Here is a 72089-nt window from a genome sequence, read left to right as displayed (position 1 = left end):
AGCAGTACATAGATCGTTATGAACCAGTAAGCCTAACAAAACGAGAGTGGTCTCCATTGCACACGATGTATTAAAAGTTCTCAAATATATATTCAGGTTGGAAGAAAGATCGATTCTATTTGAAATTGGAATGCAGAATTCCATATTCACATCGAAAATCGAATCGCTAAGAGAATTGTTCGCCTTCGTAAATTTGAATAACTCCAATGATCGCGCAGACCTAAGGTGGGATGTTGGAAAAAAAAGAAAAGCTAAATAAAACATCTTTAAAAGGGTCCCCAAACTTTGGAAAAGCCTCGCTGACTTCTTGGAGTACTATAAAAATGCTTTTGAAGACTACGTTAGCACAAAGTACACTCTTAAAAATGAACTTCACCGCGTAGCACGCTCCTAGCCAACCATCACCTCGAATGATATCGTTCTCTGCCCTGATTTGCTGAAAACGAGAGGTGTACGCCTCCCGTTTTTAACAAATCAGGACAGATAAGCCAATGGACAAGCACGGGGCTAGCTTGCAACCAAACGTCCGGTAATCCCAGGAACCAGGCCAGACCATCCGCGTCACTAGACGCCCTGCCTATGCCAAAGTCTCCCAGAGACCTAGGCCCGGCGGCCCTAACGAGTACAGTTAAGGAGGTCTCGGAATGGTCACTTCTCGCAACAGCGAGTACTCCTGGGATGCAGTCCACCGGCGTCACACCAAGTGGAAGCCAGTCAGCTCAAGATGCCGAATATGTCTCTATCCCTACGACAGTCTTTGGAGCGCCCTGTCTGAGTGTACCCAACTCGGGGATGGTCACCGGAACAAGCCTGCAGCGTAGGCCCGGTGGGATCAATGATCCTATAACCACGACGTCGGAACCTGAGGGGCCAACGGCTCGAACGGCAACACAGGAACCCACACCATATGAGGAGATCTTGGATCCCTCACTCGAGATCATGGATCCGACACTTGAAGCGCAGAATGACACCACCCCAATCTCCAGGAAAACGGTCTGGAAAGATTCGGAGGTAGCTGCCCTAGCAAGTTTAGAGCTCGATCTGCAAGGGGTTCAGTTTCCCAACAAGTGTCTCGCCGAGCACTTCACCACCCGTACTCATGCAGCTATTGCTTGTGCCCGCAAGCATCCCAGGTACAAAGCCAAACTGAAAGAACTCCGGGAACATGCTGAAAAAGCCCTCCGGGCTCCGGAAGTATCCGACCCGATTGCACATGCCATGCAAGAGGTGAGGGCAGACCCCCCGCGAGAAGAAATCCTGGACATCCTGAATAACGCTGGTCTTGACCAGCAACTGCTTCAGACGTACTTCTCGGGCCCCATTGGGGCAGAGGACGTACTTGACATACTGAAACGTCATGGGTGGGAACCCAGAAAGAAGGGGAAACAGGGCCGCAAAACCCAAAACGATCATGCAGACAAGGGTCCCCAAAGCAGATCGCAGCGGCGGCGCGCGCGCTACCGGCTGCACCAAAAGCTCTACTCCCTAGGCCCGGGGGTCTTGCGGGATAGCTTACTGGCCGAACAAACTACCGAGGGCCCGGCAGTTTCGCTTGACGAGTTGCATGAGGTCTACGACCCCATCTTCTCGGCGGAATCTCGACCGGTGGACAGAGACCTATTCTCGGAGCAAAGGGCTCTGGTTGACTCTTGCCAACTGACCGAGGTAGAGGTGGAGTCGGCTATCAGGTCCATGAACGCTAAGTCCGCGAGTGGCCCGGACAACGTCACCGTGGACGACATCAAACGCGTCCCAGCAGCAGTGTGGGCTATGGTGTTCAACTCCTGGCTGCGAGACCAGAAGGTACCAGCCGAGTTCAAGAACCCCTAAAGGCATCCCTAAAGGGCCCTGCCCTAAGAAAGGAGGAGACTACAGGTCGATTACCGTAGCTTCCCTGATCTATCGTCTGTTTGCCAAACTCGTGCTGTCGAGGTTAACCCAGGACACGCGGTTCCATGATCTGCATGCGGGCTTCTCTAAAGATCTTAGCACGTCTACGAACCTGCTGCTCCTTCAGGGTATTATGGTAGCGGCGAAGAAGCAGAGGAAGAGCCTGTATGCCATTGCGCTCGACATCAGCAAGGCATTTGACTCAGCGAGTCACAAAGCACTATCCGCTGCCCTCAGGGGAAAGGGCATCCCAGAGCATATCATCCGCTTGCTCGAGGATATGTTGATGATGATGATTCGTGTTTTAATGGCGCAGCGGTAACTACGACCATAATGCGCCAAGACCATGATAAAAAGCATTAACAGTTTAAGAGATAATGATCTAGTGATTAATTAAAAGGTATAAGGATTTGGTTAAAACTAACGCATTACCAATCAAATGGTATAAGAGAAAGCTGTAAAACTAGAGAGCATTTAAAAGACCAATATTTTGGAAGAATTTAAGAACCTGTTCAAATGGCACGAAAGCTTCATCCCCTAGTAAAAGGGAAGGATGGAGAGGTAAATTGTATGTGTAAAACTCGTGGAAATGACGATGTCGGTGGGTTTCATACAATGGACATGTGATGAGAATGTGAAGGACGGAACTGTATACGCCACACAGGTGCAGAACGGGGGATCCTCCCTACGGAGGAGGTGACCGTGCGTCAAATGGGTGTGGCCAATCCGGAGCCTGGTGGAAACAACTTCATGGAGGCTATTGCTAAAAACAGGGGTTGGTTTCCCTACGGCTGGTTTAACTAGATGGAGTTTGTTGTCATGTTGTGTATCCCAATGCTGCTGCCACTTGCTGTTTATGCTTCTGAGAAGTGCTCGGCGGAGGTCATGGGAGGGTACATCAAAATGGCTGATTTCTAATGAAAGGGCAGCTGTGGCAGCTGTGTCAGCGAGTTCGTTTCCGGGTATACCAACATGACTGGGTACCCAGCAGAAGGTTAAAGAAAGGCCCTTTTTCGTCACTCTACTGGCAAGGCACTGTGCCCTGCGCACAAGCAGATTTTTTGACATCCCCATGTTGCCTATTGCTTTCAGACAACTTAGAGAATCCGTGTAGATGACTGATGACTTGATATGATATTGTACGATGTAGTTCAATGCAGTTATGATACCATATACCTCAGCATTAAAAATGGAGAGTACGTGAGGTAGACGATTTGAAAGTGTATATCCGTCGCTTATCATTGCGCATGATACGGCGGTGTCTGTTTTTGAGCCATCTGTATAAAAAGCACTGTGTTTGCCAAGACTTTCCTTTAGGGACTCGAACTCCTGCTGGAGTACGACGGGTGGGGTGTCCTGCTTCGTCAAGGTATAATTAAAACGCGGAGGAGACTGCCATGGTGGAATACGCGAGGTAGCCCGTACTACCGTGGAATCACAATGGGGGAAGTTATAACCCTCACACCCTTGAAGGACCCTCATGCTGAATGGAGGGACAACGGTGTGCTTATTAAGAAATAGCTGTTTGTAGCACGTGTCTTCGACATAGGGGATGGCTGGGTTATGGGCGTATCCTTTTACCCTAAACAAGTATTGAACGGACAGGTAAAACCGTCTCCTTTCTAGCGACCATTCGTTGCTTTAAACATAAAGGCTTTCCACTGGTGATGTGCGGAAAGCTCCAAGTGTCAGACGCAAGCCTAAATGATGCACTGGATCTAGGACCTTAAGCACGGATTGCCGGGCTGAACCATAAACTACACACCCGTAATCAAGTTTGGACCGTATTGTTGAGGTATAAACTCTGTAAAGGGTCTGACGGTCCGCACCCCATGATCTATGGGACAAAATTTTTAAGAGGGTCATGGATTTTGTGCATTTGACTTTTAAGTGTTTGATGTGGACAAGAAATGTAAGCTTTGTGTCAAAGATGACTCCCAGGAACTTGTGTTGGTCTTTTACCTGGAGGTCACACCCATTTAGCTTAAGTGAGAGCGGGGGAAATAATCCTCGTACCCTCGAAAAAAGAACACAGATAGTTTTCTCGGTTGAGAAACTGAACCCATTTCGAGTCACCCATCTACTCAGCTTGTTTATGGCGACCTGCAGCTGCCTGTCACACACTGTCAAATTCGTCGAGGAGCAACACATTTGGATGTCGTCTACGTATAAAGAATATGTTATGGAAGGAGGGATAACTTGTGTGACAGAATTTATTTTCACAAGGAACAGGGCGACACTGAGAACGGAGCCCTGTGGGACTCCATTTTCTTGCATGGACGAACGAGAGAGAAGTTCGCCAAGCCGGACTCTAAATGTTCTTTTCTGCAAAAAGTCAGCAATACATCTCAAAAGACGACCACGTATTCCAAGGGAATAAAGATCTTGCAGGATACCATACCGCCACGTGGTATCGTATGCTTTTTCAAGATCAAAGAAAACGGATGCACAGTGACGCCTTCTGACAAAAGCTTCCCGTATGGTTGTTTCCAAACGAATGAGATGATCAGTTGTTGAGCATCCCATTCGAAATCCACACTGAAATTGCGACAAGCAGTTATTCTCTTCCAGATAGTGTACAAGACGGTTGTTAACAATTCGTTCAAATGTCTTTCCAATGCAGCTCGTGAGGGCAATCGGCCTGTAACTACTTGGCGTTGAGGAATCCTTTCCAGGTTTCAGGATTGGGATGATGGTCGCAGTCTTCCAAGCAGTTGGCATTGTGTTCCTGGACCAAACTTTGTTAAAGAACTCGAGTAGACAAATTTTAGACTGTTCTGATAAGTGTTGTAGCATTGAGTAGGTTACCCTGTCTGGTCCTGGGGATATGACGCTTCGAAATGATAAAGATCTGAGAAGCTCCACCATCGTAAAGGGCTGGTTATACATAAGCTCTTCACCACCATTCATTGGAATTACTCGTTTCTCTGCGTTGGATTTGATTGTTCTGAACTCCCTGGAATAGTATGATGAGCTTGAGACATTTTCAAAGTGCTCTCCGAGAGCATTGGCTTGTTCTTCTAGGCAGTTAATTGATTGGCCATTAATACGTAAAAGAGGGATGCTGTAACCCATATGCTGTCCCTTGATCTTTCGGATCCTATCCCAAACAATTTTGGATGGGGTATGACCGGTTAAAGATGACACGAAACCACGCCAAGATGACCGCTTTGCTTGTTTGCGTGTCCATCTTGCTTTGGCCCTCGCTTTCTTAAAAAGCAGGAGGTTATTTGCGGTTGGATATCTTCGGAATATCCCCCAAGCACGGTTTTGAAGTTTGCGTGTCTCCTCACATTCGGCAGTCCACCAAGGCTTTGGGCAGGCGGCCAGAAGACTGTGGAATACTTTCAGTTGCTGCTTGTATGATGACATTTGTGATGAGGTCGTTAGCATCCTCAATTGCTACATGATTCAATGGGATCAAAGTAAGGTCGCACTTCTCAGTAAAAGAACCCCAGTCAGCGTCCTAGAGTCTCCATCTGGGAGGACGTATTGTAAGTGTATTAAGCCCTGAAAGATATTTCAAGATCACTGGGAAGTGGTCGCTTCCAAGAGGGTTTGCCTCAACTCTCCATTCCACATCCTGCAAAAGCGATGGGCTGCAGAAGGACAGGTCCAAAGCAGAGAAAGTCTGAGTTGAGGTATGTAAATAAGTTGGTGATCCTGTGTTTAAGAGGCAAATCATGGATGATGAGAGAATTGCTTCAAGCATCTGCCCCCTGCAGTCAACCCTTACGCTGCCCTAAAGAGGATTATGGGCATTAAAATCGCCCAAAAGGAGAAAAGGCTGTGGCAACTGGCTGCATACATTTTCTATGTCTGTTTGCGTGATGGTTGTTGCTGGTGGCAAGTAAACGGAGCAGACTGTCACCATTTTATCGAGACAGACCTGCACAGCCACAGCCTCCAATTCTGTCACTAACTGTACTTGTTTGGTTGGAAAGCATGTTCGTGTAACGATAGCTACACCGCCGGATGCACGAGCTGCGTCAGTTCGATCTTTTCTGAAGATGTTATGTCTGCGAAGAGGGTTCGGAGTGTTTGCGTTTAGATAAGTCTCCTGCAGACAGAAACATGCCGCATTGTAGCGGTCAAAAAGATCGTTCACGTCATCTAGATTTGACAGCATTCCACGGCAGTTCCACTGAATAAAACTTTCCATTATAATCAATGAAATAAAGATGGCGAGCGCAGTACAAACAAGGAGGGAGACGTGGAAAACTTTGCTGAGTAACTTGGGAAACAGGAATTGCATTTAAGGGGCTTGAACTCTTCGCAGTTGTTGTTTCTGCTGTTCATTTGCTTTTGCGCCCCTTCCTCTGCCCTTCTCTCTCCTTTCTTTCCCTGACATATCAGGGATGCTTGATTTCTGTGACATCCTGTCATCATCATCAACCTCCATGTTTTGAGGTCCTTTCTGGGAGGGGGCTTTTAAAGTCCCATCCCAAACAGACAGTATACCGCCGGCCGTACGAACGGCCGTGGGTGTGTTTTTCTGGCCAGTTGAACGGCTGGCCTCCGTAACAGCAGGAGGCACCTGAGTGTCTCCAGCCTCCTGTTGGGGAGTGTAGGGTGGGAACTCAGAGACCTGCGAGCAGGTTTGAGTTTCCACAGATTTCCTTGGTGGTGCCACTCCCCTGCGCACCACTTCGGAGAAAGATCCTTTCATTTGAAATTCGTATTGTGTCTTTGCAGCTCTGTAAGGAATGTTTTGTACAGTTTTGATCTTTATGATTTCTTTTTCTTCTTTCCAGCGTGGGCACGATCGAGAGTACACCGAGTGGTTGCCCTGGCAGTTGGCACAACGGTACTCATTGCTGTAAGTCTCTGGCAAATGGTCTTTGCCAGAGCATTTTGGGCAGGTGGAGTGTCCGCGGCAAACAAGCGAACTGTGCCCAAAATGCTGGCACTTGAAACAACGTCTTGGGTTTGGAATGTATGGTCTGACATTGCAACTGAGGTAACCAGGCTTTATATTAGAAGGTAACGCATGTAGCTGAAAAGAAAGAATAATGTGCTTGGTTGGGATTTCCTTACCATCCCTCCTCATAATGATCCGTTTTGCAGAGACCACGCCCTGCTCACTCAGTCCGTCTTCAATCTCAGATTCTGTGCATTCCAGGAGTTCATCTTCTGATATTACACCTTTGGTTATGTTCAGTGTGCGGTGTACGTTAACACTTACAGGTATGTTCCCGATGTTTGACAGTGTCTGTAGTGCTGTGCTTTGATGTTTGTTCTGTACTTCGACCTGGATATCCCCAGCATTCAGTTTTCTAGCATTGTAAGATTTACCGATTACTTTTTCGAGTTCCTTCGCCACAACAAAAGGAGAAATTTTCACAAGTGGCTTTCCCTCTTCCTTAGACTGAATTACTAGGAACTTCGGAAACCAGGGGTCTGGAGACATATCAAGCAGATTCGGTTCAGGTCTCTCGGTGCGGCTCCGTTTTAGGCGCCGATCAGTTTTTTTTAGAGTGGTGGTTATCCATATAAGAAGATATTACTGTTCAGTGCAGCAGGCGTGTAGCCCACCATGGAGCCCAACTTAGGGAACGTGCCCCGCACGCTAACACCTACCTCTGCACTATACCCTAGTGCAGCTTCTGGAGAGTGAAAGACTGCCCAAGGTTGACCCTTGCCGCCAAAGAAGGTGAAAAGAGGAAAGGGAGAGAAAGAAGGAGACCAAGAAAGAGAAAGTAATGAAAAGGGAGATGGCGACTAGCTGAATAATCCTGGCCGGGTCTTCCAGGACCACCCGACTATGGGAAGCAGGGGCCAAAGCGGTGTGTTGCTTTCCCGGAGGGGCCCCGAAGGGTCCTAAACAACCTCCGGGTCCACTCAACCGCCAGGATCCCCCTTTCCCCAGACACGGGAAGCCACGCACAGCTATACGTGGGGGTCTCCCTCCTGCGGCGACCCAACCGTGAGTGCAGGAGGGGGCTACTGCGGCTGCTGCCGGGCGATGGGGGCGCCAAGTTCCCGACGCCGGGGCTCGAGGATATGTACACTGACTGCTACAATACCTTCTCCGTCAATAGGAAAACGGACGGGAAAAGGGTGCACGTACGACAAGGAATCAAACAGGATGATCCCCTGTCACCATTCCTGTTCAACTGCGTAATGGACTCGCTGCTAGAGAGCCTTAACAGAGCTCAAACGGGTTTCTACCTGAATGGGCAATGTGCAGGCGCAGCGGCCTTTCGGATGACCTTCTCCTCTTCTCAGACAGTTTCGAGGGCCTCCGAAGTCTCATTCGAGCGACAGAGAGCTATTTGGGCAGCGTCCATCTAAAGCTTAACCCAAAGAAGTCGCAGTACTTCGGGTGGAGATATAGCGGCTCGGATAAGTGGTTTATGTACGACATTCCAGCCGTGAACGTTGCAGGAGAGAAGGTGCGACCGCTCCCGAAAGGGACCCCGGTTAAGTACCTTGGACTGAATCTCCCTGTCAACAAGTCTCCCTCTATCGATGAGACGAGAGCCGACCACGTGTTCGGCCTCTTTCGGAAGGCGGCTTTGAAACCCTTGTAAAAGGTTCATTGCATAAACACAGTGGTGATTCCAATGGTGTTGTACTCACTGTCTAACATCCTGTCAGTGAGACAGTACGCATCTAAGGCAAGTAAAAAGTACCGAGTACGGATCAAGGAGATCATGAAACTCCCCCAAGGCTTCCCGTCAGCAATGCTCCATCTGCCTGCTCGTGAGGGTGGCCTAGCGGTGCCGGACCTAGAGGAGGTTGCCTACACCGACCAATTGAAAGCCATGGCGCGCATGCTCCGCCTCGCTCATCCCTTCGTGGATGCTGTCTATAGCGAGGGCCTGGTAGAACACCACTCCAAGCTCTATGAGCAGCTAGGGGTTCCTCACGGCATCACTGCCGCCAACAGTCTCAACTCCGCAGTTGTGCAAGCCAAAGCAGACCGCACAGAGAGGGTGCTCGGACAATACAAGACTTCGGGTCTGTTCGCCCACCGACGGGATACACTCGGCAACGGGTGGCTCCGTACTGGAGCTAAATATCTCTCGGATGGTGATCGCATCCGCGGCCTGCGACTACGATCTAACCTCTATCCCACCCGAGTGCTTAGCAACAAGCACTCACAAGACCCAACGGCCTGTCTGTGCCATAGGTGTGGAAAGGAAGAGGAAACGGCCAAGCATATTCTGCAGATCTGCCCAAGTGTAGCCCAAGTGTACACTTGTCAAGGGTAGAGAGACACAACTACATCGAACGCCGTTCGCTTGATCGATAAGAGGAACCCGGATGCCGCTATAACTACGGAAAAGGTGTACCAGGCCAAAGGGCAACGCCTTAGGCCAGACATTCTGATGGTAGAGAAAGACCTGGTCCGTATCATTGACGTTGCCATTGCCTGGGACTCTACCCTCAGACTCTCGCCGATCGTAATCGGGAGAAGGCTGAAAAGTACAGTGTACTGGAGGAATGTTTCTCGGGCAAAGAGCTTGAATCGTATGGATTCGCTCTGGGCGCTCGTTCGATGACGTCAGAGGGCACGCGGGCCTTGGCCAAGAAACTTGGACTAACCAAAGGTGATGTTGCATATCTGTCGGCGAGAGCCCTTATAGGGAGCCTGATCATCCTGAGCCGTTTCAGGACTTGTGTTACGTGGCGCTAGGCGCACGAGCACCGGCGGAGCCGCCTGGGGTTTTCCTGGGTTCCCCCAGGCTGTAATATGCGGATGCAGGCCCACCTACCGATAAGTCGGCCCAGGGCGCAGTGACAGGGGCCCCAAATGCCGTTAGAAGGGGTCCCAAGGACACTTGACAAGGACCCTGGCTTGGCCTTGGTCTACCAGCACTGCTGGGAGGTCCCGGTTCGCCTGGGCCAGGGTGCATCCTTTTCCCACTCCAAAAACGGCATCAGGTGCGCGTGGAGATTGGGGAAACACAAGGGCAGCCACTTCCGTCACAGTACCTCTCGGTGAGCTTTTGGAGCGGGCCGGTCCGGTTGTATGGCCGTCCAGGTTGCGGTGAGCAGGAAATGTCAACACTATGTCTCAGTACGCCTCCGGGTAGGAACGGGCACGGTCGAGGCGGAGTACACTCACTGCGGACCTATGGAGGGACGTCTCCATCAGGATGGTTCTGCGTCCTTAGCTCCCTTGTTGCGGGAAACGATGGAAACACAGTCTCGATGCCACGAAGGGGCACACCATGGTTCCCCCGAGTATGGATACGGGCCCTGTTGCGGGGAGTTGGAACCAGCTGGACGAATCTGAGTACACCTTAAGGGTTGGAACGGAAGCTGTCGAAGTCGAAGTACATCCTCCAAAACCAATGGACGATCCTCTCTCTCGGCGGGGGCTCTGGTGCTGGCCGCTGAGTGCGGAGAGCGGTGTAGTTGGCGAAGCCGGTGTGGCCTCATACATGCGGATGTCCGGGTAGGCGATGGCGCCTTGACAAAGTCAGAGTACGCTCTGTATTGTCCTAGTGGACTGGCCCTGCTTTCCTCTGGGTGGGGTACTGGTTCCTGGCAAAAGGAGAAGGAAACGACTATGCGTTGGCGGCCTACTGGAGGAGACCGACTGTGGCGATAGTAGGGGGTGGGCTCTCTCACCTTCAGCCCGAAGGTTCGCTTTCGTGGCAAATTCAGGTAGTAGCTAAATGACACAAAGGGGACGACCAAGTATCATACCCACCATGCTTTTGTAATACAATCCATTCAAAAACGAGTAAGAGGCGGTAGTAAGAATAATCTGCTTTCTGGGTCCTTGGGCCAGTCCATCGGCCTGCAACCCTCACCTCAACGTGGTAGAACCCGGGCAACATTGCTTGCAGTGGCTAACGGGGGCTCTGGTCTTTGCGGCGGCGCTGCCAGTGGCTTCCGCGCGCTGTGGGTGGCGCGATGACCAACCCAAGTTTTTTGTCCACTCTCCCGCTGGAGAAGTGGACCCACCCACCAAGTCCCTGGTGGTTGAGGATGGGAGGCGCAGTTGGTGGTCTGCGTCTGTGGTTGAATCCTGGCCACGCTTGAGTGGGATTATTCCATACAGGCACGCTTTGGACAAGTACAGGGTGGCTCCCGCCTCGTGCGGATGATTATGGTAGGCCCCTGTAGCGGTAGCCTTGGCAACTAAAGCCGGGGAAATGTCCTCAACTAGGACAGTATGGCTCTGAGAGCTAGGAGTCGTGGCGGGCTCCTGTAACCCAGCCTCTTGGGGGCTGGAGATGTTGGGGGGTAAGCCTTTCCGGAGGGGCCCCCTCTGGCACTACCCACTGGAGATGAGGTGTAGGACAGCCCTTGCAGACCTACTGGCTGTGGCCGGCCGATGACCGGGGTGCGGGCGCCCTCCTGAAGTTTATCTCCTGTGGGGTGTCCCAGCTAGTCAGGGTTGAGTACTACCCCACCATCAAGTGTACGAATTATGGCCGGGGGCGGAAGCTTCATGGCGGTTAAACCCAGCATGCCACGGAGTGAGTCCCCGCGCCTACAGGACTAGCTAAATGTTACAAAGGGACGACCAAGCATGATACCCACCATGCTTTTCTAATATAATCCATTCAAAAACGAGTGAGAGGCGGTAGTAAGAATAATCTACTTTCTATCATCGCTTGACCTTCGGCCGTGTCTCTGTGGGCCTGCTTCGCCGACTGGACCTGCAGATCAGAGCTGCAGTGAGGGCGTGGTTGCGTCTCCCCCATTATGTGCCGATCGCCTACATCCACGCCGCGGTAGCAGATGGTGGCCTGGGAGTACCGTCGCTGGAGGTGACCGTACCGCGCCTCAAGTTGACCAGGCTCCGGCGTATGCTCTCGTCGCCGATCGTCGCCTTCCGGGAGGCAGCATCTGCCTGGGGTAACGCCCGGGACATGCACAACGCAGAACAGGCCCTTACTAGGGAGGGCCGCCTCCTGGACTCTGGTAATGCGGCGAGAGACTTCTGGGCCACCTCCCTGTATCAACGCGTCGACGGAAGGGACCTATCCATGGCCAATCGAGTCCCGGCTGCCCACTCATGGATCTCAGACGGGTCCCGGATGCTACGTGGGGCAGCCTTCGTCGATGCTGTGCGGCTCCGGATAAACGCTCTCCCTACACGCTCCAGGACGGCGCGAGGCGTTGACAACCCCAGGGCCTGCAGGGCAGGCTGTCTTACCCCCGGTTCCCGGGTTCCAGTCAAGGAGACCCTCTCCCATGTACTGCAAAGATGCCCCCGCACACATGGAGAGAGGGTTCGGCGTCCCGACGGTGTTCTGGGCTACGTCTGCGGGCGGCTCAACCAGGCCGGCTGGACGGTATTGAGAGAGCCGGTCATCTCTACTCCATTGGGGGCCCGTAAGCCGGACATCGTCTGCAGGCGTGGCTTGGACTCAACAATCTTGGATGTTCAGGTGGTGGGTGGCCGAACTCTTCATCTGGCCCACCAGGACAAGATTGACCGCTACTCCACACCAGAGGTCATCAGTTTTGCTCAGCAAGATCGTCCAGGACCTCCCCTGATATCATCGATCACCGTCAACTTCAGAGGCATCTGGGAGAGGAGATCGGCGCGGAACATTCTTTCCTTGGGCCTGACCAAGTCTGACCTACGAACAGTGGCGGTGCGTGCATTAGAGGGCTCATCGAGGATCTGGCGCGTGTTCAACCGTGCAACGTGAAGTGCGCTGGGGGCCACCTTAGGGTCCTAGGCCTCCCAGCTAGTTGTTAGCGCTACTTGCGCAGGGTTTTCTTATTTGTGAGCGCAGTTGCGCAGGTTCGCTTCCATTTTTTGGGTGCTGCCTACCCTCTTCGGCACAATAAATAATTCACATAGCTAAATGACACAAAGGACGACCAAGTATCGTACCCACCATGCTTTTGTAATACAATACATTCAAAAACGAGTGAGAGGCGGTAGTAAGAATTATCTGCTTTCGGTAGCTAAATGACACAAAGGACGACCAAGTATGATACACTCCATGCCTTTGTAATACAATACATTCAAAAACGAGTGAGAGGCGGTAGTAAGAATTATCTGCTTTCGGTAGCTAAATGACACAAAGGACGACCAAGTATGATACACTCCATGCCTTTGTAATACAATACATTCAAAAACGAGTGAGAGGCGGTAGTAAGAATTATCTGCTTTCGGTAGCTAAATGACACAAAGGACGACCAAGTATGATACACTCCATGCCTTTGTAATACAATACATTCAAAAACGAGTGAGAGGCGGTAGTAAGAATTATCTGCTTTCGGTAGCTAAATGACACAAAGGACGACCAAGTATGATACACTCCATGCCTTTGTAATACAATACATTCAAAAACGAGTGAGAGGCGGTAGTAAGAATTATCTGCTTTCGGTAGCTAAATGACACAAAGGACGACCAAGTATGATACACTCCATGCCTTTGTAATACAATACATTCAAAAACGAGTGAGAGGCGGTAGTAAGAATTATCTGCTTTCGGTAGCTAAATGACACAAAGGACGACCAAGTATGATACACTCCATGCCTTTGTAATACAATACATTCAAAAACGAGTGAGAGGCGGTAGTAAGAATTATCTGCTTTCGGTAGCTAAATGACACAAAGGACGACCAAGTATGATACACTCCATGCCTTTGTAATACAATACATTCAAAAACGAGTGAGAGGCGGTAGTAAGAATTATCTGCTTTCGGTAGCTAAATGACACAAAGGACGACCAAGTACGATACACTCCATGCCTTTGTAATACAATACATTCAAAAACGAGTGAGAGGCGGTAGTAAGAATTATCTGCTTTCGGTAGCTAAATGACACAAAGGACGACCAAGTATGATACACTCCATGCCTTTGTAATACAATACATTCAAAAACGAGTGAGAGGCGGTAGTAAGAATTATCTGTTTTCGGTAGCTAAATGACACAAAGGACGACCAAGTATGATACACTCCATGCCTTTTGTAATACAATTCATTCAAAAACGAGTGAGAGGCGGTAGTAAGAATTATCTGCGTTCGGTAGCTAAATGACACAAAGGACGACCAAGTACGATACACTCCATGCTTTGTAATACAATACATTCAAAAACGAGTGAGAGGCGGTAGTAAGAATTATCTGCTTTCGGTAGCTAAATGACACAAAGGACGACCAAGTATGATACACTCCATGCTTTGTAATACAATACATTCAAAAACGAGTGAGAGGCGGTAGTAAGAATTATCTGCTTTCGGTAGCTAAATGACACAAAGGACGACCAAGTATGATACACTCCATGCTTTTGTAATACAATACATTCAAAAACGAGTGAGAGGCGGTAGTAAGAATTATCTGCTTTCGGTAGCTAAATGACACAAAGGACGACCAAGTATGATACACTCCATGCCTTTGTAATACAATTCATTCAAAAACGAGTGAGAGGCGGTAGTAAGAATTATCTGCTTGCGGTAGCTAAATGACACAAAGGACGACCAAGTATGATACACTCCATGCCTTTTGTAATACAATTCATTCAAAAACGAGTGAGAGGCGGTAGTAAGAATTATCTGCTTTCGGTAGCTAAATGACACAAAGGACGACCAAGTATGATACACTCCATGCTTTTGTAATACAATACATTCAAAAACGAGTGAGAGGCGGTAGTAAGAATTATCTGCGTGCGGTAGCTAAATGACACAAAGGACGACCAAGTATGATACACTCCATGCTTTTGTAATACAATACATTCAAAAACGAGTGAGAGGCGGTAGTAAGAATTATCTGCGTGCGGTAGCTAAATGACACAAACGGACGACCAAGTATGATACACTCCATGCTTTTGTAATACAATTCATTCAAAAACGAGTGAGAGGCGGTAGTAAGAATTATCTGCGTGCGGTAGCTAAATGACACAAAGGACGACCAAGTATGATACACTCCATGCTTTTGTAATACAATTCATTCAAAAACGAGTGAGAGGCGGTAGTAAGAATTATCTGCGTGCGGTAGCTAAATGACACAAAGGACGACCAAGTATGATACACTCCATGCTTTTGTAATACAATTCATTCAAAAACGAGTGAGAGGCGGTAGTAAGAATTATCTGCGTGCGGTAGCTAAATGACACAAAGGACGACCAAGTATGATACACTCCATGCTTTTGTAATACAATTCATTCAAAAACGAGTGAGAGGCGGTAGTAAGAATTATCTGCGTGCGGTAGCTAAATGACACAAAGGACGACCAAGTATGATACACTCCATGCTTTTGTAATACAATTCATTCAAAAACGAGTGAGAGGCGGTAGTAAGAATTATCTGCGTGCGGTAGCTAAATGACACAAAGGACGACCAAGTATGATACACTCCATGCTTTTGTAATACAATTCATTCAAAAACGAGTGAGAGGCGGTAGTAAGAATTATCTGCGTGCGGTAGCTAAATGACACAAAGGACGACCAAGTATGATACACTCCATGCTTTTGTAATACAATTCATTCAAAAACGAGTGAGAGGCGGTAGTAAGAATTATCTGCGTGCGGTAGCTAAATGACACAAAGGACGACCAAGTATGATACACTCCATGCTTTTGTAATACAATTCATTCAAAAACGAGTGAGAGGCGGTAGTAAGAATTATCTGCGTGCGGTAGCTAAATGACACAAAGGACGACCAAGTATGATACACTCCATGCTTTTGTAATACAATTCATTCAAAAACGAGTGAGAGGCGGTAGTAAGAATTATCTGCGTGCGGTAGCTAAATGACACAAAGGACGACCAAGTATGATACACTCCATGCTTTTGTAATACAATACATTCAAAAACGAGTGAGAGGCGGTAGTAAGAATTATCTGCGTGCGGTAGCTAAATGACACAAAGGACGACCAAGTATGATACACTCCATGCTTTTGTAATACAATTCATTCAAAAACGAGTGAGAGGCGGTAGTAAGAATTATCTGCTTGCGGTAGCTAAATGACACAAAGGACGACCAAGTATGATACACTCCATGCTTTTGTAATACAATTCATTCAAAAACGAGTGAGAGGCGGTAGTAAGAATTATCTGCGTGCGGTAGCTAAATGACACAAAGGACGACCAAGTATGATACACTCCATGCTTTTGTAATACAATTCATTCAAAAACGAGTGAGAGGCGGTAGTAAGAATTATCTGCGTGCGGTAGCTAAATGACACAAAGGACGACCAAGTATGATACACTCCATGCTTTTGTAATACAATTCATTCAAAAACGAGTGAGAGGCGGTAGTAAGAATTATCTGCGTGCGGTAGCTAAATGACACAAAGGACGACCAAGTATGATACACTCCATGCTTTTGTAATACAATTCATTCAAAAACGAGTGAGAGGCGGTAGTAAGAATTATCTGCGTGCGGTAGCTAAATGACACAAAGGACGACCAAGTATGATACACTCCATGCTTTTGTAATACAATTCATTCAAAAACGAGTGAGAGGCGGTAGTAAGAATTATCTGCGTGCGGTAGCTAAATGACACAAAGGACGACCAAGTATGATACACTCCATGCTTTTGTAATACAATTCATTCAAAAACGAGTGAGAGGCGGTAGTAAGAATTATCTGCGTGCGGTAGCTAAATGACACAAAGGACGACCAAGTATGATACACTCCATGCTTTTGTAATACAATTCATTCAAAAACGAGTGAGAGGCGGTAGTAAGAATTATCTGCGTGCGGTAGCTAAATGACACAAAGGACGACCAAGTATGATACACTCCATGCTTTTGTAATACAATCATTCAAAAACGAGTGAGAGGCGGTAGTAAGAATTATCTGCGTGCGGTAGCTAAATGACACAAAGGACGACCAAGTATGATACACTCCATGCTTTTGTAATACAATACATTCAAAAACGAGTCCCGGACCTCCCGGTGTGCGCAATCACTGAGCACGAGGTGGCTAGAGCTTACCCTAAGGATACTTCGGCCCCTGGACCCGATGGAGTGCGTAGCTCGGACCTCAGAGCTGTTCCCCGCATTATGTTGATGATTATCCTCAACTTGTTCTTACTGGCGGGTGATGTTCCTGGCTACTTGCGTGACGCTAGGACGGTCTTCATCGCTAAGTTGCCCGACCCGTCTAGCCCGGGGGATTACCGCCCTTTCACGGTGACTTCTGTCCTTCTGCGGCTCTTCCATCGTGTCCTGGCCGGCCGCTTGCGTGATGTGTGCCCCTTCAGCTTCCAACAGAGAGCCGTTTCGGCAGTCGACGGCTGTGCCGAAAATGTCTTCCTTCTGGACACGGTGATTAAGGAAGCCCGCCGTCGCTGCCGCTCGTTGTTTATGGCCACCTTAGACCTTAAAAATGCCTTTGATTCTGTGACGTTCGGTGCTGTCTTGTCGGCAGCCAAGTGTGCTGGTCTGCCCGCCCTCCTCCTGGGTTACTTGGAACGCTTGTACCGGTCATCGAGTACTACAATCTCCGCGGGACCCTTCAGGCGTACCATCCCGCCTACCTGTGGTGTCCGGCAGGGAGACCCCTTGAGCCCAGCGCTCTTTAACTTCGTTCTAGACGGTCTCCTGCGTTCGCTGCCCACCTTCGTCGGGGTCCCAGTTGAGAGTACCACCATCAACTCCATGGCCTTTGCGGACGATCTGGTCTTCTTCGCTTCGTCCGAGACCGGCCTTCAGGATCTTCACCAGCGGGCTGTTGCGTACTTGTCTCCGAGGGGGCTCAGATTTAATGTGGCCAAGTGTCGCTCCCTGTCCATCATCGCATCTGGGCATGACAAGAAGATCGAAGAAGTTCGCCCGGTGTCCTTCACCTTGGATGGAATGCCCCTCCCTGTTTCTTCCTCTGCGTTGGAGTGGCGCTACCTGGGGGTGGCCTTTGATTCGTCAGGTCAGCGTCCACCGGCACCAGCTGAAGAGCTACGGTCCCTCCTTGGGCGGCTCACCCACGCTCCCCTAAAACCTCAGCAGCGCTTGTTCCTGCTGCGTGGGTTTGTGCTGCCTAGGCTCCTGCACCGTCTCGTCTTGGGTGCAGCCACTATGCGGTTGCTCAACGAACTGGACACTTTGGTCCGTGCTGCTGTTCGTCGCTGGTTACGTCTGCCACTGGACCTGGTAGTGCCCTTTTACCACGCTTCGCACAGGGACGGGGGCCTGGGGATACCGGCACTGATCACCTAAGTGCCGCGGCTGCGCCTTGCGAGACTTGAGCGGCTGTCCTCTTCCACCTGGGATGCTGCGAGGGAGGCCTGTCGTCTTCCGGCTCTGCGTTCCGAGTTCTGCTGGGCCAGGCGTGCGGCGACATGGAACTTCAGGCTCCTTCGATCGGCGATCGATCGGCAGGAGACGGCATGCGGCCGTGGATGGGCGTGGTCTTCAGGAGTCGGCTGCGGTGCCCTCGATCCACGGTTGGCTGACCGATGGCTCTTCCCTCATGACGGGCCGGGACTTTATTGACAACATCAAGGTGCGTGGCAACGCCATCCCGACTCGCTTCAGAGTTGCGAGGGGTCGACCGACTATGGACCACACCTGTAGAGCTGGTTGCAACGCTTCAGAGACTTTGGCTCATGCTGCACAGCATTGCCCATCTACCAACGGGGCTCGGCACCGCAGACATGATGACATTGTGGTCTTCCTGGGCTCCGCCCTCCGCCACCGTGGCTGGCATGTCCAGAGAGAACGTCATCTGGCGACATCCCTTGGTCTCCGCAAGCCTAACCTCGTTATCTTCAGGCCAGATCGAGTCCAGGTCGAGTCCAGGTCATCGACGTGCAAGTGGTGGGGGCCGGTCGTAACCTGAACGCCCTTCATCGAGCCAAGGCCTCAGTCTACAATACGCTGGAGGTGACACAGTTGCTGAGTGCCTCTTCTTCCCCCGGGACGCCCGTCTTGTTCACCTCAGCCACCGTCTCCTTCAGGGGTGTGTGGTCCTCAGAGTCGGCATCCTCTCTCATCGAGCTAGGCATCACGAAGAGCCAGCTGAAGCTTGTGCCTGTGAAGGCGGTGCAGGGGACAGTGCGTGCGTGGCGGACTTTTAAGAGCTGCACCATCCGCTCATGGGGTGACCACCTATGTATCGCGTAATCCGCTTGTCGTGTTCTTTGTAACGCGCCCTTTTTTTCCTTTGCTAGATTCGCCATGTTAGTGTTGTTTAGTCGGCTCCACGGGCCCCTACTATTGTATTGGGGGACTTCTTGCCCTCTCTAGAAGGAATGTCGTTATTGTATTTGTTCAATAAAGATTCAGAATAGCTAAATATCTTGGGGTTTCCATTTCTGTTAGTCGTGGTCCTCTTTTGGAGGATAAGTACAATAACTCTGTAGCCCGCCTAATAATGAAAGCGGCGCTTAAGCCATTTCAGATAACAAAATGTTATAAGGATCTTCTGGTGTCAAGACAACTGTATCTCCTTTCCAACTCACTGGCAGTTCTTTCACATTCACAGAAAATAGATAAATGGCACAGAACGTTTGTTAAGAAAGCAGCTCATTTGCCTGGGCCATTTCCTACATCCTGCTTTAGCTGCCTTGCAGAGGTGGTGGTGTTGGTCTTTTGGCGGTGCGAGACTTAAACCAGATATCGTCCTGTATACGGGGCACGAGGTTTTAGTCGCGGATGTGGCCATCGCATGGGATTCCTGCACAAGTAATTTAGAAAAGAGGGCCATGGAGAGATCGACTAGTACGCTTGTATGGCCGAGCTGTTCCCTGGCAGGAAGTTCAGGGCGGTCGGGGTAGTGCTCGGCGGTAGGGGTCTGGTTTGCCAGTCTGTGCGGAAACTATGTGAACAACTCGGGTTTCGGAAATCCTATGTGTGGTGGCTTGCAGCCAGGGCCCTGGTTGGGAGTTAGATTTGCCTGAGCCGATTTGTTCGTAAAGTTTAACTGGGTTTGCCATCTGTTTCTCAAGTCTTCTTAGTATGCACTGTGGTTTGCACTGAACATCTTAAATATGTAGCAAATACTCTTAAGCATTGTCCTTTATTTGCACTGATCATCTTACTATGCAGCAAATACTCTTAAACATTGTCCTTTAATTGCATTGAAGAGAAAGTCCTCTGCTGCTGAGTTGTAGCAGTAGAGGGTGTCCCTGCTGATTATGCCATAGAGCAGTGGTGAGTGTTCCCGTGGTGGCTCCTGTGTGGCTGTCTGCTAGCTAGTTCCCACAGTTGGTGACCCGAACATTCGAACACTTCGGACTATTCGGCATTCTTACCACAATAAATTCTCCATCTTCTGCACCAAGCTTCCCAGGCCCACTCAACGTCATTCCCAGGAGGAAGCTGCCTTTTCCACCCGGCAACAGAGGTCACTCACCGCACGGCACACCACCACCATGCGCCAATTCCACCTTCGGCAGCCATCGCCGTCAGCACCACGTCATCAGGTCAGCTTGGAAGGTTCGCACCAACGCCACCTCATTACCACCGCATTACCATCACCTGCCGGCCGTGACACCAGAGCCTCGTGCTCGCCGAGCGGTCCCGCTCGTCACGGCAGCCGACGTCACCCTCCCTGCAGCCGACGTCTCGGCAGCTCATCAGCGCGGCGAACAACGCCACACACGCGCAGCCAACACGGCTTTCAACCTCTCTACAACCAACTTGTCAACCTCTCTTCACGGCTCCGCAAATCTCTCTTCACGGCCTCGCAAACCTTCTGGCGCACATCGCCAAGCTCTTCCAAAGCGACTCAAAGCGACTCACGCGACTCAAAGCGACTCCTTCAGCACCGCACCTGCCTCCCATCATCGCATCACCCATCTGCGTTCCATCCCGTGCTGCGTCATCACCACCTTCCTTTCGGAAGCTCCCACCCGCCTGCACAAGCGCGGGCTCCTGCTTCTGCTGCAACCTGCCCCACAACATGCAACCTGCAACCACAGCTGCCGCTGTGTCTGGGCGGGGGAGTACCTGTGGCGACCACCTACCGTCGATGACGACGATGTCCATCGCAACAGCGGGCACGCGCTACGCGCCCGAATAAACAGTTGACCTCTGGGCTTCCTCCTGTGTGGCTGTCTGCTAGCTAGTTCCCACAGTATAAAGGCGGGGGAATATATTGCGTTCAGCGAAAAAGCTAACAGCTGTGAAGAGCATGTTGTAGTGTAGAAGTGCCGTGTATGTTGAGCGCTTCCACTTTCCTGGGATGGGGGCTCATGTAGTGACGACGAAGAGTGAAGGAGGAGTGCACGTGACCTGGGATTCCGTTCAGTTTTGATCCTGGAGAAACAGGACAATTTTGCTCCTGTTTTTAGCTCTTTTCCTGACAATAAACCAGTTATGGCTATGCCACAGTGTCATCACACCACAGTAAATGCAAGAAGAGGCGGCAAGCCGCAAGTGGAAGCGGGACAGACAGCTGATCGCACGAGGTGGATCACCAAGTGCAGGATCAAATCCAGGCTGAGCCTATGAGCGTAATGGATGAGGCTTTACAGAGTGATGCTGAGGCTCCACAGAGTGATGTTCAGACCAACCCACATGACCTGCCAGTTAATGTTGAGGGGGCCGGCGGTGGTGTGATGTTGCGGTCTGGCAGTGGAACCGTCACCTCGGACCAGTGGGGTTCGGGTGTGTCTGGTCTGGATGCTGCTGCCACTGAAGATCTGGCGATGCCAGAGGTAGTTATACGTCGCTAAGTGAGGTTCAAGCGGCGAGTGATGTCCCCTCCACGGAGAACACTGTGGACATACCTTTACTTGCTTCAGCACTGGCGAGAGGTGATTTGACGCCTCCCATTTGGCCAACAGATAGGATGGCAGAAGGGCTTGTGAGCCACGATGTTGACTCCTTGCCGGCAGCCAAACAACAGGGATCATAGATGCTAAAGGGGATGATCTGCACAATACTCACACTGTTGCGGCTGAGATGTACTCTGCGGATTCGTCGAGCCCGAGCAGTCGACCATTTAATGCTCAATCTGTGGTAGCGGGCTCTGTGCCGCATTCGCCCGGGTCTCTTCGGGCCGTTGGGTATGGGGATGCCGCGGCCACTGGACTGACTCCGAGGTACCGCTCCTGGCTGCGGCTGAGATGCAACTGGGCAGTCATCCGTTTGCTAATCAGGAGTTGCATAAAATCTACTCTACAAGATCACTACAAAGCATACGGATGATGCAACATAATCTCAGGTACAAGAATACGCTCACGGCTTTGCAAGAACCAGCGGAATTAGAAGACCAGGTGTCTCCTAGCGATCGATCCAACCCTCCAGATAGACGGGAATTTGTGAGGCTACTTATTGAAGCTGTTCAAGTTGACTAAGCGCATGTTTGCCTGCCCCATCAGTTATTGCAAAAGATAGCAAATGGCCCTCTACATGGACAGGATTTTTCGGCCATTTGTCACCGTTAGACGGCACTTCCTGAGGAGACTACTACTCGACCATCTAATCTAGTACGGCATCACAGACTGCCTAGGAACAAGGCGGAGAAGCGGCGAATGAGATATAACAAACGTCAGAACTTCTACAAGACCCGAGAATTTTGTGCCATGATTTGATAATGAACTCGGAGGCTGGAGCAATCTCTCTAACACAGCCCGCCTAGAGTACTGTGTGCCACCTACAACAACTTCATGCTGTACGGATGCGTGCCGATATCGCTTAAAGTATCGAAGAGGGTCTTCATACCTAAGACGACTAAAGCTACCAGCCCTGCAGATTACAGGCCCATTACGGTGTCCTCGGTGTTCATTCAGATATATAGTAAGATACTTCTGAAGAAGTTTACTTCTAGTACAGCCTTTCACGGCTTACAGAGTGGCTTCCAAGATGATCGCAGTACTAGAAGTAATTTGCTCTTACTTCAAGGACTAATGAAGTATGCAAAACATCACCACAAAGCCTTCTACGCGGCAAGTCTCGACTTACGGAAAGCATTTGACTTAGTCATCATGCGATCTTCGGTGCACTTGCAGGACGTTCACTACCTCTGCAGTAAAGGGCATATTGGAAAAGTTTGTACAATGGATGCTCGACAACCTTCTGGCTACATGGGCGTACAGATGGCATCAGAATACCCGTAGGGTAGTTTCATTTTAAATCGAACAACGTGTGAAAGTCGTATTTTTTAATTCGCCCAGAAAAAATATATGTTAGAGGACAGCTCAAACGACGCAAATCGCGCCACGTGCGACGCTCGTGCGTGGATTAGTTTCCGCGTGGGAGAGGAGGAAAGTCTGAGGCTGCTTGAGCGCGCTTTCTTCTGGACCGACTTTGACGGGATCTAGCACCGCTGATTTTATGACTAGGAACTGGAGGTTTTTTATAATTATAGGCTGCACCATAGACACTGTCGACAGTCACCCACAGAACTCTGAGGGCCAGAGATTTTCTGTTAAAAAATGCCAAGCTTCACGAAAACGTTCAAAAAGGTCAAACTTTGTTACCAATTTACTTCATGACGGAACGTCTGAGAACATCGAGCTTATTGCAATTCGATAGGACGTTGAAAGAGCTTTCGTGCTGTATAGAGTTCATTTTTCTCAGCCTAGTGGTTTCTGTGTTATTAGCTTGAGAATCGCACATGGGAGGCGAAAATTGCCAATGTAGCATATTAATTTTCTCAAAAATGCCATCTTCGATTTCCTTGACTATTTTTGAAAAGGTGGCTTCATGTCTCTACTTTAGACGCCAAGTGAGACAATCTTTTATTTTTTCCTGAGAGACGCGCAGCGTTTTTTTTTGTTTTTTTTTTTTTTTTTTGCGGCCTTGCGCGCCCCACCCAGGAGCACGCGAACTTCAACCTCTTCTTTGCTACAGGTGTCCCGCTGACGGAGAAATCAATGACCACACTGCATGAGCTTGTTGTAGTGTCCCCAGAGCATCACTTTACGTTTACTCAATGGTCTCCCAGTTCCGTCAGGCTCATTCAAACCGTGGGAGAGTACATGAGTTGCCTCTGCGCCCTTGACGAGAAGCCCCAGTTCGACGAACATACCGACAAAGCAGTGAGAAGAAACGAAGCGCCTCGTAAAGATCTTTATCCACTGGTAACATCGTGGCTTTTTTTTCAGGTTGCCGCCAGTCCCCCAGGCAGTGTGAAAGTCACATCCTTTTCATTGGTAAAAGAACAAAAAACGAAAGTTTCGAAAAACGTAAAATGTGCCCATTGCGAAACCCATGCAGGTGATGATGATGATAATGATTGGGATTTTAATGGCGCAAAGGCAACTTTGGCCATAGAGCGCCACCCTGCAGGTGATGGCTGCTACCATTGGATTAGCAGCATCCGACAGCTTTAGACATGACATTTCACATGATATAAAGTGGGTTCAAGCGCACTCTTTGATGATGATGATGATTAAGGTTTTTTTGGCGCATTAGCGACGACGGCCATAGTGCGCCAAGACAATGGTATGGATGGTTAGCAGTTTAAAAGGATTATTTCAATTTAAAAAAAAATATTAATAAAATAAAATAAAAACAATATATATGAGCTTAGATGTGCTTTAAATACCCAGTGTCTCTTAAAAAATTGTATATATGGCTAAAATCGACTAGAGGTTCATCACCGAGCAGAAGAGCAGGGTGAAGAGGGACCTTGTATCTGTAAAAGAATGGAAAGTGTAGGTGGCGATGATGTTCTAAAAGTGGGCATGTTATGAGTATATGTAAGACAGACAGGTCTGTTCCACAGTGAGGGCACTGAGGCGTGTCGTCCCTTCGTAGCAAATGCCCATGCGTTAGAAAACTGTGCCCAAGCCTCAAACGGCTCGATAAAACTTCATGGTGGCGGTTTTCAAAATCTTGTGTAGGTTTGCATAGGCGAGGTTTTACTGTATGCAGTTTGTTTGTTATCTGCTTATCCCAAAAAGCTTGCCAATCCGTGTGGATGGCTTTCTTCAGTTGCTGCAGCAAGTCGTTAAGTGGAATTTCAAAAGGAGTTATATCGTTGCCTAAAGCAGCAGAGGCAGCGCGGTCTACTTTCTCATTGCCGGAAATTCCGACATGACTGGGTACCCAGCACAGTCTCAGCTGGAACCCTTTTTCTTGTATAATACTGGCCAGGAATTGTGCGCGTCTTGCCAGGAGGTTTTTATGTGATTGAATACTGCAGATGGCACGTAACGAACTCAAAGAGTCTGTGTAGATTACTGCGTGTGTCATGTGTGTTTGTAAAACATGGTTCAGTGCTATGATAATACCATAGAGTTCTGCAGTAAAAATTGAAAATACATTGTTTAGGCAATGTGCCTTTGTGCACGAGCCACATACCATAGCACATGACACTCCTGTGGAAGTCTTTGAAGCGTCAGTATATATCTCGGTGTGGTCTCCAAAGCTCTCCTTGAGAATCAGAAATTCCTGCTGGATTTCTGTGGTGGGTGTTTCCCTTTTATTAAACTTTGCAAGTGAAACGTCATATGCAACTCGTGGTTGCCAGGGGGGAGTCAACTTACTGGCAACCAAGGAAGGTGAGTTGTAACTGAAAAAGCCATAACATTCGACGTCTCGTTGTACACGAATGCTGAAAGGTGGCACAGCTCTGGGTTTATTAAGAAACAGTTGTTTGAAGTTGCTCTGTGTCACTGAAGGAAACGAAGGATGCCGAGGGTGGCCTCTTATTCTCAAACCATAGGACAAGGTAATATACGATCTTCGCCTCCCTAACGACCACTCATTTGCCTCTGCGTACAGACTGTAAACAGGGGTGGTTCGGAAAGCCCCCAGCGCCAGTCGCAAACCAAGGTGGTGTACTGTGTCGAGGGCCTTTAGCGTGGACGGTCGTGCTGACCCATAAGCAGGGCATCCGTAATCCATTTTAGAGCGGACTACAGACCGGTAAATGCGAAGGAGTGTTTCCCGATCAGCACCCCACGACCTGTGGGATATGACCTTGAGTATATTTGTGGACTTTAAGCATTTGTTTTTCAAGTTCCTGATGTGTGCCCCAAAAGTAAGCTTTCTGTCAAACACAACACCGAGGAACTTCTGTTCAGTGCATACGGGCAGGTTTTGACCATTGATGCATAGTATCGGGTCTGGGTACAGACCCCTTCTCCTTGAAAATGGAACACAAACAGTTTTCTCGGGTGAGAAACTAAATCCGTTTTGACATGCCCATGTAACCAATTTGTTAATTGTAAGTTGGAGCTGCCTTTCGCATGTACTCAAGTTTGTTGACGAATAAGAAATCTGGACGTCATCAACATATAAGCAATAGGAAATAGACGGGGGAATTGCAGCAGCTATTGAATTCATTTTTATAATAAAGAGAGTAACACTAAGCACACAGCCTTGGGGAACTCCATTTTCCTGGATGAAAGGACGTGAAAGAGTTGTCCCCAGTCGGACCCTAAACGTCCTTCCCTGGAGGAAATTCATCAGGCAACGTAGGAGTCGCCCTCGAATGCCAAGCGCATAGAGATCCCTGATAATACCGTAGCGCCAGGTGGTATCATACGCTTTTTGGAGGTCAAAAAACACTGACACACAGTGATGCCGTCTCACAAATGCCTCACGAATTGTGGATTCTAGTCTAACTAGATGGTCCAACGTTGAACGTGCAGGTCTGAAACCACACTGGTAGTTATTAAAGTAGTTATTGTCCTCTAGATAGTAAATCAGCCGGTTATTGACCATTCTTTCGAACGTCTTACCGAGGCAGCTAGTCAATGCAACAGGTCGGTAACTTGTTGGACTGGACGCATCTTTCCCGGGCTTTAAAAAAGGAATGACTGTGGCTACTTTCCATGCTGATGGCATCTGTCCCTTGTCCCAGACGGTGTTGAAGAACTTCAGTAGATGCTCTTTGGAATCATCGGACAAATGACTAAGCATTGGATATGCAATGCGGTCTGGTCCAGGAGCGCTGACTTTTACTGAAGCCAGCACTCGTTGGAGTTCCACCATGGTAAAAGGCTGGTTGTACTGGTAGTTGTCACCACCCGTAATTGGAATTGTTTGCCTTTCGGCTTGCTCCTTAATACGCAGGAAGTTTCTATCATAATGTGAGGAGCTCGATACGTCAGAGAAATGTTGACCAAGGACGTTAGCCTGCTCTTCTAGGCTCTGACACGGGATGCCATTAACCTGAAGCAGGGGAATGGAAAAACTAGTGTAATCACCCTTAATTTTTCGAAGTCTATCCCACACAACCTTTGACGGTGTTGAGCGCGTTAACGAAGAGACAAAGTTACGCCACGACGTCCGTTTTGCTTGTTTTCTGGTCCATTTTGCCCTGGCTCGTGCCCTCTTGAATGTCAGGAGGTTTTCAGGAGTGGGGTATCTGCGGAAGATACCCCATGCTCTGTTTTGTTGCTTTCGTGTCTGTGTGCATTCATCCGTCCACCAAGGTTTGGGACGCTTGGGGAGCCGGCCAGATGTCTGCGGGACAGACTGTTCAGCGGCATTTATGATGGCCGTTGTGACAAACTCGTTTGCCTCTTCAATAGACATGTGTTCAAAATATGAAGAAACAAGCTTTGCCTCGTTCTGGAAAAAGCTCCAGTCAGCCTCTTGAAGTTTCCACCTTCGCGGTCGCGTCGAGATGGAATTTGTAGGACCACGAAATTTCAAAACTACCGGGAAGTGGTCACTTCCACGAGGATCCTGGTCCACGGTCCAGTCCAGACAATGGAAGAGGGAAGGACTGCACAGTGAAATGTCCAAGCAAGAAAAACTTTGTGTTGAGGAGTTGACGTATGTAGGCAGCCCAGTGTTCAAAATGCAAAGGGACCTTGAAAGAAGAACTCTCTCCAACATTTTTCCTCGCGTATCCAGTCTTGCGCTGCCCCATAAAGGATTGTGGGCATTCAGGTCGCCCAGAATCATGAATGGCTGTGGGAGTTGATTACACAAGTTTTCAAAATCTCTTTGTTCTATTAATTCTGATGGGGGAAGGTACAGTGAACATATAGTGAAAACCCTATCGAGGCACACTTGAACAGCAACTGCTTCCAACCCTGTAACAAGTGGGATTTGTTTTACAGACACAGATTGCGGAAGGACTATAGCCACACCTCCAGATGCACGTGTGGTATTTGTACGGTCCTTCCTAAAAATAGTATGTCTGCGGAAGGGATTGAAACTTTGTTCCTGAAGGTAGGTTTCCTGTAAACAGAAGCAAGCTGCAGTGTATTTTTCAAAGAGATCGTGTACATCATCTATGTTAGTGTAGAGGCCTCGACAGTTCCACTGAAGGATTACCTGTCCCATAATGAAAGTAGTGATGAATAAGAACAAAGAGAGACTGTACATTATGTAGGAGGTGTAACCCTTGGGGGGGGGGGGCTGCTTGTGTTTCCCTAGGGACGTACTGCCCCTGCCTCGGCCTCCTTTTTTCGTTCTTTGTTCCTTCCATGGGGAAGGATTGGGGGGAAGGCTTGACGATGATTTCTGCGACATGCAGTCATCATCGTCAACATCCATCGTGTGTGTGGCAGCCTGGGATGAGCCCCCTGTGAGCCCGTCCCAAACTGACAGCTCGCCATCAACCTCCGTAGAGGTTGTGGCCGCTACTTCCCGGCTGCCCACCTGAGCAGCCGGTGCCAGCGGAAGCAAGCTCTCCGCAGGCTTTTCTTGTGTGGGGGGAGTGTGGGGTGGAGACCCAGAAGTCTGCGTCTCCACAGATTTCCGCAGTGGTGCCACTCCCCGGCGCACCACTTCGGAGAATGTGCCTTTTTTGGCAAATTCTACCTGTGTTTTTGCGTCTTTATACGAGATATTCTGCGTCACTTTTACTTTGAGTACTTCCTTCTCTTCCTGCCAACGGGGGCAGGACCTGGAGTAGACAGGGTGGCTCCCTTTGCAGTTCGAACAGCGGACTTCGTTTGCACAGGATTCTGCAGAGTGGTCCATGCCAGCACATTTTGGACAGATCGCCTGTCCTCGACAGACCTGCGACCCATGTCCAAAACGCTGGCACTTGAAACAGCGTCGCGGATTCGGGATATACGGACGTACATGGCAATTAAGATACCCTGCTTAGATGGTCTGAGGAAGCCTGTGCAATTGAAAGGAAAGGACAATGTGTTTCGTCGGGATGTCTTTACCATCCCGACGCATCACAATTCTCCTTGCTGTCACAACGCCTTGGTCTTTAAGTCCTTCCTCGATCTCAGTGTCTGAGCAGTCAAGGAGTTGAGACTCTGAGATGACGCCCTTCACGATGTTAAGTGTTCGGTGTCTGGTCACAGTGACTGATATATCAGAAATTTTATTAAGTGAAAGGAGAGCGGAACTTTGTTGCCTTGTGGTCACTTCAATTTGTAGATCTCCTGTGGTCAGCTTTCGAGCATTATAAGATTTCCCTATTGTCTTTTCTAACTCTCTTGCAATCGTGAATGGTGATACCTTAGCCATAGGTTTGGTCTCATCTTCCGAGTGGACTATGAGGAACTTCGCAAACCAAGGTTCAGGAGTCAAGTCGAGGATTTGCATAGCTGGTGCATCGGTGCAGCGCCTCTTTTGGCGCTGATCATGTTTTTTTGTACGAGAAGAATCCATAAAAGAGAAGACTGATTCAGTGCAGGAGGTGTGTCGCCCACCATCGAGCCCAACGAGGGAACGTGTCCCACACGCTAACACTTGCCTCTGCACTATACCCAAGTGCAGCTTCTGGAGAGTGAAAGACTGCCCAAGGTTGACCCTTGCCGCCAAGGATGGTGAAAAGAGGAAAAGGAGAGAAAGAAGGAGACCAAGGAAGCGAAAGTAATGAAAAGGGAGATGGCGACTAACTGAATAATCCTGGCCGGGCCTTCCAGGACCACCCGTCTATGGGAAGCAGGGGCCAAAGCGGTGTGTTGCTTTCCCAGAGGGGCCCCGAAGGGTCCAAAACAACCTCAGGGTCCACTCAACCGCCAGGATCCCCCTTTCCCCAGACACGGGAAAGCCACGCACAGCTATACGTGGGGGTCTCCCTCCTGCGGCGACCCAACCGTTGGTGCAGGAGGGGGCTACTGCGGCTGCTGCCGGGCGATGGGGGCGCCACTTTCCCGAAAGCGCACTCTTTGTCCGCCTAGTATCGCAAAACCACGAGTGGTACGCGAAAATTTTGCATGTTCGATCTAAATTTTTTCTAAAAAGCCATAATATTTTTCACGATTTATTCCACAGAGGCAGAATTATGCCGGTACTTTGCGCTGCTGGTAAGGTACCTTTTATTTTATTTTTTATTTTTATTGAGACGCCGCAGGGCTACCTATCCGTGGAGCGATTTTCACGCAAAGGCGCTCTTCGTGTGTTTACGAGCGCGTTTTGCTTCGTAGTCTTTGCTTTGTAATTTATTGCCCGGATGTTGCATTATGTACTTATTTTGCACTGATGGCACGCCCTTTATTTTTTCCTTTAGAGACGCAGGGCAATACTTTCCTGGGCGACTTGAACTTGCTATTACGCACTTTCATGGGAGTCGCATGCACGACGTGTGCGTACGCACGTGCGCATATTCACTATTCTCCCGCACATGTGCTTGAGGCAATGGACATACGCACGCTATGAGGCTGTCGTGCGAATTAATATTAAGAAGGCAGAACTACGGCCACAGGGGACAGAAATTTACAACACCTGAGAATACAAATTTGTGTCCGTGTGGTTGCAGCAGCCTCTTAGCTTGAGCGTAATAAGTGATAGTTCCGAAGCTGTGCATGCTCTCTTTAAATAGTTTTATGCTCCGTAGCGTTATTTCGGAACCACGACGAGTGGTACAACACCCGTAAGACCGCTCTGATGACAGTATGTTGCTGCTCTCAAGTATAACACGTTCGCCCTCCACGAGATGTGTCAGTGCCACCGTTGGGATTCAAAATTTCTGACAGAACAACGCACAACTAAAATCAATCGTTTCCGGTAGCCGTATAGGTACCTTAAACCCTCGGTGTGGTCTTCAGTAATCCTTTTGGCATCCATGCGCTTGAACCCAGTCACTTTATATCATGTCATATCATGTCACGTGAAAGGTCATGTCTAAAGCTATCGGATGATGCTAATCCAATGGTGGCAGCCATCACCTGCAGGGGTATCGCAATGAGCACATTTTACGTTTTCGAAACTTTCGTTTTTCGTTCTTTTACCAATGAAAATGATATGACTTTCACACTGCCTGGGGGACTGGCGGCAACCTGAAACAAAAGCTACGACGTCACCAGTGGATAAAGATCTTTACGAGGCGCTTCGTTTCTTCTCACTGCTTTGTCGGTATGTTCGTCAAACTGGGGCTTCTCGTCAAGGGCGCACAGGCAACTGATGTACTCTCTCACGATTTGAATGAGCTTGACGGAACTTGGACACCATTGGGTAAACGTTAAGTGATGCTCTTGGGACACTACAACACGCTCATGCAGTGTGGTCATTGATATCTCCGTCAGCGGGACACCTGTAGCAAAGAAGAGGTTGAAGATCCCGTGCTCGTAGGTGGGGCACGCAAGGCAGCCTCGTGCACCCTGCCTGAAAAAAAAAAATCGCTGCGCGTCTCTCAGGCAAAAATAAAAGACTGTTTCACTTGGCTTCTAAAGTAGAGACATGACGCCACCTTTTCAAAAATAATCAAGGTAATCGAAGATGGCATTTTTGAGAAAATTGAGATGCAACATTGGCAATTTTCGCCTACCATGTGCGACTCTCAAGCTAATAGCACAGAAACCACTGGGCTGAAAAAAAAATTATCTCTATACAGCACGAAAGCTCTTTCAACGTCCTATCGAATGGCACTAAGCTCGATGTTCTCAGACGTTCCGTCATGAAGCGAATTAGTAACAAGGTTTGGCCTTTTTGAACGTTTACGCCAAGTTTGGAATTTTTTAGCAGAAAATCTGTGGCTCGCAGAGCTCTGTGGGTGGCTGTCGACAGTGTCTATGGTGCAGACTATCATCACAAAAAAATTCCAGTTCTTAGGCATAAAATGAGCAGTGCTAGATCCCGTCAAAGTTGATCCAGAAGAAAGCGCGCTCAAGCAGCCTCAGACTTTCCTCCTCTCCCACGCAGAAACTACTCCACGCACAAGCGTCGCACGTGGCGCGATTTGCGTCGTTTGAGCTGTCCTCTAACATATATTTTTTCTGGGCGAATTAAGAAATACGACTTTCACACGTTGTTCGATTTAAAATGAAACTACCCCGTGTTCCCTAGTCTCGTGGTTTTTCCATTATGCATATACCCCGTAGTGTTTTATATATGTTTACCCGTACTGTTTTATACCCCCGAGGGGTATAAAACAAGGTGACTCACTCTCACTCCCACACTCACTGGGCCACTCAAGACCCACTATATTGTTTAATACAGCGATTGACCCGTTGCTTCATGAGCTGAATTCCTCGGAATTGGGATTTCACACCACAATAAATGCAACTGCGGCAGCAATGGGATTTGCCGACGATCTGCTCCTCTTTTCCGGCAACCATTCTGCTCTCCAAAAACTTGTTCATAAGGCTGAGAAATATCTCTCTAACGTCAAGCTGCAAATCAATCCAGCGAAGGCGCAGTATTTTGGGTGGAATTGGTCGAGCCAGACTGGATGGTTCAACAGCTGCTGCATCCTCCTTGGGAGGAGGATGCACTAACTGGCCTTCCAGTCAGGACCGGAAACTTTTTCACCCGGCACTGGGGTCTCGACGGCCAGGAGGAGCGATGCCAACTCAACAAGAAGAGATTCCTTTGTATGCCATGGTCCTTTGCTTTGCCGCTCCAGGTGGACCCTGACATGGCCACCTATGCCAGGAGGCGGAATGCGACAGCCCTCATCGCCGCTGACCGGGGGCTACGAAATGTGGAGGGCTCCATCATGGCGGCCCTATTTACATCAGCGGCAGCCCCGGGGCAGCTCCCCTGTGATGAAATTGCACTGTACGTACGTGCCATGCTAGACCACATGGGACAAGTGGCGGCGAAACTCGCATCAGAAAGGAGATCCCGCTTCCTGGGCGCCATGGTCCCTGGCATGCAGCTTATTGAACAGGAGTTCCACACGTCGCAAGGTCAGCACTTCTGTGCTCGCTTCCTGGACCGACTCGGACACGTGTCGATCAGCATGGTTATGCTTGACCCAAGCAGGAGACGGAGAAGCCCAAGCAGGCAGCGCTGTCCTCGCCGCTCGGGCTTCCTGTACAGGCCTGCCGGACCGGAGGGTTCAGCTCACGCTACCAATAAAAAACGTCGCTGAAAAAATCCAAACGTCCTGTTTTTCTAAGAGTACTATTTTTGCAACGCGCAAAGTGCATTGCCTTCGTAGAATGACAATAGAACCGGGGGAGGGGGGTTCGTGAGCTCTAAAATCTCAACTTTTTCAACTCTTTCAACCATCAAGGGCGCCGCGAATGGGGGGCCGTTGCCCCCCTCCCCCCCCCCCTGGCCGCGGAAATTATTTCATTTCGACGGCAATTGGGGCAAAATCCGCGACTTGTCTCCACCTGGACACGGCTTGGATGCGGCTTTCCCCCCATGAAGAAAATCCTGGTTGCACCCCTGAGCACCACATGCATTCTAATGATAATAATAATTGTGGGACATCGGGGACCTTCTACTCGGTGTCAGAAGATTTGCGAATTAGAACAGTCTTTCAACTGCTGCGGAAGTAATACAACATAAGTCTATGCGATCGTCATCGATGATCTTGTATGTCGACAAGTCAGCGGAAATACCAAGAATGCTGGAGGACGGTCTGGGCCCAGTAACCCCTTGGTATGGGTTCGCCTATGCTGTTCAAATTCGGATTGCGGGCATTTCTAGAAATCTGAGGTCGTCGTGCTCTGGTAAAAGGTCCTTTGTTAAATCACGGGCGTGGAAGTCTTCGTTGGTGGAAGTGTTTGAGACTGGTGCAGAACACCTGGAAAGCTTCCAAAAAAGCACACATGTAACACGTGACCAGCAGAACAAAAGTGTTACGATTGTCAATGTATTATAATAGGTAATACACATACAGTTTTCGAGTAAGTATTATGATGCGTAATACAAATACTACTGAAAAGCATTACACTAATAGTTTTATAATACAAAGTATCACTGATAGTGCCCAGCCCTGCTTACCGGCCTCTTACATTGCGCGTCGTGCTCCTTCTTCGAGGCTTTCCGCGCGGGTTGGCAAGATTGGTTGGATTGGGCAGAGGGCATATACCGATGCGCTGAGTTCCAGAGCTCGGTATTTCGGCCCGAAAGAACTCACGATCACGATCATCTGATAAGGCGAGCGTGAGGTTGAAGCCGACCCACCTTACGCTCAGGCTGATATGGCGCGTGACCGCTGTGCACCATGAGTACTGGATCGCACTCGTCCTCGCGCCACTGTTTATAGTCGAACGAATGGGTTGATCGCGCATGCTGCGATCACCATGAGGGTGATTACATGAATGCGATGATATCAGGCATGCATGATATGCATGATATCAGGCAGAGGCCGTTCGTGTGATATCTAGGCATTATTCACGCACTCACGCCATCACCATGTAGTTGCGCTGTTGGCACATGGCACCTTGCACACAGCAAAGGCAGCGAAGGCGTGAATTTCCTCTTCTGATTGTGCTTTCGGGCCAACAGCAGGCAAATCAAAGATTGCAATGGCAATAACAAAAAGCTGTTCGAGCCCGGGTGTGGGTCGTTTGTGCACTAGTTGTGCAGGCAACAGGTGTTGCGCCGTTGCTGCAGCGAAGAATTATGTAAGAACAGCTTTTTGTGGCAAGTGTAAAACACGTTTTTTCATGACTTTGACAGGCGACAATCAATTAATTATGCTGTATAGGAGTAAACGCGTTCTATAGGTTCTGTTGCACACCATACAACACTTTGATAAAAGATTGACAGCGCTAACCCTTCTCATTCTCGCGTAACCTTTGACTGAAAAATACCAGAAATGGGCGATATGGTCGTACTTTCTCGATTTGTGACACAGAAGCTGAGCATTGCATATGAAACCGAGCTCTATACGAAGTTAGCTTAAAGAACAAGCTTTCCAGCGGCACTAAAATGTTGAATGTCAGTTGCGTACAAGCCGCGTAGCCTTTGACTGAAAATGGCCCCTTTCAGGTTATGAGTGAGACCGAAGCCGTAAGCACACATGGCAGAGCCAACGTTCTGAACGTAGCACACGCAAAGAAGAAAAGGAAAAATTACTGCCACGAAAAGCCAGTGCTTTTGGTATTTATCTTTGCAACTATGATGTAATTTAGGTACATTATGCCTTTTCCACGTTTTCGCTGCATACGAGTCAACTGATGCACACTGCTTGAGCCAAACAATTTTGATTGAGAGTTCATGGTGGCAACATTATGGAAGACTAAATGGCGCAGCTGGTAGCAAGTGCTGTTCCATTGTATGCATTTTCAGGTCGGCCATCCCCTGACCCAACACATCCAGACTATGTTCCTTCCCTGTTTCCATACCGTGCGCAAGGGAACTTGATGCAAAAACTAACCAGATAAAAATGTGCCCAAAAGAAACAAGCTGAACGGGAACCTAAGATAGGTGATGCTGGCCCTTCCACAGCCCCCAACGATGAGGAGGAGGATGCAGTAATAATGACTAATGATGTGTCTAGTGGCAGCACATGCCTGCACTACACAGCTCTACCACTACCAGCTCACAGCACTACCAGCTCTACACAGGCATGGTGTCCACAACAATGTTCACTGCGCTTTTACTGTCTGTCAGTTTTTACTGTCTGTCTGGAAGCTCACACTCCAGACATGTCTCGACTAAGGACAGCAGTTATTATTAGTGCTGATGCGACTACGGCTTGGCCTCCTTACACACGACCTGGCATGTCGGTTTGGTATTTCCTCAAGCAGAATCAGTACAGTATTTCATTGCTGGCTCGATATCCTGGCTGTCAACTTAGAGGTGGATCATATGGCCATCACGTCGGTCCATCAAAGCCCACCGCCCTCAAGCTTCCAATAACTCGTTGTTCAACAATGTCAGGGGTATAATTGACTGTACAGAAATATTCATACAGCGACCCAGAGCGATGACTGCCAGGAGCCAAACCTTCTCGTGCTATGAACACCACAACACGATCAAACTTCCCGTTGTTGTATCCCCCTCGCGAGCAATAATGTTTGTGGCAGAGTCTCCGACAAGGAGCTGACCCTACACAGCGGCCTGCTCGACATCGTCAAAGAAGACGATGTCTTCCTTGTGGGCAGGGGATTTCGGTGTGAAGAAATGTTTGCTGCTCGGGGCGCAGGCCTTCTGATGCCTTCACTAACAAAAAACGCAGCCAGCTGCCTGGAGCAGAGGGCACCACATCTAGGGAGCTATCAGCTGTTCGCATCCACGTTGAGCGAGCGATCCAAATGTTAAAAGTGTTTAGATTGTTTCATTTGATTTGGCTTTTTCTGGCGCATTAGATACTAAAGCCGTAAGTTTAGATTGTTTCAAACGGTACTGCCTTAAGCTTTGTGAAAAGAGCCAGTGATGGAGAAAAGTCGGACGACAACAGTGTGCTGCTGTTGTATGTTCCTCCTTTTTGTGCCTCGTCCCCTGTACTCTGTTTCATAATTTTTAATGTAATATATTTTTCTGAGATTTATACAGTATTCACCAACACAAACAATGCTGCTTCACACAACCGATAATAGCTGAAAATAGTGATACAGTCCATATGAGCACATGAACCTGCAGAAGCTATAAATGGCCTCACCTGACCACATATCAACATGTTTGGCTATGCTACGAGGGGTGTTCAAGTCAAACCGGGACTTTCTGTCCCCAGAGTGTACAAATGGCTCACGCTACTTCTTTTTTCACACGCGACAGGCCTCCGCGTTCACCACGTGGACAGAAGATACGTGCTGGACAAGATGGACGACAATGAGAGTGAGTGAGTGATTGAGGTTTTTCTGGCGCATGAGCGACTACGGCTATTATGCGCCAAGACAAGACAATGAGATGAGCGCACACATCGAACAGCGAATTGTCATGAAGTATCTCGTGAATGAAGGCCATATAATGAATAAGGCTATATAAGCCATAACACAAAACCATTGTCTTTTATCCTAAAGGAGGAGGAGCTCCCTCCAAAATGTCAATCCTCTTTGTTTTTTGTAACTATTTAATTCAAAGGGTTAATTTTACCTGCTAACTCATGTATTAAACTACTAGCTGCGTTACTTCCTTTCATATAACTTCAGACTCACTTATTTATTATCTTATATATATGTGGGGGGTGAGCTATCCCTTTAGTGTACATATCCACCTAGCTCATGCAAGATGGCATCCTTCTGCACAGCTTACCATGCCCTGTGTTGCAGCAGCTGCCATAGATTCTAGTGCTTGCAATGAAAGTTGTTGCATCTATATATTTTCAGGTTTGCTGCAATGAAGAGTTAATGGAGTCGCTAATCACGGTGGATTCCATACAAGGGAATCGTAGCAACACACAAGGCAGAAGGAGCGCCTCATTGGCTGCGGCCTTGTCTCAGCAATTTCAGTCTGCAGTGCTAGACCCAGCATTAGAAAAGGCAATTGAGACTACCCTAGATTCCTTTCTTCAGGCTGTCGCATCGTCCAGTGCGGGTACAATAGTAACTCTACCACGACAGGCTCCAAACAAGAAAATTGTGCCGCAGCCAAGGTTTATCAGCTGCAGAAAGACAAATCCCCAAGGATCAACAAAACGTAAGGCAAAGCCTGATTGCAAAGAAAAAGATTATGTTGCAGCAGTACTACTAAGCCAGGCAGAAGTCCACCACACTGGATTTGACCACGCATACAATAAGCATGTCTGGTATTTGTATTTTATTTAGATAAGCAGATCTTGTAATTTAGCGTGCAGTTTTGCTATACGCATACAGCACAGGCTGGTCATGATTTGTACGTGTCACATGTTACATGCTAGCACTTAACCATTCTTGTGTTAGTTTATTTCTTTCTTTTTTTCAATGTCTGTGCATCATGCATTGTATTGATGTTTTCCTGTTTCTCTGCAATATTTAGTTGTGTTGCACGTACATGAGCAAATTTTTGTTGCAAGGTAGGTAGTATCTCCATGACTTTGTGAACGAAGCAAAGGAGGAACTGAGCACAAACACAAATCAGAAGACTTAACGATTGCAAACAACTCAGAGAAAAGAGGTGCTGACGCCAGGAATCGAACCTGGATCTTCTATGTTCGATTCCTGGCGTCAGCACCTTTTCCCTGAGCTGTTTGCATTGGTTAACTTCTGGGCGTTTGAGGCTTACTTGTCTGTGTCGTCCCTAATTGTTGGTCTGCTTCGGCCAAATCTCGTTGTTTACAGAAAACCCCCTATTCGTCCACGCTCCTCAAACTTCGTCAGGATTACACTCACTTAGCTTCTGACTTTGTGTTCGAACTTCAGTCATCGACGTAGTCATAGCCGCGGTGTACTTGGAGAACAAGCGACCAAAATGTCAAGTGGACTGCGACTTATAAATAGCAAAAAAGCATATGATTCGCAGTTCAGTAGCAGCATAAGTCAGACCGATACAATCTACAATCTATGAAGCAAAGAAACATTTTCAAGTTTTGGCGCATGCGCAAAATAGCCTTGGGAAATACCGTAGAGGGAGAGAGCGTAGGGAGCCTGTCTATCTTGACTGGCAGGTAAAGGTATTCCCGCGTCCGTTTCGCGTAGCGTTACGCGGCGCCAAGAGAACGTAGTTCGTCTCCCCGTTGCATGCCCCGTTGGCTTCCTTCGCTTCCTTCCCCACGAAACTCCTCCTCCGTTACTTATGACTCACTCCTCGTGCTGTGTTGCTAGCTCAAAAGATCAAAAGTCCGTGGTTGAGGCGCCATCTCATGCAACGTACGCCACCCAGCGTTCGCCAAACCGACCAATCAAAAGATTCGCGCGCCGTGTCTGGTGGCTTATTTCTGCTTGTTTCTGTGCCGGTAAACGCGGCTCTTTACTTTCGGACGCTAGCGCGTAAAATGGGACGAAAACGTAAATCGCTGGAATCTTGGGCATCTCAACATGGAGACCTTGAAGTTGTCACAAATCGAACAGGTGAGGTCGAAGTGGATACATTGATGTGCAAGTGTTGCTGCATGGAGATGGTTACGGATCCCGCAAAGAAACCGTATGACCACACACGAGAGCACCTCGCATCAGCAAGGCATGCAAAGATGAAAGCAAGGATGCATCAACTGCCAACGATGTTCAACGCATGCTATCGCCAACGCGAGCGCGAGAAAATGACCTGGAGCAGGCTGATGGGCCCATGGGCAATTTTGTGAAAAAATATTGTCCAGCTGCAAAGACCATGCCTGGGTGCACCCAGCTACGCTCAAAGTACCTGAAAGAGGTGTTTGACAAGCACATGAGTGACATCACGGAAGACATCGGCCAGTCAAAAATTTCTGTGATTGTAGGTGAATCGCCAGACGTTACGGGTGTGCCAACAGTGAACACACCGTCTGTTACTACAGCCCCAGTAGAAAAGAGAAACCCGTGCTGCTAGTAGATGTGGCACGGGTCAATGTGTGCAATAGTCTTACACTTGCCAATGTAGTGACGGATGCTCTAAGAAAGCTGGGCAAAACCTGGCGCGATGTCATTGCTGTGTCCAGTGACTCAGCTGAGTATGTAAGGAAAATGGTGAAGGACGTGCGCGAGGCGGAACTTGTGAAAACTGTCCATGTGCGTGACGTGCAACACCTTCTGCATGTGACAGTTAGTCATGCCTTGAACTCAGAGTCCGTAGCTGATGTGAAGCAGGCAGTCATTAAGTTTGGTGCTATGTTCAAGCATGCCAACAAACTACTGAGTGAGTACTATGCACTGTGTGTAGCAAATGGTGTGGAGGCAACAAACATCAAGCGACCATGTGCAGTGGTGCCCCATAGATGGGGAAGCTTCTTCTCTTGCCTTGAGACCACAGTTGAGACCTGGGACTGCTTAACAGAAGTTGCAGAGCTGCATGCTGGTTCCCATAACAAAGCAAAGGATATAGCACTTCTGCTCCATGGACACAAGACATTGCTTTACGCAAAGGCTGTTCTACTGCTGGAGTGTCTTCGACCAGTGATTGAAATTCAGAGTAGCCTTGAAAGTGGAAAGTTACTGCTTCCCCAGTACAACTACCTCTTCGGTGTCAAGTTGCCGTAGATATTCAAGCACACAAAGGAAACTGTTGGAACAAGTGAGAGGGCGAAAACTCTTCTCGTCATAATGCCCAGAGATATATCTACTGAGGCAAAAAAAAAACTGCAGGACATTCTCTTTTGAGCTACTGGAGAAGTGGAGGAACATGACTAGGCGCAACCTCACCAAAACAGGTTCCAATCTGGATCAGGCAGACATCTGGGAGAAGCGTGAAGTTCTTGATCCCTACAAGAAGGGCCTTTGTAGCCAGGACATCGATGTCTACAAGGATATGTTTGCCCTTGCCACAGATGTTAATGACGAACTGAAGCAGCAGTTTCAAACTTACTTCGAGGAGCACCCACCTTCAAGCCCCCTGATGTTACAATACTACAGTACTGGGCCTCTGTTCAGGATAGATACGCCTCACTCGCAAGCACTGCACTTGCACTATTGTGCACGCCTACAGACAGCTGCAATGTTGAACGCAGTTTCTCAAAGTTACGGTGCCTGCAGCGCCCTCAGCGTTCATCCAATGCATCCAATGGTGATGCATTGCTCATGTGAGCAAACGCTCCTCTTAACCCTTTCTCTTACAAGCGTCTGGCAACTATGTGCGCGGCCTCATGTGTTCCCTGTCTAACCATGGCGCGTTGCCGTGTAAGCGTCGTGCTTTCTACAAAATAAAGTCATTCTCTCGTTATGTCACCCCGTCATCCAGCCAGCCAGCCTTCACATATGGCGCAGTCGACTCAGAGCCTGTTCAAGAACCCGTAAGCCCTTCACCTCAGCCTTGAGCAACTGACTAAGCCATCGCCACAAAAAAGCCTACTTTCTCTTCCCGCCAATATGCCACTTATCAACTGGTCGGAAGCATCGCCCGGTGAGCTAACGGGCTTTACTGCGGACTTCCTCCGCGAAGAACTTGTCCGGCGTCAATTAGACACATCCGGGTCGAAAGAAGACCTCATGAATCGCCTTCTAACCAACATCGCGCAAACAAGTGCTGCGTCACAGAGCATGCAAGACGCACAACAGACTCTACCCGACTCATCAGCCCCAACTTCTGCTGTACCTGGGTTGTCAGTTCCGGTGCAAGTGACTACTCTGCCTGATCTATCGGCCGCAGTTCCCGTTTTCGATGAGACTAAAGGGATCCTGGCCCGCGCATGGATCGAAGACTTGGAACGCATTCGCAGCTTGGCATCATGGAGCGACGCTACGTTACGTCTTATCGCCATTGGGAAGCTTCGCGGCACTCCTAAAAACTGGCATTTTGCAACCGGCGATGCGCATTCAACATGGTCTACTTGGAAACAAGCCTTTCTACGACAGTTCGACGTGGACCTTTCGCTTATTCAATGGCAAACCAAGGTGGTGACTGTCGTACAATTGAAGGACCAGACACTTTGCAACTATGCGTTCGCAAAGCTTCGCTTTATCAAGCGCTGCCCGCTTCAGCTCTCAGACGTACAACAAATCGAGTACCTTCTACAAGGCTTAAAAGGTCAGAGCGTAGCAACGGCCATCGCAGCCCAGCGGCCTTCGACAGTGGAAGAATTTTTGAGCATTTGCACAGACCTGGACAAAACTTTCGTTCATATGCAGAGTATGCATACTAAAGACCCTGTGGTGCCATTGCCAACGCCAATTCCACGAGATCCTCACCAGCCTCCACCACCAGCATCCCAACCTCAAAGCCTGGCTTCGCGTAACCGGGCTACCCCTCGAACAGCTGCTGAGAAAGAAGAACGCTACCAGGCTATCACGAATAAGTATGGTGCACCTGCATATCGTCTTGGCCAAGACCTTACAGACGCTGCCTGTTACAAATGCAAAGGAAAAGGTCTCCTCGCCGCGCATTGCCCCCCCCCCCCCACACACACAACCAAAATTGGTGTCATCGTCCCCGCCAGCCGGACCACCTGTACAGCCATCCCTCTCGTATCTGCACTCTTCAGAGTCCACCACTGAATCTCTTATTTCGTGTAATGTCATTCAAGCACAAGTTGAAGACGTTGGCTCAGTAGTGGCCTTCCCCGATAGTGGATCAAAGCTCTCTATCACCTCGGAGCCTCTCGTATCACATCTTCAACTTTCCCCATGGACCCGAGCTCCGTTAGTCGTCGTCGGTGGAGAAAAAGTGTACCCATCGGGACAGATTGTGCTTCAGATATCGATACAGGCTGTCAGCGCCCCTGTACACTGGGCAGTCCTTCCAAGGAATGCTGTGCCCCTCATCCTGGGTGAGGATTGGTTGGCCACAGCCCATATGGAACTCCATGTGAAGCCACCATTCGCCACAGAACTTTACCATCGCCCCACGGGATTCACAATAACTTGTGTTGAACACTTCCTTCCACTGTTTTCTCATGCAGTGTTTGTGCACAACTCAGCTCTTGCACAAGCGCAAGCCGCATTCCAGCAAGGTGGACTTCAGACCAAGCCATTACTTCATCAGGAGTTCCCAGCATGGGCAGTCTTTGAAAGCCTTCCAGACCAGCCTGTACCTACAGAGATGGAGACAACATCCCAGTCAGCTCTGCACGTTAGCACAACACTTTTTGACCAGCATTCACCGCAGCAGCCATGCATGCCTGACAAGCCACGGGTAGGCGTACAGCTTTCTTCAGTTGAGGCCCAGCAAGTGGAGGATGTGCTCTTTCAGCATGTCAATTTGTTTGCCAATGATGACCAAGACCTGGGACTGTACACGGGTGTTCAACATTCCATTACTTTGCTACCTGATGCTACGCCATACAAGAGGCAGCCTTACCGCTATACGGCAGCTGATCGAGCGTTTCTGGAGGAACAAACACGTGTATTGCTTGACAAGGGCATAACTGCACCAGCCTCTGGCCCTTGGGCGTTCCCGGTTGTTGTCGTCTCACACGAACAGAAAAAGCGACTGTGCGTGAACTACGTGCCATTAAACAAGCAGACCGTCAGTGACGCGCAACCTCTTCCCAGAATTGATGATATTATTGATGACATCTCTGGCGCACGCACCTTTGCTTCCCTAGACCTCAAATTTGCCTACTGGCAAATTGCTCTCCGCCCGGAAGATCAGATAAAAACATCATTTGTCACGCACAAAGGTACTTATCAGTGGACCCGTATGCCTTTTGGCCTTAAGAATGCGCCCTCAACCTTCCAGCGAGCCATGAACACCATTTTCAGCAAACTTCTAACAGGTCACCACAAATGTGGTGTACGCGTGTATCTCGACGATGTTTTGGTGTTTGCTACCAATTTTGAGGAATTTTTGCACATCCTGGACCAGACCCTGTCTCTTCTGCAACAAGCAGGCTTTAAGGTGTCATTGGAGAAATGCACCTTTGCTGTGGAGTCACTCAAGTTCTTGGGCTTCATACTGTCTAAAGATGGCAAGTTACCCAACCCGGCAAAGGTTGAAGCTATAGCCAAGATGCCTACACCCGCCACAACTAAAGCAGTGCTTTCTTGGCTGCAAACCCCGAGTTTCTACCGGAAGTTCATAAAAAAACTTTGCCCAGATAGCACAGCCCTTGCAGGCCATGATGAAAAGTGGTGTCTACGAGTGGTCCCCCGCTTGTGAAGCAGCATTTACTACTCTTCGAGAAGCACTCGTCTCGCCTCCAGTCTTAGCACACTTTGATGAGTCTGCTCCTACACTCGTCACTACAGACGCGTCGGCAAAAGCTCTCGGAGCAGTACTGTCCCAACAACACAATGGCAAAAGAGCATGTCGTAGAATATGCAAGCCGCGCCCTGACAGAGCCTGAGCAGCGTCTTCACAGCAATGTATGGGAGGCCATTGCTGTTCATTGGGCAGCGACTGTAAAGTTCCGACACTACCTTATTGGTCGTCAGTTCATCTTGGTTACCGACAATTGGACTGTCGCATGTCTGACATCATCACTGAAGCCATCCCGCAGATTCGTCAGCATGCTAATGGATCTGGTACAATTTGACTTTTCGGTACAACACAAGCCTGGACGCTCCAATGTCGTGGCAGATATGCTTTCTCGATATACATGTGCCAAGTTCTCCCCGGCTCAGCTTGCAGAATTGCAGGCGCGAGACGGCTTTTGTGCATCTCTTCACAGAAAGTTGTCCTCTCCAGAGAATGACTGTCAGTCTTTTGTCCTCATCAACGATGTTGTGTATCGGCAACTGTCTCCGCACACGTATGTTTTTGTAGTACCGGCCAAAATGCGCCAGCCCATCCTGGAATTGACCCATGACTATGGGTCCCATGACAGGGCATATGGACGCCTTACGCACATATGAAAAAGTTCGCCAACGATTCTGGTGGCCACATATGCGAACAGATGTCACATCTTATGTTGCTGCTTGCACAACCTGCCAAGGAAACAACAGACCAGTTTCAAAGTCTGCTGGCCTTATGGGATTAATGCCAACCACAGAGATTCCCTTTAGTACAATCGCGATGGACCACATCACGATGTCACCAAATGGTCCTCACCGTTATCTCTTGAACGTCATCGACTTCGCAACCCGTTACGTAGTACCGAAAGCTGTCGCCTCCACAGGAGCTCAAGAAGTCATTTCTCACTTGTGAACCGTGTTTCACTGCTTCGGAGTCCCCACCGATTGCTTCTCAGATCATGGCAGTGCTTTCGAAAGTCATGCACTTTGCCGTTTTATGTCCCACCACAGTGTGACACTTCACTACTCCGTCGCATATCGGGCGTCCAGTAATGGCCTGGTGGAACGAAGTAATGGAACTCTGGTGACAGTACTACTCAAGTTGTGTAGCCCCGACAGTCAGTCGTGGGTAAAGAATGTGGACAAGGCTGCATTCTCAGTGAATACCACTTTTCATGCCAGCTTAAAGGCTTCTCCATTCGAACTACTTCATGGCTATACTCCACGACTCCCTCACCAACAGACCGTCCATCCAGATAACACATCTCTGAAGAATCGTCTTTTGGATCTCATTGAGGCTCGTACTCTGGCTTTAGAGCACTCAGAAACAGCTCGAGTAGAAAGGAAGCAACGGTATGACAACCACCATCGAACTTCAAAGTTCACAGTCGGGCAGACAGTTTGGATCCAGCGGCAGGAACCTGTCCTCTCAGGTGCCACGAAGTTAGCACCGACGTTTAAGGGCCCCTACAAAGTTTTGTCGCAGAAGACGCCAACAACGTATGTGGTTGCCACGTTATCTCCGTCCATTGTACCTGCTCCGACGAAGCTTGTACACTGTAGTCAGATGAGACGTTTCACGCCTCCATACATCGATGCTACGTTGCAGCCGGCTTCTACTTCTGCAGAAATTCCCCCACAGAGATCTCCTGAGCTTCCACCTTCAAACCCATCGGGTCCAAGCTCCGTGACACCTATCTCGCCTGACATCGTACACCCACAAGTGCCTGCGCGTCCAGTGCGGAACAGGCGGCTCCCGGCTCACTTACAGGACTTCGATCTCACTGATAACATTGGGTGTTGTTTCCAATGCAGCCCCCAATAGACGGATTATCTCCGATGAATAGAAGGATTAGCCATTGTGTAGGGTACACCACTAGAGGGCGCTACGAGCGACGCCTCACCACTAGGGGCCGCTGCTGTCGCATTCCGCGGATGACGTCATTGCTCCTTCGGGGAGCATGGTGAGAGATAGCGGGAGGCATTGGATGGCGATGCGAAATAGAGCGCCCCCTTGTGCAAGGCTGTGGTGGCGCTGCGGGCGACATGACAGACGCTCTCGGTGGCGGCTCTCCACGGCGGTGTCATGGTCTCGTGACCGCGATACGCGGCGTCGGCGGCAAAAGGGTTTTGGGTCCAGCGTTGTGTACGAGTCTTTGAGCGAGTTTATATTAATCTCACTCCGTTTATTGTTCAACTGATGGTTGTTGTTTGAGAGCTCAATTGCTATGCTGTGAGATTGGGGTGTACGGCACGCATACGGCATATGACAATATAAATAAATAAATATAAACAAAAGGACGTGCACGATAAATTACGCCACATTATTATGGCTTCCCGTGTTGTTACACTTTGCATTATAAAGGCGCTTTCGCTAACCAGTCCGTTCACAAACAGCCGTGTGCATCCCTTGGTGTATTTATTAGACTTGGATACTTTCCTTTTAATTGCCTAATAACGCTTTTGTGACTCGAGCGCGTATATTAGAAGGCTCCAGACTCGCGCAATATTATTTTGGTGATGGCGCATATGTTCAGACAAGAGCGGAGGAAAGTTGTTCCCCCCCATTTGCTTTATGTATTTATTCACCTCAGTATGTCATTCTCACATACTAGTTTAAATTTAATTAGCGATTAGTAATACTGCAGTATATGCAATTTAGCACACTACAGTGCTGTAAGATATATTGTACAAGCGCCTTGGCTGCAGAATCACTGGGTGGATATCTGTAAAATTTTAGTGCCTTCTTTTCTGTGGTGGTCACTGTCACTAATAGGGATTCAGTTAAGTGTTGTGGCAATTCCAATGTAAACAGTCATCTGCTATATTGGAAAGTGAGTGATTATGGTCAAACAAGTCAATTAACATGATACCTTCTACAATACCATCTGTGATTCCTAAATGTTAGTATACAACAAGTCAGTATATGACAAGGTATGAAGAAATGTTAACGTAGTGCATGCTATTCAAAGCAAGTTCTTCCACCCCCCCCCCCCATCTACAAACACCCAGAAAACAAAAACAAAAAAACTGGTCTTGGGTTTGCCTCTGGAAACATAATTTAACTACACAAATGCAGATATGTGCAGCCAAACACATTTGCCATAAGGAAAGCGTGAAGATTATTGCAGTTGCAACGGTCATGTCAGTAGGTCATGTACATCTTGGTATTTTCGAAATTTCCCAAACATTTCCATGTCTTTTATATTCAACATGCTGGACATCTAGTGTGCAACACCTGATATCGAATCAAAATCTGAGCCAGTATTCTCTATTGGGTCATGAACACACCGGTGTAACATGAGCAACAAAAAGGCAGACCACATGTCAACAAGTTGCAAACCGTTGTTTCATCTTGCACATTTGTCATGCTCATCTAGGTATTTTTGAAATTTCTCAAACATTTCCATATCTTTTATATTCAACGTGCTGGACATCTAGTGTGCAACACCTGATATCGAATCAAAATCTGAGCCAGTATTGGGTCATGAACACACCGGTGTAACATGAGCAACAAAAAGGCAGACCACATGTCAACAAGTTGCAAACCGATGTTCCATGTTGCACATTTGTCATGCTCATCTAGGTATTTTTAAAATTTCTCAAACATTTCCGTATCTTTTATACCTAGATGAGCATGACAAATGTGCAACATGGAACAGCGGTTTGCAACTTGTTGACATGCCGTCTACCTTATTGTTGCTCAGGATACACCGGTGTGTTCATGACCCCATACTGGCTCAGATTTTGATTCGATATCAGGTGTTGCACACTAGATGTCCAGCACGTTGAATATAAAAGATATGGAAATGTTTGAGAAATTTCAAAAATACCTAGATGAGCATGACAAATGTGCAAGATGAAACAACGGTTTGCAACTTGTTGACATGTGGTCTGCCTTTTTGTTGCTCATGTTACACCGGTGTGTTCATGACCCAATACTGGCTCAGATTTTGATTCGATATCAGGTGTTGCACACTAGATGTCCAGCACGTTGAATATAAAAGATATGGAAATGTTTGAGAAATTTCAAAAATACCTAGATGAGCATGACAAATGTGCAAGATGAAACAACGGTTTGCAACTTGTTGACATGTGGTCTGCCTTTTTGTTGCTCATGTTACACCGGTGTGTTCATGACCCAATACTGGCTCAGATTTTGATTCGATATCAGGTGTTGCACACTAGATGTCCAGCACGTTGAATATAAAAGATATGGAAATGTTTGAGAAATTTTAAAAATACCTAGATGAGCATGACAAATGTGCAACATGGAACATCGGTTTGCAACTTGTTGACATGTGGTCTGCCTTTTTGTTGCTCATGTTACACCGGTGTGTTCATGACCCAATACTGGCTCAGATTTTGATTCGATATCAGGTGTTGCACACTAGATGTCCAGCACGTTGAATATAAAAGATATGGAAATGTTTGAGAAATTTCAAAAATACCTAGATGAGCATGACAAATGTGCAAGATGAAACAACGGTTTGCAACTTGTTGACATGTGGTCTGCCTTTTTGTTGCTCATGTTACACCGGTGTGTTCATGACCCAATAGAGAATACTGGCTCAGATTTTGATTCGATATCAGGTGTTGCACACTAGATGTCCAGCATGTTGAATATAAAAGACATGGAAATGTTTGGGAAATTTCGAAAATACCAAGATGTACATGACCTACTGACATGACCGTTGCAACTGCAATAATCTTCACGCTTTCCTTATGGCAAATGTGTTTGGCTGCACATATCTGCATTTGTGTAGTTAAATTATGTTTCCAGAGGCAAACCCAAGACCAGTTTTTTTGTTTTTGTTTTCTGGGTGTTTGTAGATGGGGGGGGGGGGTGGAAGAACTTGCTTTGAATAGCATGCACTACGTTAACATTTCTTCATACCTTGTCATATACTGACTTGTTGTATACTAACATTTAGGAATCACAGATGGTATTGTAGAAGGTATCATGTTAATTGACTTGTTTGACCATAATCACTCACTTTCCAATATAGCAGATGACTGTTTACATTGGAATTGCCACAACACTTAACTGAATCCCTATTAGTGACAGTGACCACCACAGAAAAGAAGGCACTAAAATTTTACAGATATCCACCCAGTGATTCTGCAGCCAAGGCGCTTGTACAATATATCTTACAGCACTGTAGTGTGCTAAATTGCATATACTGCAGTATTACTAATCGCTAATTAAATTTAAACTAGTATGTGAGAATGACATACTGAGGTGAATAAATACATAAAGCAAATGGGGGGGAACAACTTTCCTCCGCTCTTGTCTGAACATATGCGCCATCACCAAAATAATATTGCGCGAGTCTGGAGCCTTCTAATATACGCGCTCGAGTCACAAAAGCGTTATTAGGCAATTAAAAGGAAAGTATCCAAGTCTAATAAATACACCAAGGGATGCACACGGCTGTTTGTGAACGGACTGGTTAGCGAAAGCGCCTTTATAATGCAAAGTGTAACAACACGGGAAGCCATAATAATGTGGCGTAATTTATCGTGCACGTCCTTTTGTTTATATTTATTTATTTATATTGTCATATGCCGTATGCGTGCCGTACACCCCAATCTCACAGCATAGCAATTGAGCTCTCAAACAACAACCATCAGTTGAACAATAAACGGAGTGAGATTAATATAAACTCGCTCAAAGACTCGTACACAACGCTGGACCCAAAACCCTTTTGCCGCCGACGCCGCGTATCGCGGTCACGAGACCATGACACCGCCGTGGAGAGCCGCCACCGAGAGCGTCTGTCATGTCGCCCGCAGCGCCACCACAGCCTTGCACAAGGGGGCGCTCTATTTCGCATCGCCATCCAATGCCTCCCGCTATCTCTCACCATGCTCCCCGAAGGAGCAATGACGTCATCCGCGGAATGCGACAGCAGCGGCCCCTAGTGGTGAGGCGTCGCTCGTAGCGCCCTCTAGTGGTGTACCCTACACAATGGCTAATCCTTCTATTCATCGGAGATAATCCGTCTATTGGGGGCTGCATTGGAAACAACACCCCTGATCTCTATGTATAAAAGCTGGATCGCGCATGGGAGAGGGGCTCGTGGGGGAGAGGCGTGCCTTCGGGCCGCCATGTTGGGGTGCCCTAAAGTGCTGTGTGTGCCCATAGAAAACAATGGGAGGCAACAGTGATTGTGAGTATCTATTGCGCTGCTAGCGTTGATCGTTGTTTGTCATCACACAATTTCGTAAGGTACCAGTATACTGATGTATCCTAACAGTGTTTCACAGGTGTCCTGCCGTTCGATTCGTAATTACGTTATGTTTTGCATTCCGAAACTAGACCGTCACTGCAGTGCAGCGCTGGGGATTGTACTACAGCACGTTTCCCAGCCAATATTTCAATAAGAGAAGACTTGAGGTTAACAACAACCTTGTATATAATATTCCGTACTGCGTTCTGGACAAAAATTGTTCCATAAAGAACGGTCCGGGAAAAGATATACTCGCATGGCAGAAAGAGATCGTTCTGTAGAATCACAGCCGTTGTTTTAGCCGTGTATGCGTTTAGTATCATTTATATCAAGCATCGCCTTAGAAAGAGTCTTTTAGTAAACGACAGCGGTGCTTTGCCTCGCAAATATGGACGCACCGAAGCAGCCCAAATAATTACTTCACGCAATTAGATCACACTCGTTAGGACAGTTAATCAGGTAGTGATGTAAGCTTAATCAATTAAGCTACTTAGAAAGTGGTAACACCTCCTTGAGACACAGGACTTATCTCTTTTTGAAGTACAGCCCTTCTATGAAAGATGAAAGTCTGTCCCTTCTATGTTGTTCCAGCCTCAGAACATCAGTTTATCTCTTGTTAGCCCTTCTATGTTTGTTTGCTTCTTCCTTTATTTGTTCTGATTATTTGCAGGCGCGGTTGCGCCAAACTGAATGTCCTTCTCCAGCACTCACATGCTTTTGTTGAATACAACTGCAGCGTGAGAAAAGCTGCTTGGGGACGGGGTCCTGCTATCCAGTGCTGACTTTGTCATGCTTGTTATGTGGAGCATGTTCCAAACAATGCAGCTCCACGTATGGTCTTCAAATTGCAACAGGACTATTTGGAGGTTGAAACAGTTGTGATTTTGTCATTTTGGCCCTCGTGTACCCAGTCTGTGAAACGCAAACAAAAAAAGTCTAACACGATATGCTTTTGTAATGAAGATCACTGATGATGAGTAAAGAGAATATACGAGTTCAAGTTTATTCAATATTTTATATCATTCATTATATTATTCAACATTTTATGTCAAGTTTATAAAAACATCAAGTTTATTCAAGTTCAAGATTTATTTCTTGCATTTATGCGTTTCAGGATACAATGAACGTGCAGGGAGGTCGCAAAAGGCTACATTTGTTGTTTTGTGACCTTGCTACAATGGCAATATATATTTTAGGAATGACAATGGTCAGGTACGCTCTCTAAATTTGTAGCACTCACTTTCAGGTTGGAATGAGCAATGAATAGCAACTTCCCCACTGATATTTTCTCATATATGCTAAATTTTAAATTTAATGTGATAGAATATGTGATAATATAATAATAATATATAAGAATATAATATGTGATAAATGAATGTGATCAACAGTAGATGTAAACAACATGAGTAGCCAGAGAAGTGCATTCTCAATAAATAATTGTCTTCTTATAGCGTATATGTGCATGCCTATTAACTGAAACAATTATCACAGTTCCCTGACAAGTTTTAATTTCTGAGAGTGTACTGTAGAAGCTGCTTAGATCTACAACAGTTCATACAAGGTATTATATACTGTGAATGCCTTTAAAAATCCCATGTGACACATATCCCTTTACTTTCTGGAGGTGCTGTGGTAGTCAAAGTTTGCGGGCATTACGCAGGTTCTGCACCCATTTCTTGAGTATGTTGAGGCAGCTGTGAAGTAACCTGCATTGATGATGATTATTCCAACTTTTATGGTGCATCGACAACAAAGGAAATAATACATCAGAACATTGGTTTGGGTGCAACCAGTTAAAAATGAATATGTTGCTTAATAAATGCATTGGACAAATGTTAAAACATCAGTTTAAAACATGGTTTACAATCCCTGTATCTTCTAATAATTAAAAAGATTAAAAAGTATTCTAAAAAGAATATGGGGAACTCTTCTAAAAAGAATTATAATCTCTAATTATTATATTGCTGGGTGAACGAGCCTAAAGTTTAAGGTGTGTTTCTGATGTGAACATGCAAGAAAATATGCAAAACTGAGAGAGGCTAACCACAGTGCATGCACTGAGGTTGTTCCTTCCTGTAAAGTAGAAACCAGTGGATGAGGAACGTAATACTTACCAGTACACCCAGCCGTATCACACTGCACAGATTATTCACTGGGTAGCCCTCATGACGAAACCTGTATTGAGAGACCACTTTTGCCTTAAAAACTGCTACAAATAGCACGACACGCTACAAATTATTACTATCGTAACAAGCTGACGATACAGCTCAGACACAAAGGCGTTATTCAAGTCGCGCCACACCACCGTTACGTAGGATTCTTTGTCACAAATCAAACCAAGGCACAAAACAATACCAATACATGGAAAAATGTGACAATCGTGGTCTTATTATGACGTAATACCGAACTTGTGCGCGAAGGTAATTCAAAGAAATGAATGTGGCACTTACATCCGCAGAGAACACCGTATACCATGCTAGCAATGCATGCAAAAAAGCGCTCGAGTGCTCGCACATACATTGATGACAACACTACCTGTGTAGTGTAACACGTTCTTTCAAGCATATTATGCGCTCAAACTGTATTTGCCGCCGGGTAAAATGCAAGTGTGCTCGATTGAACGTCGGAAGAGCGATCAAGCAACCTGCATCCAGTGCTCGTTTTGGGCAAAAAAACACTTCATAATGGTCAAATAAATGTACAGAATGGACGCCTATTTATTCCTTGATGAAGAGTGACTCACCTGTATAAGTTTAGGCCCTGTATCCTTGCCAGTACGGTTGGTACGACCGTAATTGCAAGAAGTTGCCATGATCACTGCGGCGGCTGTTGTGGGCACCGTAAGATGGCGGCCGGTTTCTTCACGCTCGCGCTCCCTATCCGCGATCCAGCCTTTTACAATCGAGATCAGTGGTCTAACCATGACGCGTTGCCGTGTAAGCGTCGTGCTTTCTACAAAATAAAGTCATTCTCTCGTTATGTCACCCCGTCATCCAGCCAGCCAGCCTTCACACTCAACATGCAGCTCATTCTTTTTGTGAATGCAAGTCAGTGAAAACCTCAGTGGTGGCATAGTGTAATATCAGCTTGCCAGTCAATAAATTATGTTGTTTCATTTTCAACACAAAAAAAGCATCCTACTTTTTAAAACCCGAAAATACACCGTTCCACAGAATATCGCCCGATTTAACCCGAATTTGCAGGTCCTGATTTTTAACCCGATATTTACCCCCGAATTTTGCAAAAAATAAAACCTGAAAACTGAGGGCCCTATTTGTCACTGATGCAGGGCACTTCACTTCAAGCACTGCCTTCTCACAACAAGCACAAGACAAGAGTGCGTCTGGAGATGCTGCTAAGAAAGGCAGCCTTTCGATTACAAACAATGCACACTCACAAAAACCTGCAATGTTGATTATTTTTTATGCCACGTTATATATCACATATCGAAATGATTTTTATTTCGCTTAATCCCCACAATGTCGACATCACGTCAAAAATATTTCAAGCCGCTAGGTGCAGATGTTTTTTCAATAAAAAATCCGAAATTAGTTTTTTCGCAAAAATGCCCAGGTAGAGACGACAAAAAAGCGATCTGCCGGACGTTCTAGAACCTCAAGCGTTGTATCAAAGTGTAGATCAAGGCCTCTAGTTTGCAGGAATAAAATATATCGGGGGAATAAAAAAAAAATCAATGTTACAAAATGTAAACCCGTTTATTCCGCATACATGGTATTTAATATTAATAGACAGCTGTAAAACTGGTAGCTCCTGGTTCCTGTAGGTTACTGTCTGCTCAAATGGGCTTTCTCTTATCTTGAAGCGCATGCTACAAACGGACTTGTTGGTCGTGGTGTGATACGTAAAGTACTTTCTTGCTGGGTTGGAGCGATCGCGTCCCATCCGAATGTCTGTTGCTACTGTCTAGCCAGCAAGCAACACCGCACGAGTACGACGCAAATCGAGGAACACCTTCACTCACAAACGCGCTCGACGGCTCCGTTTTATTTTCTTCGTGTCCCGTCCACAAAAGAGTTGCCACTTAGCACGGGCTTGCCCTCGCGTATACGTAAATCTATTCAACTTAGCTGCTCTCAAACAAGGGACGCATTGCGCGACATTACCGATAAAGAAGCCGTTACGCAGCCCCCTTAGGTCACTGTGTAGTTGAGGAGAGTTTGGGGGGATCAAATTAAAACGAACACTACGGCACATTGCTAGAGAGTCACATGTAAGTCTGTGTGCGTGCGCGAACGATAAACCATTACAAAGGGAGCCTAAGGGTCATAGTATACCGACATACATTCCACCGTAACCGTAACCCTCCTATAGTATCCATGACATGACTTCAGAGCACACGACGTCTGTTTCATTTGCCTATCCGTAGTTCAAACCGGCAAAGTTTTTTTCTTGGACCGAAAACCGTTAAATATATTTTTCGGTTTTTCTCCTGAGCGAAAAAAACGTATACGGTTTCGATTCCGTTTCGGTTCGCACCAAAATAGCGGTTGTTTTTGGTTCCGGTTTTCGGTTCGCTCCGACACCCTGCCATAAACCGCCAGTTCCTAGAGCCTCAGGAAGCTCCCTGCGCCTCACCAGCAAGTCCTGAGGTCGACATTGCAGGAAAAGCCCAAAGCGATCGGATCACCCCAGTAGAAGACGACGTTGTTTCTGCGGAATGCCACTTCTCGTGCAATAATTCAGAATGCACGAGCTATGTAACTAGCTTGCTGAAACAGATCTCAGAACAAGACTTAGAGATAGAGATTGCGTCAGGAATTGCTTTGGTGTAAAGAAGAAACAAAAAAAAAAAAAAAAAAACTGAAGAGCAACCTTGAAGTGGAACTCGCACTACTCGAAAAAGAGCATAGCCACTGTTCAAACAAATTTGAAGTGGATTCCTTTGCAGACTCTGACGAAAACATTCAGTTCTACACGGGCTTACCAAGTATTAATCGTTTTCAAATGATACATGACTCCCTCGACTCAGGGGAAAATGGGTGCAATATTAAACAGCATCAAAAGCAAGGAAATTCTTGTGATACATCTTCTGAACGACAAAGGAAACTCTCCACAAGGTGTGAGTTGTTCCTTGTGCTGGTCAGACTGCATCTTGGACTTTTTGAACAGGGTCTGGCTTTCCGTCTTGGGGTTTCACAGTCGACTCTGTCACGCATACGTACCTCTAGGATTAACTTTATGTACTTGAAGCTGACAGTGATCTGGCAGTCAAGAAGTGTTGTTGACGAGACTATGCCGCCAGCATTTTGGGACAAGTACCCTACAATAAGACTAATTTTGGATGCTACAGAAATGAGCTGCGAAGTGGCAAGCTCACTTAGCCTTCAGAGCAGTATATACTCTACGTATAAAAGTGCAAATGCATTTTAGGGCCTTCTTGGGATAGCTCCCAATGGGCTCGTGACAGGTCAGGGCCCCAGATTGGTCCAGAGCAGCCGTCCTGGCACCCCAAGAACAAGCATGTGCTGTGTCATAAACAAAAGATAGCATAGTAGTCCTTCAGCGCGACAGCCTGCGATGAGCAAAAGGACCCAAGGTGTATTCAAACTTGAAGATAAAGATATAGCTGAGGATTTTGACTGGGGAGCCTCACTCTGGGGGGCCTCACTGGTGGGGGCCCCTGAGTGCTCCTCTAGACTGAGAATGGTCTCCCCTTAATGAAACGAAGCCGGTGAAACTGGGTGTGAAACCACTGCAGACCTGTAAAGTAATTATTTACAAGTAATTGAATTACTGTAATTAATTACTTTCTTAGTAATTCATTACTTTCGGAATTACATTAGGTTTTATGTAATTGTAACTGTAATTGAATTACTTTTACAAGTAACGCGTAACGCATTTTGAATTACTTTTGGAATTACTTTGAACGCTATCTGGGAAGTCAGTTCCACACAGTTTATTTTTTTCTTTTTCTTTTTCACAGTGATTTCCCAAAGACTCGATTCAGATCGGTACATTTTTCGGTACAGATTTTTTACATTCGAATGTGGAAGGAGCAAAACTCTTGCACCATGGGAAAAGGAGGTGTTCATGAAGTACAATGTTCGGCTGCACAGCAGTGCACCGGTGGAGAGTCTGTTTTCGGTTGGTGGTCTGGTTATGCCAAGGAGACGTGGCAGCCTTACAGACAAGAACTTTGAGAATATCTTACTCTTGAAAGACGTTACAAGCTGCACTCATAATCTGCACTTTGTTTACATACCTGAAGAAAGAAAGCCTTTTGACTGTGATGTTCGGTATTTCTTTAACATGGCAAGAGACTTCACTTTGTGTAAGACTTCTCTAACCTATTTTTCTACCACAAGCACAACTACCACCATCTTTCAGAACATGTGCAGTAAATGTGTACATCAAATCTTGCACGTTGCGGTCAACTTTGTGAATGCAATTCAGTGTAATGCAATTACTTTTTTTCAGTAATTGTAATCGTAATTGAAATACAATAGAAAATGAGTAATTATAACTGTAATTTAATTACTTTTGTGAACAAGTAATTGTAATCGTAATTCAATTACTTTCCAAAAGTAATTTTTACAGGTCTGGAAACCAGTGCGCAAAACTGGTGTGCAAAAAGGCGCGTGCGGGAACTCAGGTTTAATCTTTTGGTAAAACCTGACATCCCAAGTACAAGCAGGGGTCGTGTCAACAAGGAGGGCCGGCCTAGCCACCCTACTCTAGAGCAAGAACCATTGAATGAAGGGCTCCAGTCTATAGTCAGACTTGACTCTCCTGTTGAAACAGCCCATTTCCAAAAAGCCGAAAGTTGTGTGCGAGTAGTCGTGACTAGAGCCCTGCACGGGCGCCTTACCCGGCCCGACCCCGACCCGTCCTGCAGGCCGGGCCGGGCCCAGGCTGACAAACATGTTTCCGAGAGTAAGGCTCGACTGGGTCAAGCAACTAATTCCACGCAATGGAGGACTATTATTTCATATCACGTGCTTGCGTCATTCTTCCGCATAGTATTTGCAAAAACAAGTAAGGGACATTATTGTACATTGTATTGGACATTGTAAGTCATCTTTTCCTGGCACAATTTCAGAGGGTCTCACAGGAGAGGACTTCGTCAGCGCAGACGACCATGTGCAGGCAGTTGCCGAACTCAACGACGCTGACATCGTCGCGGACATTACTGCTGCTGACGCTTCGGGTGGCGAAGAGGATTCGAGTGAGGAAGATGCAGTTCCTACAGCAGGCGAGCTAGCATCAGCTTTCACCTTGATCCATCGTCGTTGTGGCGCAATTGAGGGCGCAGGCCTCGCGCATTTGGACAGCCTTGAGAAGATCGAGAGCAGCGTAATGGACTTCGTTGCGCGCAGCAAAAAGCAGTCCAAAGTCACAGACTTTTTCTCTGTCCAGTAAAAATGTGTATTGTTCGTGATTTTTGTACTCTGCGCTGTCTTTGGTTGCCCCAATCCGTAAGTTCTCATTTGACAATCATAGTTTAGTTATTAGACGCGTCTGAAGATGTCTTTGGGGCATATTTTTGTACATCGAATTATCGATATATCGAGCTATTTTGCGATCCCCGTCGAATTCGATATATCCGGGTTCAACTGCATATACAGAAGACAAACAATACAGCAAGCAACGACTATACATGGGAAAGAAACAATAAAATATGAGCATAAAATATGAGCTACAAGCCATTACATAAGTCATGTATCACAGCTAGAACTCTACACAAGGAAAACAAAGCAGTGCCCGGAAACGCAAGCAACGAGAGGGGCAAGGGGAGGGTACGTACACTCACTGTTGAGGCATTCAGCGAGTCAAGAAATCGACGTGCGACATCGCAATTGAGCAGCATGGTGGTGTCATATACTCAATGGGCAGGTTCCACATCACTTTCTAAACATATTAAATTATTCAACAATGAGAGAGCATAGCCCCTTGTAGCACTGCAGTGCATAAGATCTTTGTTATTAAGAGGTATTTTTCTTATGCATTACAATGGTACATTCTTTCCCCTCTCTGAAGCACCGTATCACCTCGAAAAGAACAGATTCGCACAGCCGCTTCTGTTCAATCGGGAGCTCCTCCAACAGCTCACCGAGATATTCCCCAGCAGAGCTGCGCCGATTAGTCATCTCTGCGAGGCGCAGATCAGTCTCGGTGAGACTTTTGGAGAGCTCCTTCATCGTGGCATCAAAGGTTGCCCACTTGCATTTCCGGGGATTGCTTTGTGGCGTACGTGATATGCGAGAGGGTCCGGCATCTTCTGATCCGACCCTCCGATCTTCTGATGAGGGTCCGGCAGCTTGGCTGCACAGTTGCTGTAGCATCACTCCCCTCCTCTTCCGTCCAGTCTGCTGGTGGCTGTGCTGCTGCAGCTTGGGCTGTCCAGCCTCTCGGGAAGTGCCACGGCGCTGATTGTCCGTTTTGTGGACATATTGTATCGTCCACTATAAATGTATCACATGTGAAATTAAGAGTTAACTATATGTATGATTTATATATATGTTATTTCCACCAGCACTGCTTGAACAACCACATGAAATTAAACACTAAGCTTAATTATTCAATCACTAAACGGCTACTAAAACTGCAACTTTCACTTACGCGTTATGTTCGATGTTGTCCCTTATGATCATCATTGTCTGGAAGTATTTCCACTTCACGGAAGTCAGCGCAGTGGCGATGTCTGCCTCCCCTGCCCCACTCCTCTCCCCCTTTGTCTCCTTCAAGCAGCGCCGATACTTGTCGACGAGGCTCTTCCACATTAGCCTGCATCTGTACTCTGAACAATGGAAACCGAAAGTAATGAAGTAGACGTTACCTGGCTTGTATCAGCGATATTCTGAGATACGTGCATTAAAGGGACGGTCTCGTACACCTTGGCCCCTTTATAAAGTGTACCATTCGATTCTCCGTTGTCGAAAATGAAACACTGCAAATTTGCTGGACCAGAATCGTCACGGTTATTAAATCAACGAATTAAGTTGATAAGAACGGCATAGCATATCGGGATCTGTGTTGGCAACAACAATATCCGGTACATCTCGTTGCGGTGGAAAGGGTAGAAAGTAGACGCGATTGGATGCAGAAATCGTCTGCTTGCGCGCGCTTTTACACTTGCAAGCTGTGAGAGCAGACTACGTAGTTTCTGAACTGACATGTGACCGTGGGAACTCCCACACATTTTCTTTCACTTCGCAGCGAAAAACGCGCTTTCTAAGAAATGGCATACATTGTCAACCCACGTAGTGTCCCCATTTGGAGAGAAAAGGAATACTTATGGGGACGACTTGACCCAAATAAGATCATTTCGCGCTGATGAGCTTGTCTCCTATCGTTCCGTGTCTCTTCATTCGTCGTCGTTTCACCGTCTTTCGAAAGAAACATGCCGAGTGGTGGAAATCAATTAAGTGTGCCCGGGTGCAGCAACAGATATGTTGCGAACAGCAACATGAGTTTTCATGCTCTGCCGAAAGACGAAACGATGAAGCGCAAATGGGAAGCAGCTATCGGGAGCCAAGCGCCTTCAACCACGGGCCTGGCTCTGACATGCGTATGTTCCGCACATTTCGCGGACGATGCGTATGTTTTCAGGTGGGACGTTCTTCAAGAGCGATGTGGGACGGCGCCGAAGAGGAAGCGGCTCAAGGTAGGAGCCGTCCCCTCGCTTTTTGAAGCCACTACTACGGATAACGACAACGACGTTGGCCAGGTTGCACAGAGTTGTGACGTAAGTGCATTTGATTGATAGATATATATGGTATGATATAACGCTATTGATAAAGCAGATTTACCGCGAAAAATCGATTACGCGCGTAAAGCGTGAAACAGAAAGTGATCTAGCAAGTTCAATTCTTGTTTTGTGCATCGTCTTTCCAGGAGTCACCCCAGCCGGCATCATGCATCAGCAGATATCGTGAGTACCGAGCACACGTTTCTTATCGTTGTAAATTTTAGTATGTCGTAAGAGCTCTGCGAACACGGTACGATAAAGGAAGTATAATCAAATCCAAGCTTGGCAGTGTTCATTGTTTTTCAAAGAGAACTGTGACGGGTAAGAAAAAAAGACATAAGAATTGACGCAGATGCGACTGCGATGTCATCCACTTCAAAGAAACGATGATTTGCTTATGTTTTCGGAAGTGTCGCGGAAGTGAATCACTTTCCAATGTACAAAAACTCGCTGGCATATACGCACATATGACAAGTACACACCAGTAACATTTGCATGTTGCATGGCATTCGCATTTCACATCATCGCGTACAACGCTAAACGTTATGGGTTGCTACAGTTTATATCCATTTTGGATCACCAGATTAGAACTTGTGAATCTAATATTGCATTTTTATTAATGAACATACCTCGTTGCACATATATGACCACATATAGAACGGCCGACGGAGTTGCCAAATGGCAAAGCAGCTGGTTCACTTATTTTCAGTTATTTGTTTGTCTTTTTACCCTTTTAGAAGGTGACACTTCAAAGGGATGGAGCTGTGAGAGCAGAGGGCACTTCCTTTCTCTGCCTGGACCAGCATTTCGTGATGCAGTGTCATCAACAGGTATGTAGCAACTCAGTTACAGCTTGCTTGAACTGAATAATGGCAGGTGAAAAAAAAAAAAAACAGATTGTTTACTTTCTTCTGCCACAGGCATGAACATAGAATAATATTGCTGTATAAATATATCATTTCCTTAATATAAATAATTATGGTAGTTACAATAACAAAATAAACTACTTTATTGATACACAGTAAACATTTATAAAGCAGTGCTACAAATGCATATTACTTATCAAACATACTAATGTACATCAGTTAAGAAATGCGATGGAAAATGCAGAAATTGACGTTACATGGATGAATGTGGTGACAACGGGATGGGCAGCTACCTCGAGATGCCACCACCACAGACGTCCAACCCAGAGGTTGCAGCCTCAACTGTTGACAACAGCCTGCCATCGATTCGGTCCTCCACGCCAATACCAAGGGAGCTTGACACGACTGCCGAGTCTGAATGGTAAGTAGTTGAATGCAAGCCGTTTTATGGTACAGCATGTACGTCAACAGGAAAAACCCAGAAAACTACACACATTGATTGCATTATATTCAAATTACTTGTAACAAAACAGAAGACACATCATGATCTGACGAAAGCAATTTGTGCACAACCTTGTTGCTTTGCTCGTGGAATAGAGTTTTCTTGAAATGTTATTGTCCTACTCTGCAGCCCACCTGATCCACATGACACAACTTTTGAGCTGTCCAATGCTTCGGGAAGCACAGACTATGACGAGTAAGCTGATGTGACTAAAATTTATGTGATTTTATACCTATTTTTGAATTGCTTATGCTCTTTTAGGTTTGAGTACCAGGAGCAACCTAAATCGCAGCATTCTTCCCAAGTTCGTAAGACGTAAGCATGACTAATATGTCTGTGCTTAAATTTTCATGTGTACTACTTTCTTGTCCTGAACAGATTATTCTATAACAGGCATGAGAAAATTTAGCAAGTGTTTTCAATTATCACTCTCTTCCCAGTATTTGAATAATGTTGTACGAATTTCTGTTGCAACAAAATGCTGTTCCACACTGCATATAGCCTTAGTTTTGTAAACCATTACTGACATTGTACATCCTTTGCACATCATGTTTAATCACTTCATGCTGAAAGTGCGCTAGGTCTGCTGTGCATTTCATTATGTGTTACGTGCATTGCATGTCATCTCATCAATGGCAATTAATATGGTGTACTGTGTTCTAAGTAAATATTTTTTTAGTATCATGATTGTACTTTCTAGGTCTGCTACAGAACGGATGTTCATTGTAGCAGAGTCTTGCTTACGACAGCTGCTGTCATTCTGTCCGCAATGCCAGAGAAGTGATGTCACAGCAAACCTCACCCTCAAGGGCACATGCGTCAGAGCAACAATGACCTGCAGCTGCCAAAAAGAAAGGCTGTGGCAGAGCCAGCCATGGGTGGGAAACAGGCCACTTGGAAATGTCTTGTTGTGCTGTGGAATCCTCTTTTCTGGGACAAACATTGCCAAAGCCCTCCTTATGCTTCAGGTAATGGGAGTCCCAGCACTTTCAAGGGCCCAGTACTACAAGTCACAGCAGTGCTACTTCTTTCCTGCAGTGAATGACGTGAGTACTTCTGATTTTTAGGATACGCTGACAGGGTGACTGACAAATGACATCAAGTAGCATTCATAGAATACAAATATTGCCACAAGTATGAAACCCCCATGCTTTATCGTAAGGAATATGCACAACAAACCCTCATTAAGCCACAAAAGAGATCGGTTGATACATAACAGAAAAACGCTATATTTGTCAACCCTGGTCAAAATGTTGAACAACTGACGAGTACGATGAACTATGCAGAACAAAAGCCTGGTTATGAGGATTTATGTTGTGCATAAATCAATAAGCTGTTCAACACTGTCATTGCAGGTGTACGAGATGAAGCAGAAAGAGTTACTGGAAAAGCTGCGCCCAAACCACTGACACTTGCCGGTGATGGGAGATGCGACTCTCCAGGTCACACAGCTCTCTACGGCACATACACACTGCTAGAAACCAGTGCCAATCGCATTGTGCACTTTGAGTTAGTCAAGGTAAAAACTGGTTACACCTTTGAGCATTTATGTGAAACGTACTTAGTGCACTAGCTTTAAGGGCTCTTTTATTGCAAATTTTTGGCAAAGCTTTATCTGAAATGTTATTCAATTTATATAGAGCACTTGGTGATAGATTGTTTCCCTTTCACTACTTTTGACTATACTAGGTAACAGAGGTGGCAAGGAGCAATGCAATAGAAAAGCATGGGCTACAGAGGTGTCTGGCATTCCTCGAGGCGCACGATATGGTGGTCGAGACACTTGTCACAGATCGCCATACGGGAATCAAAGCCATGATGCGAGATCTGTGCCCCCACATAAAGCATCAATTTGATGTCTGGCATGTTGTCAAAGGTGAAATCACAGTGAACATAAAGCTTGCAGTTTGTTGTTACATTTTTGTTTATATCAGGCATCAAGAAGAAACTTCTTGCTCTCGGTCGCACAGCAAAGCACCAAGTGGTGCAGCTGTGGATCGAAAGTATTGTCCGGCATGCCTACTGGTGCCCCAAAACTAGCGCTAATGATGGGGATCTCTGCCTGGCAAAATGGGTGTCAGTAATGAACCACTTTGTTGACATCCATGTACATGAAGACCCTCTTTACCCTGTCTGCTACCACGGTCCACTGTCCTCACCAAGGGAGTGGCTGAAGGAAGGTAAGGAACTGAAAATGTACCAAGAATGGTGTGAGCTTTCATGACAGATAATTCCAGACAGTGAGACCTACATGCGGTTACATGACATCTTGATGGCTCCTACACTGCTCAAGGATGTTCGTAAGGTGTCATCGACAGACCAGACATTCGGCTTGGAAGCGTTTCACAGCGTTCTTCTTCACTTTGTGCCAAAAATAAACAGCTTCTCAGATGCTGGAATGTGTGCAAGGTGATATACTTGAACACTTGGATGATACAGAGAAAGAAGCCCACAAGGTTAAATGACAAGCTATATGCATTCCTTTTTTTATCAGAACACAACTAGCTGCCTTGCATTACAACGAAAATGCGGACCGCTTGCAGCTGACAGAGCATGGCACAAAGAAGTACCGGCTGAAACCTTCCAAGATAAAGAAGACTTGGCTTGCTGTCCCACTGAAGGAAAATGCCACCCACAGTAAGATATAGAAGCTCAAAGCATGTACTTATTGCAAAGAACACTGATGCATAGGAAGCATAACCACAAACCCTCTTGTGTTGCACAGACTACACATCAACACTGACTAACTCGGTTATGAGCCGCATACAGAGCTATCCAACGTTTGAACTGGCCAAAAGGTCACTGCTCTCAGAGGCTCAGCCAGCACGTTCAACAACGTGTGGTGAGAGACCCTCTCTTGCTGATGCCATTAAGCAACACCGAGCCAGGTATTTATAATGCAAATGATACTCATATGTGAACTCAGAATTTGTGTAATTAGCTAAGTTTATAGCGTAATGAAGTAAACATGACGCAAAAGACAAAGGGACAGAGGAACAGACAGGACGAGCGTCCCTTCGAACTTCACTGACATAAAATGTAGACCAAAAAGAAAGTAAATCACAAACAGCACAACAGATCTCACAGGTCCAAGGGCACGAATAACAAAAACAAAACAAAATCTTATTACATAGAAAAGATGTAAAAAGATATGAAGGTTCACCCATGCCGACTTTGTATAAATTGTATTTCCCACTCACGTAACGTAATCGTGGGCTTGCTGACGCAATTTATCCATTATCAAATATACAGTAATTTCCTGAGTAGCCTGTAACAGAGATTTTCCCCAAAACAGTGGTGCTTTCAAAGTCAGGTTTACATGCACATCTACTACAGTGAACCGCTAAGTTTCCAGAAGGTATACTGATGCTCTCGTAATCTAATATTAACAAATATACATGAGAGTGTGACTGAATATACCACACCTGTTATAAAAGGAATAAACTTCTGAGTATGCTTGATATCACACGCACTAGCCCAATCATTGTTCTTCCTATAGGCCACCTAGTTTATTTGGGGCTGAAAAGACCGTGGGGACAAAATATCTGTTAACAACCTTTTTAATATTGTGTGTTACACGGTGAACATATGGCAGCACAGCTGGTCTCCCCAAGGGTCTACCTTCCTTTCTTTTTTCAATTGCAAGGATATATGGCAAGAGCCCTTCTACAATTCCCACAATAAGGTGGTCAGGGTATCCAGCATCAACTAACCGTCTATGTTGCTAGATGAATGAGGAGCAAATCCTGAGTGGGAAATACAATTTCTTCAAGGTTGCACGGGTGAACCTTCATAGCTTTTTACATTTTGTTTCTTGTATAAGATTTAAGGAAATTAGTTTTGATTACTCGTGCCTGTGAGATCTGTGACGCTGTTTGTGTTTTCCTTTCTTTTTAGCCTACTTTTTGTGCCAGTAAAGTCGCCCTGTCTGTTCCCCCGTCCCTTTGTGTTTTGCATAGTGTTCACTTCATTATGTATTCGCACCAACTGCTCATTGTGTTGTAAGTTTACAGCATTGTCTGCTAAGATATGACAACAAAATTACTTTTTTTTTGTAAATGTATAGGTTCAACGTTTGATGTGCAAAGGACAAAGGAAGGCGATCCTGAAGTCTGCCGCAATCTTCATGAAAAGTTTGCGACCACATCTGAAAGAAGACTGGAAGAAAAAACAACTAAAAAATGGCCCTTCTCAGGGCCACCCAAATTTCTACAACAGAGGCCAGCAATGCGCCATGAAACTCTTTCATACAGATTTAGATTTGCAGATCTCATTTTCATTACTGTGCATGAATTAATGGGATCTTCACTGTCCTTATAAAGTGGCAGCAGAGATCTCGCTGTCCTAAAATGTGCTCTCTGGAGGGCGATCAGCAGATGGTGTGTCCAATGCCAGCACAGGCAGTGTGAATAGTTCTGATCATCTGAAGTAATTTTAGTCTCAGTAATGTGTTACTCTAGGCTAGGTGGTGCAAGCTACCGCCCATCCCAAAGGGAAATCCCACTGTACCCATCCATCGTCAGGCCACTCCGAAACCTACATAGCTCTATTTTGGCCCCAGCACCAGTGCGTCTATGTGGTACACAGCCATGCAGGTATTTTATCACTTCCACTTTTCGTCACAGTTGTCTCGTGAAGTGAAGCCACAAATTTCTTATACTTTGAAAGATCCCCTTCTCTCTCTCCTGTATTTTTCACTCAGGAATATCTGTGACTGCATTTAATAGAAGACTGCTATTTCATTACGTATAATTTACATAAACTACTCAAACCACAGCAAGCTGCACTTCTCTGGATGCTTGTAAGTAATATAACCTACAATTTATGGACGAAATGGTTTGAACTTTACTTTAATCAAATGTGTCTCACACATACATATTGCATTGCACCTGTCTAAGTGCCAAGTACATATGTGGAACCTTGACTGTAGTTTCATCTTGCCTCACATATGCTTGCTTTGCAGCAACATCTGGCAAACAATTTGCATTTTCTTCTTCTCATTCCAGCAAAGAACTTGCCGTAAATCAGAGATCTACCATGGCCAGCAACAGGATACCGACAGCAACCTTAGGTACACCACTCAGCATCATGATGAGTGGTAAACCTTTGCGATATTACAAAATGCTACAGCAGCACAATCTACTTGCATGTCCACCCCATTCTAGGAGAAGCAATCCTTTGTACTTGACTGCAAAAGCTTCCAAATACAGTAAGGTCTGGAAACTTCATACTTGATTCCTGCAGCAGGTTCACTGAGTTGCATATGACAGTGCCGTGCCAATGTGTGCCAGTTGTATTTGTTGCATAGCTGACCTGCAAAAACAGTGCATGTGTAGTAGATAAAATGCTAAGAGCTTTAAAGGAGCATGGAAGGCACTTCGAAATTTTACTGTGTCACATGAGCATACTACTCTCAAACTGTCACACAAAATATTTCCTTAGGGAAGTGCTAATTTATTGGAAGAATTGCTATGCAAGAGAGTGTGCAGTGGTGGAAACGTCACCCAGTGGATCCTAATGACTCCTCGCAGAGCACATGTCATTGGTCATAGACAGTCATCTGCTCAAGCTAGCAAGCAACCAACCAAGACACGGGATGGGTGGCACAAAATCGGATTGCAAAAAGGAAGATGAGGGAAGAAGGCACTCGCCTCAGTATTGGCACATAACGTTGCGGATTGGCAGCCGAGGGTAGCGGGTTTTCTGACCCACGAGATTAATAGCTCTCTTGCACTCCAAGATTATGTGCTGCTCTCTTAGTTTTTGTGCAAATGTCTACCCAGGACTCATAAACCTGGTTTCTCTAACCCTGACATGTTCGTTCTCGAGTCCTTGCGTGCTCCTTTCAAAAGAAATATGTACCAATACAGCTGCACAGTGTCCAACAAGGATGAAAACACAGCTGGATGATGAGGCATCTGTGTGCTGACCCAGCAGCTCCTGTCCTGCATTGAGAAAGGTTGAAGAAACGTAGTGCCCTTGTCAGGCCTTTCAGGAATGCACGTAAATTAATGAATAATATTTAATATAATTAATAAGTATCATCATGATGAATGACGATAAGGGCTTATTCTATGCAGAGGCATGGTCTCTGATGCAGACATGTGGGGTGGCCCTGATAAGGGCCTTCTTGCCAAAGGCCAAGGATATTTGCAGACTTTGACGTAGATCAGCTTGTCCTTATGTTTGTCATTTGCTCCAGGTTCAATGACAAGGACACTGGGAGCAGCTTCCTTCAGAAGACCATTCAAGTCGTGATGCTTATGACGACGTGCACAAGCCCTGTAATTTTGCATAATGTACCATGAAGCACACGTTTTTATATGCAAATAAAAAGCTGTGAAACAAAAACAATACATCACCTTTCAGGGGAAGTAGCCTGTGTACGTGACTGATGGGAACAGGTTCCGGATTGTGCGGAGAACACATTCTGGTATCTGGCGCCTATTTCTTGGATCAAGCTATCCCCAGATCCAGTTTGTAAAACATGCATATGCTGCATATCTGATGCACCTGTCAAAAGAAATACAGTTGCATGTAAATCCCGCATTTGTTAACGTGACATTCTATAAACCGGGGATGTGCAGTAATTAACTACTTGTAATTAAACTACTGTCAGTATTTAAAAAGTAGTTAGAAACTACTTGAAAAAATGGTAGTTATAACTACTAGTTTACTACAGTAGCCAGGTTACAGTGGGCTACAACTACTTCACATTAGTTCACTTAGCCTACCATGTGCTTGTTACCGACAACTATGAGAATTTTGTCGTCTTCTATATCAGACACACAGTGGATCTGACACAACCAGTAAAAGCTTATTCAGCATTGTCATTCAGTGAGAGAACTGCATAATGTGCACTGCAATGTTCAACACAGGTGCACAGAGGCGCATGCTTTGCCTGTCACAAGTGTGCAAAGCACACTGGGTTTCGGCAAAGCAAGAATGGGTTTCGACGGGGAGTCACGACAGTGTCCATAATGTTGTAACAGGAGTGTTGGTCAAACAGGTTGCGCTGGACTAGTTAGCTACGGAATGGAGACACTCGTTGTCAAGATTGCGTACGGAAATGCTACGGCACATGAGCAGAAAGTATGTTTCTTGTGTTAATCATGTACATAACAATCGACACACAGATTACATTACAGATTACACACAGAGTACATTCAAAGCACTTACGCCCCCACTGTGGCAGGTTGGTGGCCATGACTGTATCATTGCATGGCATATCACTACATCAGTATTGTATGGAGGGAGCTCACTGTCTTCTCACTACCCATGCACTTGCTATTTCTATGCCTCAGGGATTATGAATATAACAATGCGCACAAATACCACAAATGTAGTTACACAATTATCTACATCCTAGTATAGTTGCATGTGATGCAGTTAAGCTAATAATTAAACTAAAATTGACACAGTAGAGTTAGTAGTTATAGTTAAACTACTCAAAAAGTTGTTACAGCGCATCTCTGTTATAAACAATAGTGCAAGTTCAGAATCACAACACACCTGTTATCGTTAGGATCCAGCGGCCGTAGCTGACGGCTGTGTCGCCGATACGGAGCGCCGTTGACGATCAACAGTTCCCGACGTGTGCAGAAATCAGGAAACAGCACATGTTGGGTGATGCAACGTACACCGGAGTCAACAGCAACTGCTGCTACCCTGCCTACAGTCATGCAGCATATATACTCGTCAGCCTCCTGCGGCGAGCCGTGGCCACACACACACCTGCAATGTTTGTAAGGGTTTAGAATGGTGTCACAATCAGGCGGAATATATATACGAAGAACGCTGCGCATTATCCATGAGTCTTACCTAAAGTCAATCGGTTCCGAATCATCCACTACTTCCACTGGCTGACCACGTTGTTGTGGTAAAGGGTCAGCAGCGAAAGGATCATCGACGTCGCCGTAATTCAATCGGTCGGCGCCGATGAGCTCATCTTCACCGCTTAGTGACAGGGACCCGTCACTATCGCTAAATTCGCTGTCAGACATTACGACGTCGCGCGTGACAACTTCCAAGCGCAAAGCGCATACAGCTATCCGACTGTATTGTGCATTGTGCTTCGGTCGCCCAATGGGCGACCTGCCACCATAAATACCATAACCACGTCACATTTCACGTTGCATGAGAGGGAGTTGAATCCAGCTGCAACTTCCGTCGTCTGCTGTCACAGCATATTTCTTCTAATTTCTCGAAAACTACTTCGTTGTTCTGGTTGAAACTTCACGACCGTGTTTCTGTAGCACTCTTGAATATAATTTCAGCTAAGTTTCAGAATCGCTCGATCTGTACGAGACCGTCCCTTTAAATACACGTTTTTCGGGAGCTTAAATGATATATATTGAGCACCGTACAGCGAAATTGCGAAGTATGGGTCAGATTAGGAGAGCCAATAAAACTTTAGTAACTTCCCATCTTCCCGCATTGCATCCGCCACCTCTTCCCAAAGTGCTTTGATGACATTGCGGTTCTTATGCTCCCGATGCCTCTTGTCCCAGAGGGGTTCCCGTCAGACAAGGTTTATAAAAAAAACTCCCTGTCATCCACGGAATCCCTCTCTGGTTGCGAAGCTTGGGAGGAATGCTCCATCTGCCTGCCCATGAGTGTAGACTAGCTGTGCCGGACATACATGAGGTTGTCTGCACAAATCGGTTGAAAGCCATGGCGCAAATGCTCCTACTTGCACACCCATTTGTAGACGCTGTCTACAACAAGAGCCTGGTCCAACACCACTCCAAGCTTCATGATAAAATAAAGTACTGAGTGAGAATCAGGGAGATCATGAAATTGCGCCAAGGCTTCCCACAGCGATGCTCCATCCGCCTGCCCATGAGTGTGGCCTGGCCGTGTCGGACATAGATGAGGTTGCTTGCACCAATCGGTTGAAAGCCATGGCGCAAATGCTCCTACTCGCACACCCATTTGTAGACGCCGTCTACAACAAGAGCCTGGTCCAACACCACTCCAAGCTTCATGATAAGCAAAAAGTACTGAGTGAGAATCAAGGAGATCATGAAATTGCCCCAAAGCTTCCCACAGCGATGCTCCATCCGCCTGCCCATGAGTGTGGCCTGGCCGTGTTGGACATAGATGAGGTTGCTTGCACAAATCGGTTGAAAGCCATGGCACAAATGCTCCTACTCGCACACCCATTCCTAGACGGTGTCTACAACAAGAGCCCGGTCCAACACCACTCCAAGCTTCATGATAAGCAAAAAGTACTGAGTGAGAATCAAGGAGATCATGAAATTGCCCCAAGGCTTCCCACAGCGATGCTCCATCCGCCTGCCCATGAGTGTGGCCTGGCCGTGTCGGACATAGATGAGGTTGCTTGCACCAATCCGTTGAAAGCCATGGCGCAAATGCTCTTACTCGCACACCCATTTGTAGACGCTGTCTACAACAAGAGCTTGGTCCAACACCACTCCAAGCTTCATGATAAGCAAAAAGTACTGAGTGAGAATCAAGGAGATCATGAAATTGCCCCAAGGCTTCCCACAGCGATGCTCCATCCGCCTGCCCATGAGTGTGGCCTGGCCGTGTCGGACATAGATGAGGTTGCTTGCACCAATCGGTTGAAAGGCATGCCTACTCGCACACCCATTTGTAGACGCTGTCTACAACAAGAGCCTCGTCCAACACCACTCCAAGCTTCATGATAAGCAAAACTTTACCGAGTGAGAATCAAGGAGATCATGAAATTGCGCCAAGGCTTCCCGACAGCGATGCTCCATCCAGCTGAGTGCTCCTCGCGGAATCGCTGCCGCAATGTCTCTCAACACTGCTGTACTGCAAGCAAAAGCAGACTGCACAGAGAGGGTGCACGAACAATACAAGACCAGAATACCTAAGATCTACTAATGTAGGTAACGGTGAAAATAAGCAAAAAAAATACATCTAGATAAATCATTTTTCAAAAACAGAAAAAATCATAAAAGAAGTAATGGGAATTAGACAAGCAGGGCTACTGGCGAGATTGGATATCATTCCCCAAGTACCACTAATTCTGCTAACCCAAATACAGAAAACTGCCTGTCTCAGTTGGAAAAAGTGCATCTTTCTAAATGGGAATCTTGATACTTGCAGGAAAACAAGGGTTCTTACCCTGAAGTATACAGTTGGCCAAGTAGAGGAAAGAGATGGAAGACTTCAGGAGAAGAACGGAAAGCCATTTCACTAATTTAGCAAGAAATGTATGTATAGATGGTAGTCAAGTTTACTGTCACTGTTATTTGTTTTAGTGCAAATTGAATTGATTTTAAAATAAATGTTGTTGGTTTTGATGAGCATTATTCTGACTATGGTTTTGCTGGAAATAGACATCCCCTACGCTACTATTTTCTTTTTCTTCTCCCTACAATACCCTGGTGGCACCAGGAGACAAGACAGTTTGATTCTTCATATTCTAAACTACCACTTATCTTGTCTTTCATCATTGTATAGTTTCTCCTCATTGAAATATTCATACTCTCTTTCGGTAGCCAAATGCCTCGTCACGTAATTAGCAGTGCCCCTAGGAAAACCAGTATTTTACCTTCGGACTTCCAGGATTTCACCTTCCGGAATCAATGGTCCGGGCCGTGCTCTTCAGGTATGGATCGTCTATGTACAGCTTGAAATATAGCATGGTGGCTAACTAGGTCAAAGGCCTTCAGTTCTCTGAAGGTTGAACGGATTTGGTTGTGAGCAGTTGCATCTCAGCTAGGCTCCCGCATCTACGGCCCCTCCACGCCGAAGCAGCTGTGCCTGTTTTTGTTTTATGTGTGCCTTTACCACTGGATTAAGTCTGTGTGACAAAAATTTTAATTTCTTGAATTCGGCTAAGCACAGTAAGTACATCTTTTCTATTTCTTTTGGGGGGAGTTTTATTAATTTAATGGCACACTCAGCGTTGAGGTAAGTTCGTGGATAGGCCTAATTGTGGGTGCGGCCCCGCTCGCATAGTTTCTTTTGGTGGGATCGTCAGTTCACTTTATTGTTATTTTCCGGGGGGAGGGGAGCTTCTGTTTTCTCTTTGATCAACATGTTGTTTAAAAATTTTAATTTCACAGCGTAGATTTGGTAGTTTGGACTTGTAGATATACAACTGAAAAACGGCCCTATCCGAGTACTTTTGGGTGGATGGTAGAGTAACTTTGTAGGTAGTTTTGGGGGGTAAGGGTGCTCCTGTTTACTCTTTGGAAAATATTTTTCAATACACGTGGGTGTGTTGAGAGATAGGCCTGCAGATGTAACGAGGCAGAGGCTTGATTGCGCAGGGTTTTTGGTTTTTGTGTGAAGTTATTTTGTTATTTTCATTGGGGGGTAGGGGGGCTTGTGTTTTCTCTTCCAATCAGCTGTAAAGTGCA

At 46.8% G+C, this 72089-nt stretch overlaps 2 protein-coding genes across 2 annotated transcripts; both read left to right on the top strand.

Annotated features, from left to right (window-relative positions):
* Positions 1-8456: 8456 nt before the first annotated feature.
* On the top strand, positions 8457-9107 carry LOC135375548 (uncharacterized). Its single transcript, XM_064608228.1, has one exon. It carries the CDS (start codon positions 8457-8459, stop codon positions 9105-9107), a length of 651 nt encoding a protein of 216 aa, XP_064464298.1.
* A 31510-nt stretch (positions 9108-40617) lies between these two features.
* LOC135375547 (uncharacterized) lies at positions 40618-43345 on the top strand. Its single transcript, XM_064608227.1, has 2 exons — positions 40618-41614; positions 41730-43345. Exons 1-2 carry the CDS (start codon positions 40618-40620, stop codon positions 43343-43345), a joined length of 2613 nt encoding a protein of 870 aa, XP_064464297.1.
* Positions 43346-72089: the final 28744 nt, after the last annotated feature.

Source organism: Ornithodoros turicata, unplaced genomic scaffold (genome assembly GCF_037126465.1).
Source record: "Ornithodoros turicata isolate Travis unplaced genomic scaffold, ASM3712646v1 ctg00000887.1, whole genome shotgun sequence".
NCBI classification, from domain to species: Eukaryota; Metazoa; Arthropoda; class Arachnida; order Ixodida; family Argasidae; genus Ornithodoros; species Ornithodoros turicata.
The sequence above is the reverse complement of the archived record's forward strand: the minus strand, read 5'-3'. Positions and strand labels throughout refer to the sequence as shown.

Excerpts from the sequence above, each read along its gene's own strand:
- LOC135375548 (XM_064608228.1), top strand. The coding sequence starts at position 8,457 with ATGGTGTTGTACTCACTGTCTAACATCCTGTCAGTGAGACAGTACGCA.
- LOC135375547 (XM_064608227.1), top strand. The coding sequence starts at position 40,618 with ATGCCACTTATCAACTGGTCGGAAGCATCGCCCGGTGAGCTAACGGGC. Across the intron at positions 41,615-41,729 it reads TTACAAATGCAAAGGAAAAG|AGTCCACCACTGAATCTCTT; the intron begins GTCTCCTCGCCG and ends TGCACTCTTCAG.